This window comes from Coregonus clupeaformis, chromosome 21 (assembly GCF_020615455.1).
Source record: "Coregonus clupeaformis isolate EN_2021a chromosome 21, ASM2061545v1, whole genome shotgun sequence".
NCBI classification, from domain to species: domain Eukaryota; kingdom Metazoa; phylum Chordata; class Actinopteri; order Salmoniformes; family Salmonidae; genus Coregonus; species Coregonus clupeaformis.
Window position 1 is genome coordinate 2,199,833 of NC_059212.1, and position 72,089 is coordinate 2,271,921.

The window sequence follows — 72,089 nt, forward strand, 5'->3', positions numbered from 1 at the left end:
TACTTTTAAAATGTTAAGCGCACTATTACGCGGATCTACCGCTGATCGCATTGAAATTCTTGATTACAGGTCCATGAATCAGCATACACTAATTATGAATGCAAGTTAAGAGCATTACATGCCAACACAAGTACATTTTCAGAGGTGAACCTAATAACAAAGGTTATCAAAGATACATTTCAATGTAAAATCTACATCCAACCTATGTTATTTCCATGGTGACATGTACACACAACTGGGATCCGTGATTGTGATAGTCTGAGGAAACATGTTTTTGACATATTTTATTGCCATTTTCATAGTCCTGTCATGGTGAATAGAAATGGTGGGAGTTATATTAATTCATGCTAACACAACTCCTGTTAGTTAACCACTACATGAAACGGTTCCCTCTGTTAGCTATTGGTTTGCGTATTCCCATGTGTGGAACTGCATTCACAATGGTAAGAGCACCACCTCCATTAGACTGCTTCTGCATAAAAAGCTCTCGGACGGTTCACTTGAAAACATAACATGCAGATGTGAATGATTGCAGACATTTTGATTAAAGTATGAAACGTCCAGGTGGTGTGAAAGATAGCAGTGTTGAACTCTAATATGAATTAATGGAGAAAAAAAATCTGACATTTTTTATTTGTATATTGATACATTTTGCAAAGCCAAGTGGAAAGTTTACTAAGAAGTTTCCGGGCTAATAATGCCCTTATCCTTCCAAAATGTCAGTTTAGAAAACAAAACGGTATAACACTTTCCAGTGATTAAAAAGTATACTGTATACAATTTGTTCCATTCCCATTCATTGAGTTCCCAAAGTCATGCATTCGGACATATTTAGATTACGGACTGAAGTTTTTACATATGCAGGCACAGCTGTGTTGGTTATGTAGTCTATTCTATTTTCCCCCCTTGACAGCGGTCTAAAGGAGTTTACTCTGAACATATGTTCTATTGATATTAAGCAATCTATTTATATTCAAGTGCCATCCTTAGGGCTCAACAGCCCAGTGTTCACACTTGAAATTGGCACACACTGCACATGCTGACTTCTCAGTCAAATTCTGAACTGATTTTGGAGCCACGGAGCTTCTAAACATATCAGCAAGAGACACAAGAATAAGCACATCAGGATCTTGTTTATATCTGGCAACAAAAAAAACTAACAGTATGTACTCAGTTCTTTAAAAACAACTGTTTGGAAGCTTGAGTGAAGAGGCGAAGGGATATGAAGCAGGTGTGTAGAGGGTGATTGGCTTAGGAATAAAGATCTCTCAGTGGAGGGATATAGAACATGCAGTGGTTGTAAGGCTGTCTTCCCCCATGGTTAGATGGGGCAGCAGCTGTGAGCACTTGGGTAACTTTGGATGCAGTCACTCAAAGTTGTGAATCTTCAAACGTGATTCACCTCCCACTGGTACTTCTCAAAAACAAAAAAAACAAAGCATGTTATAAGCAAGCAAAACAGCAATTCTATTATGACCTACATCAAACCAGAAATACTGTCCTAAAAATACAGTATTATGGAAGTATTTTCATGTCAACATTATCATTCGGCTTATATATTTACACATACACTAAGGGGCCAGTTTATTAGGTACACCCATCTAGTACCGGGTTGGACCACCCTTTGCCTCCAGAACAGCCTGAATTCTTCAGGGCATGGAAACGTTGCTCAATTGGTATCAAGGGACCTAACATGTGCCAGGAAAACATTCCCCACACCATTATACCACCGTCACCAGCCTGTACCGTTGACGCCAGGCTTAATGGGGCCATGGACTCATGCTGCTTATGCCAAATCCTGACTCAGCATGAAGCATCAGGAACCGGGATTTGTCAGACCAGGCAATTGTCCAGTGTTGGTGTTCGCATGCCCACTGGAGCCGCTTCTTGTTTTTAGCTGATAGGAGTGGAACCTGTTGTGGTTGTCTGCTGCAATAGCCCATCCGTGACAAGGACCGACGAGTTGTGCGTTCCGAGATGCCAATCTACACACCACCGTTATTTGCCCGTTTGTGGCCTGCCTGTTAGCTTGCAAGATTCTTGCAATTCTCCTTCGACCTCTCATCAACGAGCTGTTTTTGCCCACAGGGCTGCCGCTGACTGGATGTTTTTTGTTTGTCGCACCCTTCTCGGTAAACCCATCGTGCGTGAAAGGCCCAGGAGGCCGGACGTTTTTGAGATACTGGAACCAGCGCGCTTGACACCGACGATGATACCACACTCAAAGTCGCTTAGGTACTCATTTTGCCCATTCTAACATTCAATCGAACAGTAACCGAATGCCTCGATGCCAGTCTGCCTGCTTTATATAGCACGTGACTCACTGTCCGTAGGAGCAAACAATTTTTGTGAACGGGGTGGTGTACTTAATAAACTGGCCACTGAGTGTATATACACATGAGGAACACCTGCTCTTTCCATGACTGACTGACCAGGTGAATCCAGGTGAAAGCTATGATCCCTTATTGATGTCACTTGTTAAATCCACTTTGATTAGTGTAGATGAAGATACAGGTTAAAGAATGATTTTTAAGCCTTGGAGACAATTGAGACATGGATTGTGTATGTGTGCCATTCAGAAGGTGAATGGGCAAGACAAAAGATTTAAGTGCCTTTGAACAGAGTATGGTAGTAGGTGCCAGGCCCACCGGTTTGAGTCTAGAACTGCAACACTGCTGGGTTTTTCACGCTCAACAGTTTCCCCCAAGGTTGGTTCACTACCCAAAGGACATTCAGCCAACTTGACAACCGCGGGAAATATTGGAGGTAACATGGGCCAGCATCCCAGTAGAACGTTTGACACCTTGTAGAGTCCATGCCCCGACGAATTGAGGCTGTTCTGAGGGCAAAAGGTGGGGGGTGTTTTTCACACATATACAGTCAGATCCAAAATTCTTGGCACCCTTGATAAAGATTTGCAAAAAAATAAAATAAATAATACAAATACTGAGCTATATTGTATACTATATTGCTATATTAAATTATATTATTGTATACGAAACTTGGCCGCAAGATCCACTTGTGGCCAAGTTTCAGCCTCCTGGCAGAGGCAACCAGGTTTTTGGCTAAAATATCCTAGTACTGGGTAAAGTTCATGACGCCGTTAACCTTAAGGGCCCCAGGACCAGTGGAAGCAAAATAGCCCTATAACATCAAAGATCCACCACCATATTTTACAGTAAGTATGAGGTACTTTTCTGCATATGTATCCTTCTTTCAACACCAAACCCACCCCTGGTGTGCATAGCCAAAGAGCTAAATGTTCATGTCATCCAACAAACGTAAACACCTGGAGTTTGCTAAACGGCACTGGCACTTGGATTGGAACCGGTGATATGGTCAGATGACATGAAAATAGAGCTCTTTGGCCACGCACATCAGTGGTGGGTTTGGCGTCGAAAGAAGAATACATATGCAGAAAAGTACCTCCTACCTACTGTAAAATATGGTGGTGGACTTTTGATGTTATGGGGCTACTTTGCTTCTACTGGTCCTGGGCCCCTTGTTAAGGTCAACGACAAAATGAACTTTACCCAGTACCAGGACATTTTAGCCAAAAACCTGGTTGCTTCTGCCAGGAGGCTGAAATTTGGCCGCAAGTGGATCTTCCAGCAAAAATAATTACCCCAAGCACACATCAAAATCCACAAAGAAATGGTTAACTGACCACAAAATCAACATTTTGCAATGGCCATATCAATCTCTGGACTTGAACCCCATTGAAAACCTGTGGTTTGATTGAAAAGGGCAGTCCATAAGCGCAGACGAAGTATCAATGATCTGGAAAGATTATGTATGGAGGAATGGTCTAAGATCCCTCCTAATTTGTTTTCCAATCTCATAAAACATTTTAGAAAAAGGATCAGTGCCAATATCCTCACAAGGGAAAGGTGCCGGAGTATTGAAAACTGGGGTGGCAATCATTTTGACCTTTACCTTTTTGAGATTTTGTTTTATTACTTGTTAAACACAATCTCTTTCTCTGAGCAACTGTGGTATAAAATAATATAATTTCCCAATTTCTTTACGCATACAATTTACACTGAGTGTACAAAACATTAGGAACACCTTCCTAATACTGAGTTGCACCCCCGCCTTTGCCCTCAGAACAGCCTCAATTTGTCAGGGCATGGACTACAAGGTGTCGAAAGTGTTCCACAGGGATGCTGGCCCTGTTGACTCCAATGCTTCCCACAGTTGTGTCAAGTTGGCTGGATGTCCTTTGGGTGGTGGACCATTCTTGATACACACAGGAAACTGTTGAGCGTCAAAACTCCAGCAGCATTGCAGTTGACACTCAAACCGGTGCGCCTGGCACCTACTACCATACCCCCCGTTCAAAGGCACTTAAATATTTTGTCTTGCCCATACACCCTCTGATTGGCACACATACACAATCCATGTCTCAATTGTCTCAAGGCTTAAAAATCTTTCTTTAACCCATCTCCTCTCCTTCATCTACACTGATTGAAGTGGATTTAACAGGTGACATCAATAAGGGATCATAGCTTTCACCTGGATTCACCTGGTCAGTCTATGTCATGGAAAGAGAAGGTTCGGACGCTACAAACAGACTTCAGACAAGTCCCCTGACACGTGTGGGGGTCGTAGAGCAAAACAAATAATAATAATAAAAAACATCTATCTTAAATTGGCGGATTTTGATGGGGATTTTACAGGCAATGTAACAAAGTTTTTTAGGAAAAGTTTTTGTAAAACATGCACCTTACATCTGATCTTGAAACTTCATCTGTAAAGCTAACTTTCATTCATCAATGTTTTATATGGTCTGTAATTAGTTTCTCTCTTTTCAATTTTAGTATCCATTTTCAGCGTTATGAGATCCATAACGGTTGTGGATGTGATGGATATTGATGCATCATATCTTAGCTTCAGAAGCTTGTGCATTCACCACATTTTGTGTGCTTGTTCCAAGATATATTCTTCATACTTTAACTGACGCAATTGTTGATATCTTGAAAATGATGTGTTCTAGCTAAGATTATCTTGGAATCTTGGATATGCTGAAATTGATTTCTCATACATGGCAGAACAATGTTTTTAGATAGAAAGATGAGAAGAGTGCTTATCAACTAACTGTGAATAGTCCTGGAGTGTCTTTTTCAAATGAAAGCCCCCCAAAATATACTGATTTCATCCAGTGTCCAGAAAAATGGATTGGCAGTATAGGCACATGCCTAATTTGCATATTGTTACAATATTTCATACAAAAAAGCGCTTATCTTTGGGTCTACAATTAACTGGTAAAGGGTCATTTAGATATTTATAAAGAGAGAAACAAATAACCTATGTGGTGTGGAGTCTCGCTGTGTGTATTATTCAGGCTAACTGTAATTATAAATAATATAATAAATAATTATGCAGGTACTATGCTTAATGCTGTCTTTTTAAAAACATTCCAAATGACAAATGATAGTAGATTTTATGATTTCAGACTAACATCCATAATGGTCGTTTTTGCTCTATAACGTAATAATGGAAATAGCAATATTTCTATATTATCGTTTTTGAATTCTTTGAGAATGGCTTTCCATGTTTTGACCTAAGACTTAGCAACGCACAGACTTTTGCTTATATGTTCAGTCTCCCCAAAAAGCTTGTCTATTTCATGTAACATCCATAATGCTTCTCATTTGCTTTATTTCTCCAACATACCAATATTTTAGAAGTTTGCTTTTTTGGGTATACACTCCCCCTAAAGGCGTCAGCATGCTTCAGTTCGGCTGGTGGCCAGCCAAAGTCTGCTAGGCGAACCGGACGAGTGTGCTCGCATACTCCCTTAAAATACCTTCTCTTGAAAAAGGCGAATAAAAGCTGCAAATAGTACTATTTGTCAATTTCAAGACGCCATAACCAGTTGATAACTCAAGAAATCTGTCATTAATTTTGACGTTTTTACCAATGAGATCGTAGTCGTGCAATTCTACATCTAAGATGTTTGGTGCAGTATTTCTCAATGAAAAAATGTGCATGAAAACAAGCCATCTCTCGTTGAATGACAAAGACTTTATTGAAGAATCCCTACCACTGACAAAGCTCGGACGAAGGGGCGTACACGTCGGCTCCCGAACTTCGGCTGGCCTTGAGAAAAAAATGTGTGTGCCCAAACAGCCTAAAAAAACCTTACCGAAGTACAAAACTAACAAAAACGTCACAAAATGTCATCATAATATATGCACGAACTCTTCCGAACTGTTTCGGCTGGGAAGCATGCAGACGCCTTAAGGCAGTGGTATACAAAGTCGGAGTGTGGGGGAACTGCAGTTGGGTCGCCCCAAAAAAATCCAATAATAATAATTTAGGAACTAAAATAATTGAGTACAGATTTGAGAAAGATAATTAACTAAATACAATTTTATTGAGAAAATGTACAGATTTTAAGGTAGTGTCATTAGATCTGGGGTGGGGTCCCCGCTGAAAAAGTTTGAATACCAATGCCCTAAAATGGTACTATAGACACAAAGTTGTGATTTTGCGTGCAAATGTAACGTCCATAACGCTGGAGCGTTAGAAGCACTTATTTATAACACTATAAATAAATCCTACCTATTATATGCACTATTCTAGACACCAAAAGACCATCGATTTTATTCAGTTACCTTCAAGACGCCTAATTAGTTTGCCTCATTAGTTTGAGTGGTACAGACAGTATAGCTACCTGCTAAATAAGAGCCTTCTCCGGGTCGCATTTGTCATCCAGCAGCTCCTCATCAGAATCTACAAACGGAGCAAGCACAAAAAAATTGAATAGATTAAGAAAATACCAAAACACACATAGACACAGGAAATAGTTTAAATAAGCTGTGCAATAAATGGATTTGAAAATGACACGTGTCACTGCATGGTGATATTGTTTCAGAGTATACAGATACGAGATAAAATATTATTCTGATGACACTTCATACGGCTCTACTGTGTCTTGGTTGCCAGAGAGCTTCTCTAATATTTGTCATACCAGTCGTTGGTGCCAAAACGAAATTTCTTGTTGATGTTGTTTAAAATATACTTATACACTGTGAATCCCACAAAGAGATTAAACACAGCTTAAATAGCTACAACATTCGCCACATACAGGCCCGTAAAATGTCAGTTTAAACCTTAGATTCCCACACAAAGGAACATCTGTTTGGGCTTTCACCTGCCACAGACTCGGGCGGGGAGTAGAACTGCCCATCTGAAAGTGGTCCTGGGTGCATGAAGGGGGCCCTTTCAGGGGCGTCCATTATAGAAAGAAATCCTGATGGGATGAAAACACAATGATGACACATAAGTGTCACTGTAACAACATAGTATCACTTGTACAGTGGCTTCAGAAAGTATTCACACCCCTGGACTTTTCCACATTTTGCTGTGTTACAGCCTGTATTTAAAATGGAGATGTTGTGTCACTGGCCTACACACAATACACCCATAATGTCAAAGTGGAATTATGTTTTTCGACATTTTTACAAAGGAATTAAAAATGAAAAGTTGAAATGTCTTGAGCCGATAAGTATTCAATCCCTTTGTTATGGCAAGCCTAAATAAGTTCAGGAGTAAACATTAACGGAATAGAGCTATGCACAGGCAAAATCCTAGAGGAAAATCTGGTTCAGTCTGCTTTCCAACAGACAAATACACCTTTCAGCAGGACAAAACACAAAGCCAAATATACACAGGAGTTACTTACCAAGACGACATTGAATGTTCCCGATTGGCCTAGTTACAGTTTTGACTTAAAATTGGCTTGAAAATCTATGGCAAGACTTGAAAATGGCTATCAAGTAATTACCCAGAAAGACTCACAGCTGTAATCCCTGCCAAAGGTGATTCTAAAATGTATTGACTCAGGGGTGTGAATGCTTATGTAAATTAGATATTTCTGCATTTCATTTTCAATAAATTTGCTACCATTTCTAAAAACATGTTTTCACTTTGTCGTTATGGGGTATTGTGTGTAGATGGGTGAGAAAAACAAACAACTTAATCCATGTTGAATTCAGGCTGCAACACAAAATATGGAATAAGTCAAGGGGTATGAATACTTTCTGAAGGCACTGTATGTAATACAGTGCCTTCGGAAAGTATTCAGACCTCTTGACTTTTTCAAAATGTTGTTACGTTACAGCCTTATTCTAAAATTGATTAAATTGTTTTTTTCCCCCTCATCAATCTACACACAATACCCCATAACGACAAATTATTTTGTGCAAATTTGTTAAACATTTAAAACTGAAAAAACACATTTACATAAGTATTCAGACCCTTTACTCAGTAATTTGTTGAAGCACCTTTGGCAGCGATTACAGCCTTGAGTCTTCTTGGGTATGATGCTACAAGCTTGGCACACCTGCATTTGGGGAGTTTCTCCCATTCTCCTCTGCAGATCGTCTCTCCAGAGATGTTTGATCGGGTTCAAGTCCGGGCTCTGGCTGGGTCACTCAAGAACATTCAGAGACTTGACCAGAAGCCACTCCTGCGTTGTCTTGGCTGTGTGCTTAGGGTTGTTGTCCTGTTGGAAGGTGAACCTTCATCCCAGTCTGAGGTCCTGAGCGCCCTGGAGGAGGTTTTCATCAAGGATCTCTCTGTACTTTGCTCCGTTCATCTTTCCCTCGATCCTGACTAGTCTCCCAGTTCCTGCCGCTGAAAAACATCCCCATAGCATGATGCTGCCACCACCATGCTTCACCGTAGGGATGGTGCCAGGTGTCCTCCAGACGTGACGCTTGGCATTCAGGCAATCTTGGTTTCATCAGACCAGAGAATCTTGTTTCTCATGGTCTGCATCCTTTAAGTACCTTTTGGCAAACTACAAGCGGGCTGTCATGTGCCTTTTACTGAGGAGTGGCTTCCGTCTGGCCACTCTACCATAAAGGCCTGATTGGTGGAGTTCTGCAGAGATGGTTGTCCTTCTGGAAGGTTCTCCCATCTCCACAGAGGAACTGTGAAGCTCTGTCAGAGTGACCATCGGGATCTTGGTCACCTCCCTGACCAAGGCCCTTCTCCCCCGATTGCTCAGTTTGGCTGGGCGGCCAGCTCTAGAAAGAGTCTTGGTGGTTCCAAACTTCTTCCATTTAAGAATGATGGAGGCCTCTGTGTTCTTGGGGACCTTCAATGCAGCAGAAATGTTTTGGTACCCTTCCCCAGATCTGTGCCTCGACACTCCTGTCTTGGAGCTCTACGGCCAATTCCTTCAACCTCATGGCTTGTTTTTTGCTCTGACATGCACTGTCAACTGTGGGACCTTATATAGGCAGGTGTGTGCCTTTCCAAATCATGTCCAATCAATTGAATTTACCACAGGTGGACTCCAATCAAGTTGTAGAAATATCTCAAGGATGATCAATGGAAACAGGATGCACCTGAGCTCAATTTCGAGTCTCATAGCAAAATGTCTGAATACTTATGTAAATAAGGTATTTGTGTTTTAGTTTTTTTTATTAATTTGCTACAATTTCTAAAAACCTGTTTTCGCTTTGTCGTTATGGGGTATTTTGTGTAGATTGATGACAACATGTTTTATTTAATCCATTTTAGAATAAGGCTGTAACGTAACAGAATGTGGAAAAAGTGAAGGGGTCTGAATATTTTCTGAATGCACTGCATATACAGATGCGGTCATGTTTCGCTGAATGCGGTGAAGGAAAACAGCAGAATTGCAAGTTTGTTTGTCAAAAGAGACCCACTACAATAATTTGAGCTCTTAAATGTTTTTTTAAAATCATCTTTTAACAATACAATGACTCCAATCAAGACAAAAGGATATGTAACCCATGTGTTCTACATGTGTTTTTATATTACATTTTTATGATGTAAATTCTGTATTTCTTCAGTTTCTGTAAACTGTGAGCGTAAATCAATAAAGTCAATTTAGAAGATTGTCTAGGGCTACGTCCCAATTATCTCTCTTCCTCCCAAAGTGTGTACTTGTTCACTTCCCTTTCATTTCCTGATTTGAAAGGAAATGACTGTTCATAAACATGGTGAAGACTCCCTGTAGCCCATGCCTCCACCAATCCAATGCTTTTAGATTTGTGGGAAGTGGTGAAGGGGTGTACACTTCAGGAGAAAGGAGATATTATTGGGACGCACCATAGGAGTGCGACGGGAGAGTTTCTCATACTCACTGTTCTCATCGTCAGCCTCCTGAGGTAGGACCTTAAAGTCTAGTAGCCACGTCTCTATCCAGACCAGGATGAAAGAGATGATGGGCAGCAGGTACCCAAAGGCCCCCTGGGAAAGGAGCTGGAACACGCAGACAAACACAAAAAACTATTACATTTCAAACTGACTTGCTCTTAGTTCATATACCAAAAAACACATAAGCAAACATATTTGTTACTTGCATACTGACAAAAATACTGACATGCACCAACACCAGGTCCTACAGCAATGCTTACATTATTCGATTCTCAATTAAAACATGAAAAATCTAAACATCTTACCATCCTTCAAATATGTCAGAGAGAAGACGTAATGCATATCTCTCCTATTGTATTCAAATGATGAAATCCATTTTCATTTTTCCTGTTAAAATTATGTCAGATCTACTGTAATAAAAGCATACCTTTGATAAAATGACTTTTGCGATCAGGAAAGCACTTGTGGTTGCTGTGGTTATCTGTGATGGAAAGACATGGATCAGTAAACAATTACTTTTTGTAGTTGGCATTAAATACATTATTACATCAGTAAAAATGAAATCATGAAAATAAAATATGGCACAGCATCATAAGTGGACTAATGAAAAACTAACAGGAAATGTGTTGCCATGCAATTACTGTCTATTCGATTCATTGCTCGACTGAAAACAGGCACAATGAATACGTAACACAGGACCTAGCCAGGACTTGTTACTAGAAGAGCAACAGCGCCCTCTAGTGTAGCAAATGTGAAAATGTGTTTGAGGCATAGGACGGTTCACCTACCGCTATGGCCCACCAGTGACGCAGTTTACACACTGCATAGGCCAAGATTAGGGCTGCAAACCGTAACACAGCCAGGAGCTGGGAAAGAGAGAGATTCAGTCGCAATTTACATCATAATTTCTGCCTCATCTGGATAACAAATGAGCACTGTACTCTGACTGAGCAAAGAGATAGCATACTGGACTTACAAATATGTCGAAGAATGAGGCGTGGTAGTCATAGTGTAGAACCTCCTTATCGAGCCGCTTCTCGATCCCTCCATTCACCTATGAAGGCAAAAACAAAAGGAATGGATTTAACAGATAAGACCGATGCAACATACCCAAATCTGTAGTCAATACATCGAATTAACTTGTCATATCGATTCAATTAATTCTTAAAATACCAAACATTTTCAATGTTCCCCCTTTAAATCATGCGACTTGCTATTGACGCCATATTTCCACTAATTATATTGTTATCCGTGATTGGCATGCATTTCTGTAACGACTAACAACTGTGTTGGCATTGGCAATGTAGTTGATCAACAGATCAAAATGTTACTTCAGAGACAGAGGGAGTAAATATTACATGAACAAGGTGATATCAGTTCATTCATAGGTTGAAACGCCTGAGATAAGTCTATGTGTGTTACTATTTTTAAAAAAGGTCAAAAGGGTCATAGTGTAGAAACTGGTACAGACAGGTTGTCCTGTAGTAAAAAACACTTCCACCTGCAGGGCCCTGTCTCAAAGTTGTGTTTGCATAACCATAAATTCACTATTACTATGCCAAGATACTCAAAAGGAAATGGAAGCAAACAGACTGAACCAGGGAGGGACTATCTGGACTTTTCCAATAACAAAAGCTAACCCTGTCATTGATAAGCTCAACCTTAACCTGATTCAAACAGGAACACTGGCCTGATTGCAACAAAGACGCGGAACCTGCGTCTTACCTGCAGGTTACCGCTGTATTTCTTAACACGCTACTAATGGGAGATTACGCGGCGCTCCGAGCTAAAATAACCCTGGTTGCAACGAAAAAAACAGCGGACTAAAACTAGTAGACAAGCTGATCTGACGCTGTTACGATGTCAAGCCGCCTTAATACTAGACAGCAGAAATGGCATGGTAAATGGCCACTACTCCCACCCCAATGATGAAACATCCTATCAGGAACAAAATATAAAAATAAAAATAAAGTGGAAGAATGTGACATTACAACTGAAATAAAATTAGACTGTTTAGACTGTAAATGTATCCTGTCAACTATGATGATTTAGTTAACACGTTTAATTGCAGACAATTAAGCCAAATTATGCCTACGTCGAGGGTACTCTTCTGCGAAAATAAGATGGTCATTTTAAATGAAATAAAATTGTGGGACTTGCTTTACCTCTATGTAAGCATTTTTGTGGTGGTTTAAGTTTAACAAGTTTTACTTAAATATAGTCAGTTAAATGTAGTAAAATAATTGGTCTGATTACTTTTATATACTACTATATCAACCTTATTACTTTGTATTGTGGGGCAGTTAGATAACACATTTAATCAGAAATAACTACACTCAGACTACTACACTTGTATACACTCCTACTAGAATACCGCAGCATTGAAGTTTTCAATAAAAACACTTTATTTTATCACAACGGTTTGGACGACAGCAGGATGTTCTTGAAGTCCTCTCTGGGCTGGAGGGGGATCAGTGGGAAGAGGGACCCACTGGCAGGAGAGGTGCACCCCTTCCCTCAGAGCACCTCTGCCCCCAAGGGGAACCTCAAGTCAAGAGTTGAATTTTAATCTACTTGAAGTTATAAACAAAGCAAATTGATAGAATTTGATAGAAACGTTTGTGACATATGATTTTCATAATCGGACAGGGACACAGATGATTGTGTGGATTATCCTTCAGGCCTGTAAGGAAAGAAGTGTGTGTGTGTGTGTGTGGTGTGTGTGTCAGAAAGGTGTTCAAATACTATACTTTGAGTGTTCTCTAGCCTGCCTGGAGTGTCAGATGGGTGGGGTTTGCAATTTTGGGACTATTCCATTTAGGGCTTAATGTTATGTTAATGTTTTCAATATATTACTATTACATTATTTTACTGTTGTCATTGTCAGAGTGGACACGTTGTTTGCAGACCGCACAACCTAGGCTACAGTTTTGGTTTATTTCATTCCATTTACGAGTTTTTAATTCATTAATTGGTATTTTGTTGGTAACGCTCCTGTCAATGTTGAGTAAGGACGCGCACCTGATTATACATAGAAGTAGGCCTAGGCTACCTGGCCTGCGGCGCAAATGTAGGCCTATAAATGTGCCCATTTGGGGATTTGACAGTATTTCTGATTGTCTTAACTCACCACCACTGTGGAGCTTCTCAAAGTAATTTTTTCTTCACCTCAAACAGCAAGTGAACAAAGTCTGTTTTTAAAATCCATTGAGAATGACAATAGTTCCTCAACTTAGCCTATGTGAAAAATCTTTCCAGCTCTCTTTCGATAACCACTCGGCATGATAGGAAAAAAAATAAAAACGTCATGCTCTGATCCGGTGGAAACGTCATAAAAATAGGACTACCTGATTACTTCTTATCCCTTGCGCAAATATCCTACAGCTATGTCTGTCCGGAGCTCAATGGTGCGGGAAACTCTGAGGGCCCAGAAAATGTATACAATGTTGCAAGTTTGCTAGCAGGAGCTTCAGGCCCCAACCAAGATAATAGTTAATACAATGTTTAAAATCAGGACATTTTATACCTGCAGGCTGCAATGTTTTTATTTGTTGGCTTTATGTAGGCTATTTATACATAGTTGGCAATAGAAGTTACTTTTAGAATTGTTATTAACCACATGATAATGATTTTGAGATACAAAGACTATTATAAATGAAATGAAACTGTTCCACCCCTGGTGGAGCCTATTGCCTACCGGCAACTTCAGGAGCTTAATGGCAGAATCTGCAAAGGCCAGCAATTTATTGGTGGAGGGTCGGGAACCGTTTTTCCCCCATTCTGGTTAGGCTCTCTTGTTCTCTGGCTCCCTCGAGTCATTTGTGTGTCTTGATTATTTAAAATCATAGTGTGCTTAAAGCATCAGACAAGCTCAGTAGCCGACATATAGTTGATTTTATTAAAAACACATAGGGAAAAATACACGTTTTTCGACCAAGATGTTTTTGTTGTTGGGGACAGCCATAATTCCATTGGTCCATTAAACCAGGCAATCAAATATTTTTTTATTGAGACATAGGTCTCTTTTCCAAATGCAATATATCATACAATGCTATATAAATACACAGTATCCCCCCCCCAAAAAAAAACAACAACATATACATACATACACTACCAGTCAAATGTTTGGACATACCTACTCATTCAACGGTTTTTCTTTATTTTTTTACTATTTTTTACATTGCATAATAATAGTGAAGACATCAAAACTATGAAATAACACATATGGAATCATGTAGTAATCAAAAAAGTGTTAAGCGAATCAAAATATATTTTATATTTGAGATTCTTCAAATAGACACCCTTTGCCTTGATGATAGCTTTGCACACTCTTGGCATTCTCTCAACCAGCTTCGCCTGGAATGCTTTTCCAACAGTCTTGAAGGAGTTCCCACATATGCTGAGCACTTGTTGGCTGCTTTTCCTTCACTTTGCGGTCCAACTCATCCCAAACCATTTCAATTGGGTTGAGGTCGGGTGATTGTGGAGGCCAGGTCATCTGATGCAGCACTCCATCACTCTCCTTCTTGATCAAATAGCCCTTACACAGCCTGGAGGTGTGTTGGGTCATTGTCCTGTTGAAAAACAAATGATAGTCCCACTAAGCGCAAACCAGATGGGATGGCGTGTCGCTGCCAAAAATCTCAAAATTGGACTCATCGGACCAAAAGGACAGATTTCCACCGTTCTAATGTCCAATGCTCGTGTTTCTTGGCACAAGCAAGTCTCTTCTTATTGGTGTCCTTTAGTAGTGGTTACTTTGCAGCAATTCGGCCATAAAGGCCTGATTCACGCAGTCTCCTCTGAACAGTTGATGTTGAGATGTGTCTGTTACTTGAACTCTGTGAAGCATTTATTTGGGCTGCAATTTCTGAGGCTGGTAACTCTAATGAACTTATCCTCTGCAGCAGAGGTAACTCTGGGTCCTCCTTTCCTGTGGCGGTCCTCATGAGACTTTTCCGGATTGACTGACATTCATGTCTTAAAGTAATGATGGACTGTCGTTTCTCTTTGCTTATTTGAGCTGTTCTTGCCATAATAAGGATTTGGTCTTTTACCAAATGGAGCTATTTTCTGTATACCACCCCTACCTTGTCACAACACAACTGATTGGCTCAAACGCATTAAGGAAAGAAATTCCACAATTAACTTTTAACAAAGCACACCTGTTAATTGAAATGCATTCCAGGTGACTACCTCATGAAGCTGGTTGAGAGAATGCCAAGAGTGTGCAAAGCTGTCATCAAGGCAAAGGGTGGCTACTTTGAAGAATCTCAAATATAAAATATATTTTGATTTGTTTAACACTTTTTTGGTTATTACATGATTCCATATGTGTTATTTCATAGTTTTGATGTCTTCACTATTATTCTACAATGTAGAAAATAGTAAAAAGAAAAGAAAAACCCTGGAATGAGTAGGTGTGTCCAAACTTTTGACTGGTACTGTGTGTGTGTGTGTGTGTACGCACACACATAACCATTCAAAAGTTTGGGGTCACTTAGAAATGTCCTTGTTTTCGAAAGAATTTTTTTGTCCATTAAAATAACATCAAATTGATCAGAAATACAGTGTAGACATTGTTAATGTTGTAAATGGCTATTGTATCTGGAAACGGCTGATTCTTAATGGAATATCTACATAGGCGTACATAGGCCAATTATCAGCAACCATCAGTCCTGTGTTCCAATGGCAAGTTGTGTTTGCTAATCCAAGTTTATCATTTTAAAAAGGCTAATTGATCATTAGAAAACCCTTTTGCAATTATGTTAGATGAAAACTGTTGTGCTGGAGCATCAGCAATTGTGGGTTCGATTACAGGATCAAAATGGCCAGAAACAAATAACTTTCTTCTGAAACTCGTCAGTCTATTCTTGTTCTGAGAAATGAAGGCTATTCCATGCGAGAAATTGCCAAGAAACTGAAGATCTTGTACAACGCTGTGTACTACTCCCTTCACAGAACAGCGCAAACTTGCTCTAACCAGAATAGAAAGAGGAGTGGGAGGCCCCGGTGCACAACTGAGCAAGAGGACAAATACATTACATACTTTGCAACTCTGCCTAGATGGTCAGCATCCCGGAGTCGCCTCTTCACTGTTGACGTTGAGACTGGTGTTTTGCGGGTACTATTTAATGAATATGCCAGTTGAGGACCTGTGAGGAGTCTGTTTCTCAAACTAGACACTCTAATGTACACTACCGTTCAAAGGTTTGGGGTCACTTAGAAATGTCCTTGTTTTCGAAAGAAAAGCATTAAAATAACTTTTCTTCCGAAAACAAGGACATTTCTAAGTGACCCCAAACTTTTGAAAGTTAGTGTAAATGACAAAATACAACTACAAAATAACCTCAGTGGCGACCCGTCATTCAGGGCAGGTGGGGCAGAACCCTCAAGAGCCCTACCTGTTTAGCCCCCCCAAAATAATTGTATATTTTGGCATTAATTGATGTTATATATTAGTTTGCATACAAAGTAAAAAAAAAAATCATCCTTAAGTTAATAAAGCCGCATACAAACATGGTCTCTTGAATAAGGCAGCTCCAAAATGCAGGTGTTTCAGCCTAGCTCACTGCTTTCTGTGGTGTGATCGAGGGAAAGACTCTGCACACATACACTAGATACGCTCTCTCACACACACACACGCTGCTGCTACTCTGTTTATTATCTATCCTGATTGCCTAGTCCGTTTTACCCCTACCTACATGTACATATTACCTCACTTACTTCAACTACCTCATACCCCTGCACATTAACTCGGTACCGGTAATCCTTGTATATGGTCTCGTTATTTTAATAATAATAATAATAATATGCCATTTAGCAGACGCTTTTATCCAAAGCGACTTACAGTCATGCGTGCATACATTTTTTTTTTTGTGTATGGGTGGTCCCGGGGATCGAACCCACTACCTTGGCATTACAAGCGCCGTGCTCTACCAGCTGAGCTACAGAGGACCACCATTTTATTGGGTTACCATTTTCTTAAATCTTTTGCAATTTTTTCAAACTTTAACTCTGCATTGTTGGGAAAGGGTTCATAAGTAAGCATTTCACAGTAAAGTCTATACCTGTAGTATTCGGCACATGACAAAATTTGATAAGAAATTGTCATAATAGATTTGCAATGGTACATTTGCCATCCGTGTTATGGAGCGGAAAATCGGTGGCGGATGATGGTTGCAATTGAGATCAGCTGTGCGGGTGATTTTAGCATGTATTAATGGTTTAAGGAGAGATCAGCTGGCAATAATATAGTGGCCAATGTTGGTTAAAATTGGCCCACTATTTTTAACAATGAGAAGTGTTATTTTCCCACAGTGAAAAGACACTGAAACCAGGAGTGTATTCATTACGTCTTGCAATGGAAACCATTTAAGAACCAAACGGAACAAAAAGGGAAGGGACCTTACTGAATTTTTCAATAGAAACTCTCGATTTTGTTGCAAAATGGTTTCCGTTTGGAGTAAATCGGCATAATGAATACACCCGTTTCAAGAAGTAAAAGGCAGTGTTATGTAAACTCTGTATGCAGGACTACAATAAAATATGTGGGTCGTTCCACAAAAAGCGTGCCTTTGATATTTTAAGTAGAAATTGTGCACCAATATAGCTTTTAAAAGTCTGTTATATTACAGTGGGGAAAAAAAGTATTTAGTCAGCCACCAATTGTGCAAGTTCTCCCACTTAAAAAGATGAGAGAGGCCTGTAATTTTCATCATAGGTACACGTCAACTATGACAGGCAAAATGAGAAAAAATAATCCAGAAAATCACATTGTAGGATTTTTAATGAATTTATTTGCAAATGATGGTGGAAAATAAATATTTGGTCAATAACAAAAGTTTCTCAATACTTTGTTATATACCCTTTGTTGGCAATGACACAGGTCAAACGTTTTCTGTAAGTCTTCACAAGGTTTTCACACACTGTTTCTGGTATTTTGGCCCATTCCTCCATGCAGATCTCCTCTAGAGCAGTGATGTTTTGAGGCTGTTGCTGGGCAACACAGACTTTCAACTCCCTCCAAAGATTTTCTATGGGGTTGAGATCTGGAGACTGGCTAGGCCACTCCAGGACCTTGAAATGCTTCTTACGAAGCCACTCCTTCGTTGCCCGGGCGGTGTGTTTGGGATCATTGTCATGCTGAAAGACTCAGCCACATTTCATCTTCAATGCCCTTGCTGATGGAAGGAGGTTTTCACTCAAAATCTCACGATACATGGCCCCATTCATTCTTTCCTTTACACGGATCAGTCGTCCTGGTCCCTTTGCAGAAAAACAGCCCCAAAGCATGATGTTTCCACCCCCATGCTTCACAGTAGGTATGGTGTTCTTTGTCCTCCAAACATGACGAGTTGAGTTTTTACCAAAAAGTTCTATTTTGGTTTCATCTGACCATATGACATTCTCCCAATCCTCTTCTGGATCATCCAAATGCACTTCAGACGGGCCTGGACATGTACTGGCTTAAGCAGGGGGACACGTCTTGCACTGCAGGATTTGAGTCCCTGGCGGCGTAGTGTGTTACTGATGGTAGGCTTTGTTACTTTGGTCCCAGCTCTCTGCAGGTAATTCACTAGGTCCCCCGTGTGGTTCTGGGATTTTTGCTCACCGTTCTTGTGATCATTTTGACCCCAAGGGGTGAGATCTTGCGTGGAGCCCCAGATCGAGGGAGATTATCAGTGGTCTTGTATGTCTTCCATTTCCTAATAATTGCTCCCACAGTTGATTTCTTCAAACCAAGCTGCTTACCTATTGCAGATTCAGTCTTCCCAGCCTGGTGCAGGTCTACAATTATGTTTCTGGTGTCCTTTGACAGCTCTTTGGTCTTGGCCATAGTGGAGTTTGGAGTGTGACTGTTTGAGGTTGTGGACAGGTGTCTTTTATACTGATAACAAGTTCAAACAGGTGCCATTAATACAGGTAACAGTGGAGGACAGAGGAGCCTCTTAAAGAAGAAGTTACAGGTCTGTGAGAGCCAGAAATCTTGCTTGTTTGTAGGTGACCAAATACTTATTTTCCACCATAATTTGCAAATAAATTCATTAAAAATCCTACGATGTGATTTTCTGGATTTTTTTCCCTCAATTTGTCTGTCATAGTTGACGTGTACCTATGATGAAAATTACAGGCATCTCTCATCTTTTTAAGTGGGAGAACTTGCACAATTGGTGGCTGACTAAATACTTTTTTTCCCCACTGTAAATGAAGTGTCCTTTGGATACACGTCACCAGTAACAAAAGGTAGTGTTAAAAAAGTATTCACACATCGATACATTAATCTTAAACTACAGTAGTTAATATTGAGCTCTATCAATACGTTAATAAGCTATGAAAGGGCCTGATAAATGCAACAGCTTGGTACAACTGTCATGTAGTGACAGTGTGCCCTAAACCGGAGCAAGAAGTTAACAGGAGCGATTCATTATAATGTCATTGAATTGGGACTGAAAACACTCATTGCAGGAGTTTGCACATATCCAGAGTGCACTTATCTGTATTCACTTTCATGGCGCATTGAAAAAAACTACTTACATTGAGCTCAATGATCCAGAGCAAGGTGATGAAGAGGAGGTCAAAGGTGACAAAGAGGCAGAATGTCCTCCTGACATCGGAGATACACTTCTTCTCGCTCGCCTCGTAAGACTCTATGCGGGCCGAGAGAGGTGTGGTGTTTATGCCCCGAAGGGTGGCTCTCGAGTCCACGCTGCTACCACTTATGCTCTCCATAACAGGCCACGCCCTTCACGCTGGGCTGGCACCCCCCACTAATGAAAGGTCAGTCAGCTAGCTGGTTGCTTCTCCAGTCACAGCAAATGACAGTAAAGGCAGAGGGGCTTTGGCAACGCCCACCACTCAAGGGGTGCGCCCACACCTGCTGCTTGCAGGTATTGGCCACGCCCACTGGTCAGAAGAAGGCCCGCCAACTTATCACATCCAGTGTGGCTCACTGCAGATGGATGCCGGATGCATCCCTGCCTCAGCTGAAAAAGAGAAAAGCGAGCCCTTCAGTACATGCGGTTTACATTTCACAACAAGGTTAGGGTCAATTCAATCAATTTGCTTGCCTGCTTTTATTTCAAATGCAGGCAGTAGACCTATTTGCATTACTACCATTTACTTTAGTATATTACCCCATGTAAAATAATACTTGAAACCAGAGCCATCTATCCATCTATCTATCTATGGCTCTGCTTGAAACCTTTCATCATTCTCATTACTTCCATTAAAAGCCTCCCTCAAGCGTGACTAAATGTATATTGTACATCACATATTTAACTATTGCTGTACATATACTATTCTTCAGATTTCTACATATTATATCCACACATACTGTACATACAGTGCATTCAGAAAGTATTCAGACCCCTTGACTTTTTCCACATTTTGTTACGTTACAGCCTTACTCTAAAATTGATTAAAATGTTTTCCTCAGCAATCTACACACAATACCACATAATGACAAAGCAAAAACAGGTTTTTAGAAATGTTTGCAAATGTATTACAAATAAAAAACATTAAATACCTTATTTACATAAGTATTCAGACCCTTTGCTATGAGACTCAATTGAGCTCAGGTGCATCCTGTTTCTATTGATCAACCTTGAGATGTTTCTACAACTTGATTGGAGTCCACCTGTGGTAAATTCAATTGATTGGACATTATTTGGAAAGGCACACACCTGTCTATATAAGGCCCAACAGTTGACAGTGCATGTCAGAGCAAAAACCAAGCCATGAGGTTGAAGGACGTGGTCCTCTGTAGCTCAGCTGGTAGAGCACGGCGCTTGTAACGCCAAGGTAGTGGGTTCGATCCCCGGGACCACCCATACACACAAAAAAATAACATGTATGCACGCATGACTGTAAGTCGCTTTGGATAAAAGCGTCTGCTAAATGGCATATTATTATTATTATTATTATTATTATTAAGGAATTGTCCGTAGAGCTCGGAGACAGGATTGTGTCGAGGCACAGATCTGGGGAAGGGTACCAGAAAATGTCTGCAGCATTGAAGTTCCCCAAGAACACAGTGGCCTCAATCATTCTTAAATGGAAGAAGTTTGGAACCACCAAGACTCTTCCTAGAGCTGTCCGCCTGGCCAAAATGAGCAATCGGAGAAGGGCCTTGGTCAAGGAGGTGACCAAGAACACGATGGTCACTCTGACAGAGCTGGGGACTGGGGATGGGAGAACCTTCCAGAAGGGCAACCATCTCTGCAGCACTCCACCAATCAGGCCACTTGGAGTTTTCCAAAAGTCGCCTAAAAGGACTGTCAGACCATGAGAAACAAGACTCTCTGGTCTGATGAAACCAACATTGAATTCTTTGGCCTGAATGCCAAGCATCACGTCTGGAGGAAACCTGGCACCATCTCTACGCATGAAGCATGGTGGTGGCATCATCATGCTTTGGGGATCTTTCAGCGGCAGGGACTGGGAGACTAGTCAGGATCGAGGGAAAGATGAACGGAGCAAAGTACAGAGAGATCCTTCATGAAAACTTGCTCCAGAGCGCTCATGACCTCAGACTGGGGTGAAGGTTCACCTTCCAACAGGACAATGACCCTAAGCAATCAGCCAAGACAACGCAGGAGTGGCTTCGGGACGTCTCTGAATGTCCTTGAGTTGCCCAGCCAGAGCCCGGACTTGAACCCGATCTATCATTTCTGAAAAGACCTGAAAATAGCTGTGCAGCGACACTCCCCATCCAACCTGACAGCGCTTGAGAGGATCTGCAGAGAAGAATGGGAGAAACTCCCCAAATAAAGGTGTGCCAAGCTTGTAGCATCATACCCAAGAAGACTCGAGCCTGTAATCGCTGCCAAAGGTGCTTCAACAAAGTACTGAGTAAAGGGTCTGAATACTTATGTAAATGTGATATTATGGGGTATGTGTGTAGATTGATGAGGGAAAAAAACAATTTAATCAATTTTAACAAAATGTGGAAAAAGTCAAGAGGTCTGAATACTTTCCGAATGCACTGTAGATGGGAGGGGTTGAGGGTGGCTGAAGGATAACAAATAAAAAAGAGAACTATTGTAAAATATGTTGTGTCTGTAAAATGTATATAGTATGTATAAGCTGGAAGTAGAAGCCTAAGTGTTGTTTTCCATTAGTTTACTCAAATTAGGGGAGGGGTGGTGGGGTTAGGGGAACATAAAATGGATTTATTTTAATTTTTTTAAGAGAGAGATATCTATCTATCGCTCTCTTTTTTTAATATATATTTTCCATTATGTTCCCCTAACCCCACCATGATGCCGACAATTACATTGATGGAAGCTACAATCTATATGCAATATTAAATCTGATATACACCCCCAAAAATGTTTTCAAATAAAAGACAGGCAGAAACTGCTTCCCCAATCGAAATCGCAGATGACGCCTGTTTGGCAATGTCTTTGCGACGTTAGCTAGCTAAGCTCATGCGCAGAAATACGTCACTGGGTCTAACTGTCATCAAATCAAAAGGCACTCCTTCGATACAAAGTTGTTTTGGACGAAAATGAAAACGTGTCAGTTTGTCACTTTCAAGAGGTTGGAGTAATAACATGTTCAACTACTTAAGACATTAGCTCGAATCTGTGCGTTTAGATTCCAAGAAAATTAACTAAGGAAGGATTTTTTAATTCTCTCAATGGCTTCTCAAACCCAAGCCTGGGCCTGGTTTCCCGATAGCGATGGAACTTAAAAGTGTTTTAACAATGCATCTTTCCTACAACGGCCGAAGATGTAACATGGGTTTCCCAAAACACCACGCAGAGAGAACAGTCGCTAAGTATCGTCGTTGGAGCATGCGTCGATACTGATAGGATCGAAATAAAGGGAGCGCTGCTCTCGGATCAGCTTTCTCCATTCAAATCTTACCTTAACATTATAATTATTTCACAAAACTGACAACGGATCAGCTCCTAGAGAGATATTACCACCTACGGCTGAAAATGTTGAGGCAGCTTATTCTAATGCTTACCCAATAAAAATGCACTAAAATCATCGATTTGGCACATCATTGCGCACGTTAGGCTACACATCATCAAATATATTGAGAGAAATTACAGACAGTGGCCTACAAGTAGCAAAAACAGAACTCAATTGATTGAACATTAAATGTATTTCAATATGATTTAAATAGGCATATAGCCTACTGTTTATATTTTTATGCAGTCATCTCGGTCATGATTTGAAGCATCTTTTTATACGTCGCTTGTTTGTATCAAATGCAAAGACATTGGCAACTTTGTATTGGTAGTCAACTTTGTCCTGAAGTTGTTTAGTGGAGATCTTTGTGGATAAAGTGACGCGTTAGGGCTAAAAAGGATCTACTTAGCTGTTCTACGAGTGGTCTGAGGCAGGCGTTAGATTATGAGCATTTTCAAGGACAACGTTAATAACAATGGTTTTGGGAAACATCTCGGAGATCTAACAATGCTCCTACGACGGTTCTAACAATGAATTTAGCCTTAAGATGCTTTTGGGAAACCGGGCACAGGTGTGCTTCACATGCGTTCCCTGAAGTCTCGCGATGTTGCGCCTCTGGGTTTATAAACTCGGTTAACAAGGCGACACTCCATCTTAACTCCTCCTCCACATTTACTGGATTGGTTGAACAATGCAGAAGAGAACCGCCAATGCAGTTTTTCCCCCCTCATCAGGACCAGAAAGAAAGAAACGCAGCTCAGGCGTTTCTTTTACGCCTGCTACGTTAGGTTACTTGTAAACTAATCATCAAGCCCTTAACTAGGTGAGGTAGTTCAGGGTTATACAAAATTCTGATCAGGGTTATATTGGCCTACAGTACAATAGCACAGTAGGTACAGAAGCTACATTAGTCTAATCAATTGTAGCAATGGCAACTTTCTACATTGATAGGCTGGGCAACGCCAGTCCTCGGGGGCCTGATTGGTGTTACACTTTTGCCCCAGCTAACAAACCTGACTCCAATAATCAACTAATCATGATCTTCAGTTTAGAATGCAATTAGTTTAAATTAGCTGTGTTTGCTAGGGATGGGGAAAAAAGTGTGAAACCACTTCGGCCCCAGAGGTCTGGAGTTGCCCATCCCCGGGGCCACATTTATAAATGTTGTGTACAAACAAAATATGCCCCAAAACTTGCGTGCACCAGTTCACGCAAAAGTTGGCATAAAACCTGAACTTGACGTGAGACCGTGCTTATCCTCCCGCTAACATTAGAGCAGGGGTATTCAACTCTTACCCTACGAGGTCAGGAGCCTGCTGGTTTTCTGTTCTGATAATTAATTGCACCCTCCTGGTGTCCCAGGTCTAAATTAGTCCCTGATTAGAGGGGAACAATGAAAAAAAGCAGAGGAACTGGCTTCGAGGTCCAGAATTGAGTTTGAGGGCTTTAGTTTCTAGTGGTTGAAATATTGCATCGCAAGGAGGCAAAAGTAGACTAGTCGTAGCCTTGTGCAAATGGGGAATATATGATGAAACTCTTATTCATACAAAAAAAAAACTGGTTTTATCTTTGCATTCTAAAATAATTAGAAATAGGCATCTATTTCCTATTATTTATTTCATTTCCGTGATCATTGCAGAATAAATTCTTCACCTTTTCTTACTGTGATAGTTTCATCCTCGGGAAATAGCCTATAGGCCTACAACAAGTTAGGATAGGCTACCATCGTCCCATCGCTCATTTAATTGGGCCCACTTCAGAGTAGTAAATACAGTATTTTGCTCTATCCGATCCATTTAACGATTGAACAGACTGTACACCTTTTCCATTGACGTTTGTAGGCTAGCCTACATCTGAATACTGTAATGTAACATTTCTCGAGTAGACAATATTTCAATCATAAACATAATGCATATACCCATCATATCCTTTGCAGAATAAATTCCTCACCTTTTCTGGCCATGATGAGTTAATATTCCTGAAGTAGCCATACAACAAATTACATGTTGAGTGTGACAAAACCAGCAAAACCATCTCTCATTTACTTGGGCCTATTAGATAGACTAGTAAAAAAAAAAAAAAGTAAAATGTAGTATAATTTCAAGTTTTTTATCTATGCATCCAAAAGGGAGCACGGTTTATAACATACAGTAGAATTTAACAGGTGAACAGACAGTTGATATTTTGCATTGAAGTGTGTAGGCTACCACTGTAAGTAGGCCTACTGTAGTTATAACATTTCAGAGTAGACAATGTTTCAGAATTTGCGGGCAGTGCAGCATATTTAAGTTTGGGAAAAAGTAAATGCAAAACATTAAATTCAAAATATCTGTTTACAGGTCCACAACCATTTGCAATTGTTTTTGACTTTCAGATACAGTCAGCTACAGCAAATGTCACTGGAAAAGAAAACATTCTGCCAACACCTCCAAAAGACATTTGATCAAGTTGGCCATTGCTATTTCCTTTAGATGCTGCGTTTTTCAGGCGCGCGCACCGTTTTACGACAGGTCTGATTTATAACGGGAAACATGCGTGTGCATGGTGTGCGCCAAGTTTAGAAATCACAATATTTTTGTGAGTGCGTAGGCTTTTGAGAAATGGCGCACGCAGATTGTATCAAATTTACGCAACGGTTATAAATGAGACCTCTGGCCAATACTGATGATTGTTTACTAATGCATTGCTACCACTGTACCCTCATCGAGAACCAGGGGCCTCATTTATTACCGTTGCATACATTTTACACTAAATATCTGCATGCGCCATTTCTGAAAAGACTGCACACACACAAAAATATTGAGATTTATCAAAACAAATTTTTTTTTTTTTTTTTACTTAGCACACGCCATGCATATGCATGTTTCCCGTTATAAAATCAGACCTGTCGTGAATCTGTGCGCGCATGAACAAGCATTTTAACTCCACCTGAAAAACGCCCATCATTAATCTTTTATTGTGACAATTATACACTTATTTGCTCTATAACTTGGAAGTAATGGAATTAGACCAAGACTTTATCTAAAGGAAAAATATCAATGGCGAACTAGATCAAATGTCTTTGGAGATGTTGGCAAAATGTTTTCTTTTGCAGTGACATTTGCTGTAGCCTATCTGAATGTTTCGAAAAGACAAAAATTGCTTGGAGTAACCCTGGATTGTAAACTGTCGTGGTCAAAACATATTGATACAACAGTAGCTAGGATGGGGAGAAGGCTGTCTATAATAAAGCGCTGCTCTGCATTCTTAACAGCACTATCAACAAGGCAGGTCCTACAGGCCCTAGTTTTGTCACACCTGGACTACTGTTCAGTCGTGTGGTCAGGTGCCACAAATTGGAAAATTGCAATTGGCTCAGAACAGGGCAGCATGGCTGGCCCTTGGATGTACACAGAGAGCCAACATTAATAATATGCATTTAAATCTCTCCTGGCTCAAAGGGGAGGAGAGATTGACTTCATCACTACTTGTATTTGTGAGAGGTATTGACATGTTGAATGCACCGAGCTGTCTGTTTGAACTACTGACACACAGCTCAGACACCCATGCATACCCCACAAGACATGCCACCAGAGGTCTCTTCACAGTCCCCAAGTCCAGAACTGACTATGGGAGGCGCACAGTACTACGTAGAGCCATGACAGCATGGAACTCTATTCCACATCAAGTAGTATTCCTCATGCAAGCAGTACAATTCCATTTAGAAAACAGATACAAATACACCTTATTGAACAGCGGGGACTGTGAAGCAACACAAACATAGGCACAGGCACATGCATACACACACGTACACATGGATTTTGTGTCGTAGATATGTGGTAGTAGAGTAGGGGCCTGAGGGCAAACACTTAATGTGTTGTGAAATCTGTTGTGAATGTATTGTAATGTTTTTACAATTGTATAACTGACTTAATTTTGCTGGACCCCAGGAAGAGTAGGTGCTGCCTTGGCAGCAGCTAATTGGGATTCATAATAAATACAGACTGACCAGGTGAATCCAAGTGAAAGCTATGATCCCTTATTGATGCCACCTGTTAAATCCACTTCAATCAGTGTAGATGAAGGGGAGGAGACAGATTAAAGAATGATTTTTAAGCCTTGAGAAAATTGAGACATGGATTGTGTATGTGTGCCATTCAGAGAGTGAATGGGCAAGACAAAACATTTAAGTGCCTTTGAAAGGGGTATGGTAGTAGATGCCAGGTGCACCGGTTTTAGTGTGTCAAGAACCACCAACGCTGCTGGTTTTGTCACACTCAACAGTTTCCTGTGTGTATCAAGAATGGTCCACCACCCAAAGGACATCCAGCCAACTTGACGACTGTGGGAAGCATTGGAGTCAACATGGGCCAGCATCCCTGTGGAACGCTTTCGACACCTTGTAGACCATGCCCTGACGAATTGAGACTGTTCTGAGGACAAAAGGGGGTGCAACTCAATATTTGGAAGGTGTTCCTAATGTTTTGTACACTCAGTGTATGAATTATGTTTATAAATGATATTGTCTACTCGAGAAATTTGACATCATGGTATTCAGACGTAGCCTACAAACATCAGTGGAAAAAGTGAGCCATCTGTTCTACCATTAAACTGCGCATCGGATCACAAAGCAAAATACTTGAAATAGCTTATCTATTTACTACTGAAGTGGGACCAATTATATGGGATTAATGGTAGCCTATCCTAACTTGTTGTAGGTTTATAGGCTATTTGCGACTATGAAACCATCAGTCAGAAAAGGTGATTAATTTATTCTGCAATGATCATGGAAATGAAATAAATAATTGGAAATAGATGCCTACTTGCTACTTGATTGAAGAAAAATGTACTTACTATGACTGATTGCAGTTGTCCCACCTAGCCATTTTAAGACTAATGTACTAAGTCGCTCTGGATAAGGCCTTAAATATAAATGTAATGCCTATTTCTAATTATTTTAGAATGCAAAGATAAAATACATCGATTTTAGCTCTTCTCACTAATGTTTGCATCTTGTTATTTATTTACCTGTTTTTGTTATGAATAAGTGTCATATTCCTGCACAAGGCTACTAGGCTACTTTAGCCTTCTTGCAATGCAATAGAAACTGTGCTTACGCATGGTCTAAAGCTTGCGGGAGGAAAAGCACATTCAAGACAAGTTCTGTTTTTATAAATGCCAAATTTGGCGTGAAAACTAACGCTCGCATCGCATGTTTTGGGGCATATTTTGAGCATACAAAACCTTTATAAATAAGGCCCCAGTCTTCCCTAAAACAGTCAACGACGTGACTTTGGAGTTATCGCAACGCGAGACTACTGCAACTACCCCCTCACTGCTGTGGTTAATGTGGCTATGTGAGTTTCTTGTAATGGGGCATTCGGCTACATTGTTGCAAGTTCTGTTCCAAATATATCAACTAATCACAAATATGCAGTTACTTTACCTAATGCAAATTGGGGTTAGTGATATTAAATCATTATGATCCGTTAAACTGGTTTAATAGATGTCCATATATGGCAGCGAATTCAGCACAACAACAAATGCAGACACGACCGACGCTCGAGGAAAAAACAAGACACTGACTCCGTGCACCGAGAGCTTTTTTGGCAGCTCGTGAGCAGGCAGTATTGCGCCCAACAAAATTATTCTTCATACGAGCAAATGATTTCGACACTGAAACTATTGTAATAATGTAGCTATCTGAAGAAAGAATTATTAATGAAAATATGCAAATGAGCTAGGCTGTGTTGCAGTGAAATTGTTATCTTACCTTTTTTTTTTATTGCTAAATTGTATAGCTAGCTACCTGTTGTTTTCTTCTTACACCCCGCTGTCTTTAGCAATGCGGAAGACTTCAACTGTCAATCGTATACGGCCGAAATACTTGATTCCGTCCGACAGGAAATGGGGTGAAAATGGGCGCGTTCAAGTGGATCACTTTTGTCAAGTCGCCTTCCAAAGTGTGTTGCATTAGGGCAGGGTTTCCCAAACTCGGTCCTGGGGCCCCACTTGGGTGGACGTTTTGGTTTTTACCCTAGCACAACACAGCTGATTAAAATAATCAAAACTTGATGAAGAGTTGATTATTTGAATTAGTGGTGTAGTGCTAGGGTATAAAAATTGTGACTTGCGCCTACATGATGACTGCATGAAGTTTACGTAAACAATGTGATCAAAGGTCATGACGTTTTTCACTGCAGTCAACTGCAAATTTCTGCAGTTGCTCTTCACCACTCTTCACCCTGCAGCCATCACCTGCATTGTGGAGGTTCTATTGTCACTCATTAGGGTGTTTTTGTTTGACCCACTCGAACATGACCAAAGACGTGACTGAGACAGGAACCAATTTTGCAGTGATGCATGTCTACAGTGGATGTGTACAGTTGAATGTGATATTTGAGGCTCTCTCTCGCCAATTGATAGTAGGGTACTAGTATGGTATGCACATATCACCATTAATATCCACACCATGAGGAGATTTGATGTAGTCCCTCTATTTTGTTGTTCCTTTTCCATACGATCCATTATGTACAATTGCACTAAATACTATTTGAATAATGCAAGATTTTAAATACCAGCAGTCTTTAAAATGACATTCAGGAGCAAAAGGTTTTCATTTACATTTACATTTTCAATAGTTGTTTGTAATTCCCCCCCCCCACCCCCAAAAATAAATAAATAATAATCTTTGGAATATAATATTGCAATGGAATATAACTAATAACATTAAATAACATTGGAATATAACATTTAATAACAATAACTTAACTCATTAATGTGGCAACTCTCTTATGCTCTGCTATTGCACGATTCTAATTTGTACATATGTCACAAATAAAGCTATCTCCAGTAAAATTGGAGTAACAACTCATGAGCCCACCTCCTGCACTGCTCACACCTAATCCAGAGTCCATCTGTGACTGAAAACAGGGGGAGAGATGCCAATTGTCTCCCGAGTGGCGCAGTGGTCTAAGGCCCACTAGAGATCCTGGTTCGTATCCAGGCTCTGTCGTAGCCGGCTGTGACCGGGAGACCCATGGGGCGGCGCACAATTGGCCCAGCGTCGTCCAGGGTAGGGGAGGGAATGGCCGGCAGGGATGTAGCTCAGTTGGTAGAGCATGGCGTTTGCAACGCCAGGGTTGTGGGTTCGATTCCCATGGGGGGCCAGTATGAAAAAATTAAAAAATTATAACAAAAAATAATGTATGCACTCACTAACTGTAAGTCGCTCTGGATAAAAGCGTCAGCTAAATGACTAAAATGTAAATGTAATTGAAAAACTCTCAAAAACGTAGCTAGCTATCCAACAATATGACATAAAATGCTGTGTAAAATTGTTAAAAGGCTATAAAGTAACAATAACTGTAAAGCTATCAGTCACTAGTGGAAACATTTACAACTGCAATTAAGTTACGTTATCTTTTTAATGTATTTTACCTCAGACAATCTGGTAGTAAGGTTGCTAGCTAGCACTCCTAGCAGCTTATGCTAACTAGCTAGCTGGCTAGCATTTACTAGTGAAGTTGCTAGCTAGCAAGTTAGCATAAACTAGCGCTAACTGGGCTAGTCATTGTCTAATGACAGGTAGAAACACATTCATAACCATAAAGGGGTAACTAGCCCCCAGGGGCCAGTTACCCCCTAGTAGGGGGGGGCAAGTTGCCCCCAACACACTCGTCCAACATATTACTACTTTACAACAACAAAAATCTAAATTTTTCTCTCTAAACAAGTGGATTATTTATCTTAAGGCTTTCATACTTGTATATTTAAAAAACAATTATAGATCTAACTTCATTGGAATACAGTGCCTTGCAAAAGTATTCATCCCCCTTGGCGTTTTTCCTATTTTGTTGCATTACAACCTGTAATTTAAATTGATTTTTATTTGGATTTCATGTAATGGACATACACAAAATAGTCCAAATTGGTGAAGTGAAATGAAAAAAATAACTTATTTCAAAAAATTCTAAAAAATAAATAACGGAAAAGTGGTGCATGCATATGTATTCACCCCCTTTGCTATGAAGCCCCTAAATAAGATCTGGTGCAACCAATTACCTTCAGAAGTCACATAATTAGTTAAATAAAGTCCACCTGTGTGCAATCTAAGTGTCACATGATCTGTCACATGATCTCAGTATATATACACCTGTTCTGAAAGGCCCCAGAGTCCGCAACACCACTAAGCAAGGGGCACCACCAAGCAAGCGGCACCATGAAGACCAAGGAGCTCTCCAAACAGGTCAGGGACAAAGTTGTGGAGAAGTACAGCTCAGGGTTGGGTTATAAAAAAACATGAACATCCCACGGAGCACCATTAAATCCATTATTAAAAAATTGAAAGAATAAGGCACCACAACAAACCTGCCAAGAGAGGGCCGCCTACCAAAACTCACGGACCAGGCAAGGAGGGCATTAATCAGAGAGGCAACAAAGAGACCAAAGATAACCCTGAAGGAGCTGCAAAGCTCCACAGCGGAGATTGGAGTGTCTGTCCATAGGACCACTTTAAGCTGTACATTCCACAGAGCTGGGCTTTACAGAAGAGTGGCCAGAAAAATTGCTTAAAGAAAAAAATAAGCAAACACATTTGGTGTTCACCAAAAGGCATGTGGGAGACTCCCCAAATATATGGAAGAAGGTACTCTGGTCAGATGAGACTAAAATTGAGCTTTTTGGCCATCAAGGAAAACGCTATGTCTGGCGCAAATCCAACACCTCTCATCACCCCGAGAACACCATCCCCACAGTGAAGCATGGTGGTGGCAGCATCATGCTGTGGGGATGTTTTTCATCGGCAGGGACTGGGAAACTGGTCAGAATTGAAGGAACGATGGATGGCTCTAAATATAGACCTAGAGAACAACATAAACTTGGTTTATTAGTATTTAGCACTAGTGTTAGAACAATAAGTGATTTTTGAATTAAGTCAAAACCATGCTGAAGGTCATGAATTACCTGCTGTACTGAGGGGGCACAGGAGTAAATAACTGTATCATCTGCGTAGAGATGAATGTTACAGGTTTTAACAGATACACCAATATTATTAATATAAATAGTGAAGAAAACAGGGCCCAAAATCGGCGCCTGCGGCACAACTTTCGTGATATTGAGGAAACTAGATTTGATACCGTCAGTAAGCACACATTGTGTCCTGTCCGTTAGATAGTTATTGAACCAATTGCAAGATGCCTGATCTAGGCCTATTTCAGACAACCTTTGAACAAGTAAGTAATGGTCAACCGTATCAAATGTCTTCGACAGTTCACTAAATAAGGCAGCACAATGATTTTTATGGTCTAAACAATATAGCACATCATCTAAGAGTAGCCACTGAAAAAGTGCTATGTCCAGGTCTAAAACCAGATTGGTGCTCATTAAGAATAGAATGAAAAGTTGAAAAAAGTTCTAAGCTGAGAGTTGCCTAGAGACTCTAAAACTTTAGCAAAGAAAGATAGCTTGGAAATTGGACTGTAGTTATCCAAGTCAGAAGGATCTCCACCTTTGTGTAGGGGGAGGACTTGTGCCGTTTTCCAGATCTTAGGGATAACCCCAGAAACAATGATCAAGTAAAAAATATAGGTTCATGATTCTGCAGTAAGTGGGGCAGAAAGCTGCAGCAAAAAGGGATCAAGTGAGTCAGCCCCAGTGGATTTTTTTTTTTCAACATCGATCTTCAATAAGGCACTTAGTACAGCGTAGACATCACATGGTTGAAATGAAAATCAGGATGTGTATCTGGGAATGTATCTCTGCAACCTGGCTCGAGGTGAGTAAAGGACTTTCAGAAGCTATTTTATCAAATAAACTCAGCAAAAAAAGAAACGTCCTCTCACTGTCAACTGCGTTTATTTTCAGCCAACTTAACATGTGTAAATATTTGTATGAACATAACAAGATTCAACAACTGAGACATAAACTGAACAAGTTCCACAGACATGTGACTAACAGAAATCGAATAATGTGTCCCTGAACAACGGGGGGGATCAAAATTAACAAAAATAACAGTCAGTATCTGGTGTGGCCACCAGCTGCATTAAGTACTGCAGTGCATCTCCTCCTCATGGACTGCACCAGATTTGCCAGTTCTTGCTGTGAGATGTTACCCCACTCTTCCACCAGGTCCCAGACGTGCTCAATGGAATTGAAATCCGGGCTCTTCGCTGACCATGGCAGAACACTGACATTCCTGTCTTGCAGGAAATCACGCACAGAACGAGCAGTATGGCTGGTGGCATCGTCATGCTGGAGGGTCATGTCAGGATGAGCCTGCAGGAAGGGTACCACATGAGGGAGGAGGATGTCTTCCCTGTAACGCACAGGGTTGATATTGCCTGCAATGACAACAAGCTCAGTCCGATGATGCTGTGAAACACAGCCCCAGACCATGACGGACCCTCCACCTCCAAATCGATCCCGCTCCAGAGTACAGGCCTCGGTGTAACGCTCATTTGTTCGACGATAAACGCGAATCCGACCATCACCCGTGGTGAGACAAAACCGCGACTCGTCAGTGAAGAGCACTTTTTGCCAGTCCTGTCTGGTCCAGCGACGGTGGGTTTGTGCCCATAGGCGACGTTGTTGCCGGTGATGTCTGGTGAGGACCTGCCTTACAACAGGCCTACAAGCCCTCAGTCTAGCCTCTCTCAGCCTATTGCGGACAGTCTGAGCACTGATGGAGGGATTGTGCGTTCCTGGTGTAACTCGGGCAGTTGTTGTTGACATCCTGTACCTGTCCTGCAGGTGTGATGTTCAGATGTACCGATCCTGTGCAGGTGTTGTTACACGTGGTCTGCCACTGCTAGGATGATCAGCTGTCCGTCCTGTCTCCCTGTAGCGCTGTCTTAGGCGTCTCACAGTACGGACATTGCAATTTATTGCCCTGGCCACATCTGCAGTCCTCATGCCTCCTTGCAGCATGCCTAAGGCACGTTCACGCAGATGAGCAGGGACCCTGGGCATCTTTCTTTTGGTGTTTTTCAGAGTCAGTAGAAAGGCCTCTTTAGTGTCCTAAGTTTCCATAACTGTGACCTTAATTGCCTACCGTCTGTAAACTGTTAGTGTCTTAACGACCGTTCCACAGGTGCATGTTCATTAATTGTTTATGGTTAATTGAACAAGCATGGGAAACAGTGTTTAAACCCTTTACAATGAAGATCTGTGAAGTTATTTGGATTTTTACGAATTATCTTTGAAAGACAGGGTCCTGAAAAAGGGAAGTTTCTTTTTTTGCTGAGTTTAGGTGGCCCGCTGAGGAAAAGTGGTTATTAAAAGCACCACAAATGTCCATCTTATCTGTTATGGGACCAGAGACTGTCATAACCTGTTGGGGTAATGAGGGGATTGAGTTTTGTTTGAGATTTGACTACCTTCCAGAAGGCAGCTGGATTCCCACCATTCTCAGATACACAGTTCAAGAAGTATGTCTATTTTGCTTTTCTAACCATGGATCGACATCTTTTTAGAAAGGACTGTCAGTCAGACTTAAAATCAGTCAGCCTTAGCCCAAGCTACATTTCTCTCCTTAAGTTTCTCTGATACTTCATTAGTTGGTTCAGTTATCAACTGAGTTAGATTTAGCTCAATGCAGATATATTTCAGCCTATCAGAAGCTGGTATCAACCAATCCAGATTAAGATCACCCAAAATTAATAATTCAGATTTAGCATAGTTAGATAGTAAGTCAGACAATTGGCTAAGATCACATGTTGAGGCAGAGGGAGGGTGATAAATCCCAACTAGAGTAAATTGGGCATTATTACCAAGGCCCAGATTTAGGACCAGACATTCAAATTGCTTAGGAACAGAGGTAGTGAGAGATAAAGAAACATTTTAATTGTCCTTTGTAAATATGGCGACACCTCAACCTCTGCCAACTCTGTCAGATCTAAAAACATTATAACCAGCCAGAGACACATCAGTATTCGGCACAGTCTTATTTAGCCAAGTTTCAGATATTACCAGAATATCCATGTTGGTTTAAGAGGCCAGAATTATAATCAAATCCATTTTCCAGATCAAACTTCTGGCATTTACATGAATCAGTCCAATGGGATTTCAGATCAGACAGAGTCTCTAATACAAGCATACTATGCTCAGTTGGTAACCCCTTATTTGAAAATACCATAGGGCTACCTTGAATTGGTATAGATACAAGATTGTCTAGAATTGTACAATTGGGCCTACGCTTTGAGTGAGGACGTGGATTAAAACAAGAGTCAATGAGGGATACCTGTTCCGGGCCTGCAGTATGATGATAATGCTGATCATTTATGGTTGGGATTACCTGACCGGAACTTGGGGTGTTGATAAGTCAATGTCTTAGTGCAGCCTTGACTTGCGAGGACAGGATCCAGTACAGTAGACTCGTAGCCAGTCGTAATGCCAGGAACCTACTGAAATAATTTGACGTTTGTTGGAGTCTTTCAGCGTTCCAATCAGTTCTTTCAAATCCTGTTTCAGCCGTTCCGAGCTAGCCACCCTAATGTCATTAGATCCCACATGGACTACGACATCACCTGTGTTCTGGTATTAAACAGTAGGAAGCAGCCTAGTAATGTCCTGTACCCAAGCCCCAGGATAGCACAAGGTTTTTGCCTGGGAACCGAGATGTTTGTCACCACATTCTTTTGAAGAGATTGGAAACCTTAATTGGTTTAGATCTTATCTGTCGGAAAGATATCAGTTCGTCTCTGTGGATAGTTTGTCCTCTGACAAATCAATTGTACGTTTTTGTGTTCCTCAAGGTTCCGTTTTATGACCACTATTGTTTTCACTATATATTTTACCTCTTGGTGATGTCATTCGGAAACACAATGTTAACCTTCATTGCTATGCGGATGACACACAGCTGTACATTTCGATGAAACATGGTGAAGCCCCAAAATTGCCTACCCTGTGTTTCAGACATAAGGAAGTGGGTGGCGGCAAATGTTTTACTTTTAAACTCGGACAAAACAGAGATGCTAGCTCTAGGTCCCAAGAAACAAAGAGATATTCTGTTGGATCTGACAATTAATCTTGATGGTTGTAAAGTCGTCTAAAAAAAAACTGTGAAGGACCTTGGCGTTACTCTGGACCCTGATCTCTCTTTTGACGAACATATCAAGAATATTTCATGGACAACTTTTTTCCATCTTCGTAACATTGCAAAAATCAGAAACTTTTTGTCCAAAAATTATGCAGAAAAGCTAATCCATGCTTTTGTCACTTCTAGATTAGACTACTACAATGCTCTACTCTCCGGCTACCCGGATAAAGCACTAAATAAACTTCAGTTAGTGCTAAACACGGCTGCTAGAATCTTGACTAGATCCCCAAAATTTGATCATATTACTCCAGTGCTAGCCTCTCTACACTGGCTTCCTGTTAAGGCTAGGGCTGATTTCAAGGTTTTACTGCTAACCTACAAAGCATGCATGGGCTTGCTCCTACCTATCTCTCTGATTTGGTCCTGCCATACATACCTACACGTACGCTACGGTCACAAGACGCAGGTCTCCTTATTGTCCCTAGAATTTCTAAGCAAACAGCTGGAGGCAGGGCTTTCTCCTATAGAGCTCAATTTTTATGAAATGGTCTGCCTATCCATGTGAGAGACGCAGACTCAGTCTCGACCTTTAAGTCTTTACTGATGACTCATCTCTTCAGTAGGTCCTATGATTGAGTCTAGTCTGGCCAAGGGGTGCGAAGGTGAACGGAAAGGCACTAGAGCGACAAACCGTCCTTGCTGTCTCTGCCTGGCCGGTTCCCGTCTCTCCATTGGGATTCTCTGCCTCTGACCATATTACGGGGGCTGAGTCACTGGCTTACTGGTGCTTTCCATGCCATCCTTTGGAGGGGTGTGTCACTTGAGTGGGTTGAGTCACTGACGTGATCTTCCTGTCCGGTTTGTTGCCCCCTCGGGCTCGTGCAGTGGAGGAGATCTTCGTGGGCTATACTCAACCTTGTCTCAGGGTAGTAGATTGGTGGTCTGTTGATATCCCTCTGGTGGTGTGGGGGCTGTGCTTTGGCAAAGTGGGTGGGGTTATATCCTGCCTGGTTGGCCCTGTCTGGGGGTATCATCGGACGGGGCCACAGTGTCTCCCAACCCCCCCGTCTCAGCCTCCAGTATCTATGCTGCAATAGTCTATGTGCTAGGGTCAGTCTGTTATATCTGGTGTCCTGTGTGAATTAAGTATGCTCCCTCTAATTCTCTCTCTCTCCCTCTCTCCCTCCCCTCCCAGAGGACCTGAGCCCTAGGACCATGCCTCAGGATTACCTGGCCTGATGACTCCTTGCTGTCCCCAGTCCACCTGGTCGTGCTGCTGCTCCAGTTTCAACTCTGGAACCTTGACCTGTTCACCGGACGTGCTACCTTGTCCCAGACCTGCTGTTTTCAACTCTCTCTCTCTACCACACCTGCTATTTCAACCTCTAAAATCCAGGCTCTGTCGTAGCCGGCCGCGACCGGGAGACCCATGGGGCGGCGCACAATTGGCCCAGCGTCGTCCAGGGTAGGGGAGGGAATGGACGGCAGGGATGTAGCTCAGTTGGTAGAGCATGGCGTTTGCAACGCCAGGGTTGTGGGTTCGATTCCCACGGGAGGCCAGTATAAAAAATAAAATAAAATATATATAATAATACATTGTATGTACTCACTAACTGTAAGTCGCTCTGGATAAGAGCGTCTGCTAAATGACTAAAATGTAAATGTAAATGTAAATGCCCGGCTATGAAAAGCCAAGTGACATTTACTCCTGATGTACTGACCTGTTGCAACCTCTACAACCACTGTGATTATTATTTGACCCTGCTGGTCATCTATGAAGGTTTTAACATCTTGGAGAAAAATCTGGCCTTAATGGCCATGTACTGTTATAATCTCCACCCGGCACAGCCAGAAGGGGACTGGCCACCCCTCAGAGCCTGGTTCCTCTCTAGGTTTCTTCCTAGGTTTCTGCCTTTCTAGGGGGGTTTTCTAGCCACCGTGCTTCTACATCTGCATTGCTTGCTGTTTGGGGTTTTAGGCTGGGTTTCTGTATAGCACTTTGTGACATCTGCTGATGTAAAAAGGGCTTTATAAATCATTTGGTTTGATTGATTGATTGACCATTGAACTGCCGATGATAACGGCTGGTGAGATGGCAGAGGAGGTCCAGCAGTTTTTGTGCCTCTCGCTGGCCAAAAAACCCATTGTGGCTGACGGAGGAGCCGGTGCGTCAGACACCCTCGAGGTCCGGTGAGCGGAGGAGCGCAGCGGATCCAAGTCCGGTACAGAGTTGCCTAGCGGTTAAGAGTGTTAGGCCAGTAACCGAAAGATTGCTGGTTTCGAATGCCTGAGCTGACTAGGTAATAAATCTGTCGATATGCGCTTGAACAAGGCACTTAACTCTAGTTCCTCCTGTAAGTTGCTCTGGAAAAAAGCAGCTGCTAAATGATGTAAATGTCTCTCTCTACATTGGTCAGCTACATGGGTGGGGTCCTTTCAATATGCTAATGAGTCCTGGGCACACAAATGCTCCTAGAGAGAAGCATGTATTGATGGCAATTCTAAAGTCTCCATCAGAGGCCCAGGCTTTTGGCATAGATGGTAAAGCTCTCATTTCTGGACTGTAAGATTATGCCCTCCACAGCACTGTTAGTAGGAAAGTTATTCATTTTCAGCACCTAAATATACTCACATTCATTAAGAATGTAGTATTTGAAACTCATCCATTAATTTCCCAACTGCTTTTTCTTTAATCATACTTCATTCTCTGTACCTTATATTCCAATGCATCCAACATGGTATTGGGCAGCTGCTATTTGAGAACTCATCTGGTTTACAAATCAAACTCTGGTTATCTTATTGCAGAGCACATTGCACAACTGTTTTTAGAGAAGATTGTATTGCAAGGTATGCTTTATGTGTAGGCTATGCCATATGTATTGGCTAATATGCAGCTGTCATTTTTAACCCTCCATTCTAGCAAACATGACACACACACATCTTTCTATCTACATGCTTTTATTTGGGTTTCTATGCAAAGTATATGTTTCTTTAAGCCTGCAGCTAGTTACTTGAAACGAGACATACTGTATAATCATGTCAAAACATGATTCAACAATTTAATTAACTGACAGATTGTCATCAATACAATTCGTATTGCATGCTGCATATTTCAAGTGCACTCGAAAACAGATATTTATATTTTTTCAGTCTGAGAGCTAGCTAGCTATATCTGTTCCTCTTCATCAGACAGCAGCTTGCGTTTTCGCAAGAGGCTGTGTTTACATCGTAGATAGAAGCACAGCCTTCATCACGAGGGGTATGTACGGGAGTTCTGATTGGTTTTAAGTTTAGTACTTGGCCAAATTTTTCTGAGCGGCTGAGTGTTTAAATAAAAAAAAAATTATGAGAAAATGTGTAAGAATTGAAGGTGCCAACAAGTTTTTGTCATCATTAGAATGTTTTACTGTCATATACAAAATATCAGCTCCTCCCTTAAGGCTTCGGCCCACCATCTATCTGTCCTCTACCTCAACACACTTATGGACCCTTTCCAAATTGACAATCCTTATTTTGTACTCCCTGACTCGTGTTTAGTGTGTCTTTGACAATGTAAGTGTACTTACTGCCGGTTAGGGCTCATTTTGTGTTTATTTAATCTGTATTTGTATTTATTATGGATCCCCATTAGCTGCTGCCAAGGCATCAGCTACTCTTCCTGGGGTCCAGCAAAATTAAGGCAGTTATACAGTTTTAAAAACATTACAATACATTTCACAACACATTAAGTGTGTGTGCCCTGAGGCCACTACTTTACTACCACATATCTACAACACAAAATCCATGCGTACATATGTGTATAGAGTGTATGTTATCATGTGTGTGTATGCATGTGTCTGTGCCTGTGTGTCTCTTCACTTTCCCCGCTGTTCCATAAGGTGTATTTTTATCTTTTTTTTTTTTTTTTATCTAACTTTACTTCTTGCATGAGTTACTTGATGTGGAATAGAGTTCCATGTAGTCATGGCTCTATGTAGTACTGTGCACCTCCCATAGTCTGTTCTGGACTTGGGGACTGTGAAGAGACCAAATTATTATTATTCTTTACTGTGAAATAGAATTGTATCTGGTCAAACACCATTTTTTCAAAAACTTTACTAAGGGTTGGTAACAGGCTGATGATTGGATGTTTGAACCAGTAAAGGGTGCTTTGCTATTCTTGGGTAGCGGAATTACTTTTGCTTTCCTCCAGGCCTGAGGGCACACACTTTCCTGTAGGCTTAGATTGAAGAGATGACAAAAAGGAGTAAAAATATCGTCCGCTATCATCCTAAGTAATTTTCCATCCAAGTTGTCAGACCCAGGTGGCTTGTCATTGTTGATAAACAACACTATTTTTTTCACCTCTTCCACATTCACTTTACGGAATTCAAAATTACAATGCTTGTCTTTCATAATTTGGTCAGTTATGCATGGATGTGTAGGTTCAGAATTTGTTGTTGGCATGTCATGCCTAAGTTTGCTATCCTTGTCAATTAACAAATCATTGAAGTAGTTGGCAATATCAGTGGGTTTTGTGATGAATGAGCCATCTGATTCAATGAATGATGGAGCTGAGTTTGCCTTTTGCTCAAAATTTCATTTAAGGTGCTCCAAAGCTTTTTATTATCATTCTTTATATAATTTATCTTTGTTTCATAGTACAGTTTCTTCTTATTTTGTTCATTCTAGTCACATGATTTCTTAATTTACAGTATGTTTGCCAATCGGCTGTGCAGCCGGACTTATTTGCCATTCCTTTTGCCTCATCCCTCTCAACCATACAATTTCTCAATTCCTCATCAATCCACAGGGATTTAACCGTTTTTACAGTCATTTTCTTAATGGGTGCATGCTTATTAGTAACTGGAACAAGCAACTTCATAAATATGTCAAATTCTGCATCTGGTTGCTCCTCATTACACACCACAGACGAGCAAATATTCTTTACATCTTCAACATAGGAATCACTACAAATCATATTGCATCTGTTTTCATGTTATAGGCTGATATTATTATGTTAGTATATGCTTATACATGTTTCAGTTGTTATATGTCAGGATTACTTCTGTCTGCAATCCCATGTAACATAACCTGTTTATCTACCTGCTTGGCATAGTTCTGGGTACAGTACAGTATCCAGGCCATGATGAGTAGTCCCTTCATTGTTTTTATGGAACCCAAGATGGCTACCAGTTAGTCCTTCTTGTTACTCGCCTAAAATGGCAGACCGGTGATTTCATAACATCCGGTCACTTCCTCTTAGAGTCTTAGCCTCTACCAAGATGTCTGTTGTTTACATACTAGCATTGTTAGCCACATCGCATGCTAACTCCTAGCCGATAACCCTAATGCAAACTCACCCCTACTGTACTTACTGCTGTAGGGGTGAGCCTACTAGCCTAGTGTGCTAGCCTCCACTGTATATACTGTGTGCTACTACCCACAGCCTGTGGCCTGCTAGCCTAGCATGCTAGTTTTTCTTGTATATCTTGTATTTGCTAGCCGCTAATTGTATCCTGTGTATCCTATGCTATGCTAGCCCACCTGTATATACTGTCATATTGTGTGCTACATTAGTTGGCTGCTACTAGCTTCTCTTTGTAAGCCATACTGTTACCATCACTATGTAGCTTTATGCTGAGAGAACAGGGGTGTATTTCAATAGTCCAAAGAGGCTTCCTCTCCTCATCTCTTCTCCTTCATTTGCTGCATCGGTCTAAAAAGACAAGATGGGTGTAAATGAAGGAAAGGAGTCAAGAAGACCACAGATCAAAATTGGATATGTAGCTAAATCAGGTGCAACGTTTGTTGTGCATGGTCCCTGACAAATGAATTAATAAAATAAGGCAAGGAGAGGAAGCCATTTTAGACTATGGACATTCCCCTTAGTCGATGTAGTCCTCCGGGGTGAAGTTTCCCCTGAGTACATATCTAGGATCAACTTCTCCTCCCTCAATCCTAATCTTATTGATTAATGGGGGAAATGAGAAAACTGATCCAAGACGAGCGTCTATGGGCAACTTCATCCTACATCAGATATAGTATATGGGGTCAAAGGGCATGGGGTCAAAAGGAAAAGTTGAAGGCCTCAGCAGTCGGAGTCCATCCTCTCCGGGCGGGCCGACTCGCAGCTCCTGGGCGGTGTGAACACTTCCGGGTCGCTGATGCCCAGCTGGAGGTCAAAGAAGCGGGTAGAGGTAGTGACGCTGCTGTTCCTGGTGTAGGTCTCCTGGACGGGGTAGCAGTCCTTCACTGTGTAGACGCCCACCCACGCCTCATCTGGTGTAGCGGGGAGAGGTAGGATTAGGATTTACTTTATTGTCCCTGAGGGGAAATGTGTACATTAAAATGTGCTGTTGCATCTATATAGAATACCATAGGTTAAAAACATACAGACATCATATAAGCACCCCCTCCCCACACACACACACAAAAGTTAATCAGTCCATGGCAAGGCTGTGACTCAGTGGTCAGTTCCACATGATTTAAGAAGTCAAACATTATGCACATAAAGTGGCCTAGTTGGTCTAGCAGTACTGGTGCAGCATTTGACACACATATCTACAGTGTCTGCATAGGTTTGAATCAGGCCAACTGCCCTTTGACACAACCTCTCTCACCATATTTTCAATAAAATATGAAAATCCCTTAAAAAATATACTTGAAAAAACACTATGCACATGGATAGCTTCACAATAATGCACAATTATGAGTTAGACATCACAACATTGAAATAGGATACTGTGCAAGGGTCTGTATTCTCAGAGCGGTGAAAACTATCCCATTTCACCAAGAACCAATTTGCAGCAAGACTAGGAAATGGCCACCAGAGGTAAAGTGGACAAAATCTGTGTTGACCGTTGTGACTCACATGATGCCCTTGACCTTTTGAAATAAGTTGCTTGTCATCTCCTGACAAGCACTTTGCACTGAACACCCTTAAAGGGGAATTTCACCCTGGGGGAATCTGGGCTTGTTTTCATCATGACATTGTGCGTGTAGATATGGTTGTCCTTGTTCGATAGAGCTATTGGACGTCTTTCAGTGATGTTCCTATCAGCGGATTCATTGCTAAATATACAAGCTGACAAATTAACTTTAGTTTATCTACTGAAACCCATATTGTGTGTTGCTAGCTAACATACTACTGTGTTACAGTGGGGGGAAATCGAATTATTTTTATGTTTGCTAACTTAGGTAGGTAGGTACCTAGCTAATCTAGATAGCTAAATTAGCTAAACAACTACAGGTAGCCATATCTATGACTTAGTCGTAGATATGGCTACTAAACAGCAAGCTATAACGTTACAACCAGCCACCTAAAGCTAGGTTTACCAGCAAATGTTAGCACATGACTGGAGTTGGCTAGCTAGTTAGCCTGGCACCTGCTAACTTGTTACTATGCGCCAGGCCTCCCATTTGTAACTTTTTAGCAAACATGTGTAACATCAGCAACTGTAAATAGTTTTACTAGCTAGCTATGTAACATAATTGACGAGGCTTGACATTGGTTATGATTATGACCGTGGATTCATTTTAAAATCACACAATTATAGGCATGATGCAAGATAGGATTCCAAACAGATGTAAATAACAATGATTAGCTATCCAGCAAGCTAGCTTTACTAGCTAGCTAACAGTGAGGAGAAACAATAATTTAACTGTTGTAAATCTCTAAAACTGATAAGCTGGTTTTACTGTGCAGATATTTGCCTAAGCATGCCTGTTAGACATGGCTGTAGCTTGATACTGTCTGCCTACCTACTTAAGTACATTGTACGGTCTGGTCACTGTGCAAAGGTTGAGGGTTACGCCATATTTATTTATATTAGGCTAGATATTCTAAATGTAATCTCTGTGCCTATGCACGTTCAACTAGTCTACCCTAATGTTGTTATGCTGGCACAGTTCAACTGTCGTTCAAATTGTGCACTGGAGTGTAATTTATTATACATTTTTTGTCTTACAGACAATACTGTGTGGTGCCTGGGCTTCCTCCTGGAGTGGATTCTTGGAGAGAAACATAATTCCTTTGCCTGTGTGTGTCATTGTAGAAAAACTGTATCCTGTGAACTGTATCCCTCTTGATGGATTGGAAATTATGCCTGATTTCAAACAGATGACTCAAGAGGAGCTGAATGGCAGTTTGATCATGACAACACTCCTCCTACAAGTGTTCCCTGAAGTTACTGTATGTTTCTTTGGAATGGAAATTTCATCATGACCACCTCTACCATCATCTGCTGATCACCAGTTCTCTTAGCTACAGATTGTTACACCAGATAATGTGATTTAACCAAAACATGTTGGTATCCATTACTGGGAGTTACAGAATAGGTACCGTTTGGTGTAGCACAGAATTTTCGACCAACCTTGCTGTCTTCGTCCTCAATTCGTGGAAACAGGAGTCTCATAAAATGTCCATGTCCAGTTGCAGGGGGTCAGTTTGAATTTAGAAAATGCTCAGTTATTAAAGTAAATACTTTTTTTGCTCCATCAAGTAATCCAACAATGTGTACGCCGCCATCGTCTATTTCCAGTATTCTCTCATTGATCGAGACTGGTGTCTGTCATCGTGACATGCAGCACTTTGGGGTGGACATGCACCTGTCTCGATCAATTATTATTTGCTATTATTTTATTGTGTTACTATTTTTCCTTTAGTTTATTTAGCACATTTTTCAGACTTTTTTTTTTAAAACTCTGCATTGTTAGTTAAGGGCTCGTAAGCATTTCACAGTAAGGTCTACACCTGTTGTATTCGGCGCATGTGACAAATACAATATGATTTGAAAAATATTGATTTTAATAATGGAGCAATTTCTAAATTCAAATGGACACCCTGCAACTGAACACGGACATTTTGAGAGTCCTGTTTCCACGAATCGAGGACGAAGACAGCATCGCCAAGGTTTCTCGAAAATTCCCTGTGCTACACCAAACAGTACCTATCCTGTAAATCCCAGTGATGGATACCAAAAATCAGTTGTAAAAATCTGTAGCTACAGTTCTCCGCACTTTACTACACCTGAGACACACTCAAACACACTGAACTGTACTACACTGTTCATACTGTTTTTTTTGGTATGTTACTTTTACCATATAACATTCTTGCTGAATACCCAGTCCTCTGTTTGAGTTGGCATTATATATTGTACACTCCCATGTAGTTTAGAATGTGACAAATAAACATGATTTGGATATACAGTTGAAGTCGGAAGTTTACATACACCTTAGCCAAATACATTTAAACTCAGTTTTTCACAATTCCTGACATTTAATCCTAGTAAACATTCCCTGTCTTAGGTCAGTTAGGATCACCACTTTATTTTAAGAATGTAAAATGTCAATAATAGTAGAGAGAATGACTTATTTCAGCTTTTATTTCTTTCATCACATTCCCAGTGGGTCAGAAGTTTACATGCACTCAATTAGTATTTGGTAGCATTGCCTTTAAATTGTTTGACTTGGGTCAAACGTTTCGGGTAGCCTTTCACAAGCTTCCCACAATAGGTTGGGGGAATTTTGGTCCATTCATCCTGACAGAGCTGGTGTAACTGAGTCAGGTTTGTAGGCCTCCTTGCTCGCACACGCTTTTTCAGTTCTGCCCACAAATGTTCTATAGGCTTGAGGTCAGGGCTTTGTGATGGCCACTCCAATACCTTGTGATGGCCATTTTGGAACTATGGAAGTATGCTTGGGGTCATTGTCCATTTGGAAGACCCATTTGCGATCAAGCTTTAACTTCCTGACTGATTTTCCTTCCTCATGATGACATCTATTTTGTGAAGTGCACCAGTCTCTCCTGCAGCAAAGCACCCCCACAGTATGATGCTGCCACCTCCGTGCTTCACGGTTGGGATGGTGTTCTTCGGCTTGCAAGCCTGCCCATTTTTCCTCCAAACATAACGATGATCATTATGGCCAAACAGTTCTATTTTTGTTTCATCAGACCAGAGGACATTTCTCAAAAAAGTACAATCTTTGTCCCCATGTGCAGTTGCAAACCGTAGTCTGGCTTTTTTATGGCGGTTTTGGAGCAGTGGCTTCTTCCTTGCTGAGCGGCCTTTCAGCTTATGTCGATATAGGACTCATAATGTGGATATAGATACTTTTGTACCTGTTTCCTCCAGCATCTTCACAAGATCCTTTGCTGTTGTTATGGGATTGATTTGCACTTTTCGCACCAAAGTACGTTAATCTCTAGGAGACAGAACGCATCTCCTTCCTGAGCGGTATGACAGCTGCATGGTCCCATGGTGTTTATACTTGCGTACTATTGTTTGTACAGATGAACGTGGTACCTTCAGGCATTTGGAAATTGCTCCCATGGATGAACCAGACTTGTGGAGGTCTACAATTTTTTTTTCCTGAGGTCTTGGCTGATTTCGTTGGATTTTCCCATGATGTCAAAGAGGCACTGAGTTTGAAGGTAGGCCTTGAAATACATCCACAGGTACACCTCCAATTGACTCAAATTATGTCAATTAGCCTATCAGAACCTTCTAAAGCCATTACATCATTTTCTGGAATTTTCCAAGCTGTTTAAAGGCACAGTCAACTTAGTGTATGTAAACTTCTGACCCACTGGAATTGTGATACAGTGAATTATAAGTGAAATAATCTGTCTGTAAACAATTGTTGGAAAAATTACTTGTGTCATGCACAAAGTAGATGTCCTAACCGACTTGCCAAAACTATAGTTTGTTAACAAGAAATTTGTGGAGTGGTTGAAAAACTAGTTTTAATGACTCCAACCTAAGCGTATGTAAACTTCCGACTTCAACTGTATCTAAATGTCTAACATCTGTTTGATGCTACAGAGCCCTGTACAGCTTATATAAATATATTCTGTGAATCCATAAAGGTATACACATTTCAAGGATTGATCGAAAATATATATTTTTATTTTATGGTCCTTTATCCAACTTCGGTACACTGGCAATGGTGTAGGCATGGTGGGCTGTGGAAGCAGAACGCTTGTGGCGAATGGTCTTGTCCCGTCTGTAGTGTACGGCCAGCTGGATAAGACTGCCGGAAGTGGTGTAGGGCTCGTAGACCTTAACCACCAACTGTTTGGACCTCTTGCAGAAGGTTTGCTGGTACTGCACATCTCCTGGAAAGACATGGTTGTGGTGTTACCATTTTACACTTTTTGTGGAAGGGACGTAGGGCAATGCCTTTGTTGGTAAAGGTGTCAACCGATTGGGACATAAGTGTTTAGAGACAGACTAGTGCATTGTTTAGGGACAATGAGGGCCATTGGGAGCTGCTTTTGAGAGGAAAGATCAGTCAACAAAGTGAATGGGCTGGGGGGCTGCAGAAGGTGTGAAAGGAGGGAAGTTCTTACACAATATGTATTGTGGTGTATGGGAGATTGAGGATCATTCTTGTCAATAGTAGCAGGGGATTTTTGTAGACGTGTCTTTGTATTGTCTTTTGAGAATCTGCATAGAGAAGAATGAGGTGGTTGTGTCATTACTGTTGTAGTCTTGATTTTATACAGTGTCCATTTCTCGTTTTTGTCCCACAATCTTGTTGTGCTCCATAACTGCAAGGTGTGTCCCCTCCCTCATGCTCGTGTACCCACTTTAGGGTATTTTTCAGCAGGGCATGTGGAAGGCCTCCAGATAACCTGAGTTTTACAAAGAGAAAATGTAAAAAGAGAAAAGGGGTAGACTAAATTGATTACATGGTCTGGAAGGTACTCTGTGGCGCTCAGGCTACATCTAACCATCCTTAACCCCATAACACAAACCCATTCAAACACTACCCAATTCATGTTTATGCCATGCTTACTGTAAATTGAGCTATCTTAGCCATCAGCTTGTAAATATTTTTTTGCCAACTTACCTTCAATTTATGCAGAGCTAGGGGTTGGAAACACAGGCTGGTGGAATCAGATTATGTACCACCTACAACAAAACACACAATGATACACAATTTAACCACCCCACTAATTGCATTGATCTCTATTAGACTGGCAAATTTAGCACACCTAACATGGACATTTCAATATTGTCAGCTTGCTGTTAGCTTCACTAAATTGGCAGCAAGATTGCTAGCAAGCTGAGAACCAACCATACACAATTTATACACATTCATCATTACTACCAACATACAGAGGGTGAGTTAGCTATATCGACAATTACATTTTTAGTAACGGAGTGTTTTCCAGACAAGGGTGAAATAGATGACTACCAGATTGAGTTACTCTTATGTGTTAACGTTAGCTATCTTACGTTAGCTAACGTTAGTCAAAGATAGACTGAACAGACAAACATGTTTACTCTACTGAAGGTAGCTAGCTACCAGTCTAGCAGTGACTACCATGGCATAGGCGAAATTGATTGACAGTGTGTATCAAAAGATAGCTAGCTAAATGATTTAGCTGATGGCTTTCAGTGTTCAATACAGGACTGTAACGCTAACTAGCTAATTTACCTAGTCCAGCTAACGTTACGTTACCTCTTTCGAGAATCTTCCATTCTGTTGTGAAGGGAGAAAACGATGGTATCATATCACTTCTCAGCTGTCGTCTAAAATGGATTCCCCATCTGTTCAGCCTGAAAATCACTCTGATAATCTTTGGTCATCGTAAGCATAATTATTGATAGCCGCAACCCACTGGCAGCATCGGGGTAAATCTCTGGCAGGTAGAATGGTGAAAGATACCTCATTTTCGTGCTTGTTTGTAATTAGCACAGACAGCCAGAACAGCACACGGGCATGATGACAAACGTTGGTGAAAAACACACCTTTTTTTATTACCTAGAGAAGTTCTGAGATAATAATAATATGCCATTTAGCAGACGCTTTTATCCAAAGCGATTTACAGTCATGTTTTACGTATGGGTGGTCCCGAGGATCGAACCCACTACCCTGGCGTTACAAGCGCCATGCTCTACCAATTGAGCTACAGAGGACCACATTACTTTGTGTTTGTCGTTCGAAGTAAACAACGGCATAAATTTGTGGGCACGCCCAATCTATTTAGCGGGGCGGTATCTGCATTCGCTATGAATGCCTGACTTTGGGGTTCTTCATTATGAGCAGACGAATACACCGGAAGTCAAAACTTCCCGATTCTAGCAGTGAAATGAAAATGTACTTGTTCAAACTTGTGTTTTGGATAATGTTGTTAATATAGTAATGACTATATGTTGTGGCAGAGCCAGGGAGAAATTCCTCTTTAAAGCACGTTGCCGCCACTATTTCAAAATAATGTCATGTCCTGGAGAGAAAATGCATGTTTAGGTTCCACCTCCAAAGAATGATGAAGGCTAGTTATACATATTCACGAATTGGGTGTGAGAATTTCCATGTGGAGTTGATCTGTAGTTCAATTGGTAGAGCATGGCGCTTGTAACGCCAGGGTAGTGGGTTCGATCCCCGGGACCACCCATACGTAAAAAATTTATGCACACATGACTGTAAGTCGCTTTGGATAAAAGCGTCTGCTAAGTGGCATATTATTATTATAAACAAAGGGCACTGAAGGCTGTCAGTGTAGCTAGCTTGCATGCTAACTGTATCTAGCTATCGTGCTAACCTTATCTAGCTAGCTAATGTTATCGGTTGTTGCATGTTTGTTTTTTTTATAAACCGTATTCAAAATATTAGCCAGCTGGCTCTATGGCATAATCATTGATTTAGGGAAAACTTCGCCACACTAGCCTATTGTTATCTCCAAAGTTTTGGCATCTTCCATAAATTGCAGTGGAGTGTGTAGTGAAACAAAACTTTAGTGGTCAAAACCATTCATCTTGGGGCTACGAGGGGAGCAGGTTTGCACAATTCTATCATATCACGCATTTATAAAATGGTCATATATATTTCTAATACAGGCTAGCTAAAAAATAAGTGAATATTTATAAATTACCCAATTGATTATGATAATGCTCTGGTTAAAAAAATAAAAATAAAAAGTGCAAAAACATACGTTTGCACCCCCTAATTTAATTTGCTCCATTGCTCAAGTGACCTAGTGGACACAAGGCTGTTTGGCTCATCTCAGTCGAGAAGACTTAAATCGTTGTGCAACATCATGGGTAAGCTCTGGCCATTGTCTTTCAGCTTGAAAAAGTTGATTTCTACTGGTGTGGGCGTTTAACATTGCTCTGGACATGAACATTAGAAAATAAAAGTAAACATTGAAGCATTTCCTGTTCTAAATAATATAATGGAAACGCCAGCCCACTGGTGAGCTTGATGCTTCCAAACATTTATAAACCAATGTTTTGGTCTTCAATGGAACTTCATCAGGGACCTTCGCTTCCTTCTAAGTATACCGTTTTTCTACATGCACCTGGTAACACAATGGAGCTACACTGAGTGTACAAAACATTAGGAACACCTTCCTAATATTGTGTTGTACACACTTTTGCCCTCAGAACAGCCTCAATTCGTCAGGGCATGGACTCTACAAGGTGCCAAAAGAGTTCCACAGGGACGCTGGCCAATGTTGACGCCAATTCTTCCCACAGTTGTGTCAAGTTGACTGGATGTCCTTTGGGTGGTGGACCATTTTTGATACACATGGGAAACTGTTGAGCGTGAAAAACCCAGCAGCGTTGCAGTTCTTGACGCACAAACCGCATGGCACCTACTACCATACCCTGTTCAAAGGCACATACTTACTTTTACGGGCTGGTTTCCTATCTGACCACTCCTGCACCTCGATCATGTCTCCAGGACCACCGATAAAGTACTGGTCCTCATAGGTGGAGTTCATAGGGATGTCAAAGGGGTCCCAGGCCTGGGTCAAGGCGATCTTAGAACACTGCTTCGTCTTCTGCTCGATCTGGAACAGCAGGCCACTGTTGTACAGGTAGATAAACTCAAAGTATCTGGAGAGTGCGTGCAAAACAAAGGAAATAATAGGAGTTGTAATAACAGGAGAAAATGCACGTGATTTGAATCAATCATACTGTAGCTAGGTAAATAGTAGCTATTCATGGAAGAAGTTGATCCAATGCCCTGTTCTTGGATAAGCTCGCCATTTTCCCTAATAGGCCTAAGTAAAACAAATGACAACCGCCAGAGCAAAAAGAGGAAAAGTGTTTTTCTCACAGCATAGATAGACCTTGAACAATAATCTAATTACTTGGTTATTATCAAAGAACAGGGCATTGGATCAACTTCTTCCATGAAGGTCAGCAACAATGCTGACTCATAGGTCTTGACATAAAACAAAAAAATCTAGTTCATAAAGAACACATATGCTTATTATTTAAAATATACATATAAAAAAATGTATAGTCTTATTACTTATTATGTTGGTAGAGGTTCAATATCACACAAAAAGTCTTAGATTGGATATGTTTGTTCCAGAATTTTTCTGTTATTGTCTATTTGGGTCTGCAATCACACTGGTAGAAGGACAGATCAAGCCATATGGACGCTTGGTAGCGGCCATCATCAGTATTCACAATGCCTAATCTTTGTTTACTTGACCTCACTAGTTGGACAAACGTTATTCGTGAATAAAAACGAATGTTTCAAAGTAGCCTGCTTACTTCTGGCATGGTGTATGTTTTTTATTCTGTTGAAGAAGCCTTATTCTCTGGTTCTGTGCATCATACGACACCGTGGCCCGTGTATTCCGCCCAGTGCTGTGGTCATATTCGACGGATCTACCCTCCCATTGCAAGGGCGCAAGACAGGGCTGAGCTGGCGGTGCGAAAGCTGCCTCCGGATAGCTCAAAGCAGGTACCACCGCTCCCAAGCAAAATGCAAACACGAGCGGTAAAAAATGGGTCATCCTGGAGATATGGAATTCGTTCAAATGAAGGTAAAAATCATGAACTGTTGATTCCATTTGATATGTGGCAGCAGGTTGATAACACCACAGAGTCTGATACCGTTACACTCAAATAAAAAGCTCTTGTTTTTTTCATAGCAGCTCACGCAGTCGCAAATCCGTCCTATGATAATAAACATGTTTGCATAAAAATTATAGATTTAAGGTAATATTATGTTATATTAATTATTGTAAACAAATATAGCATGATATGCAGTCATACCTTAGAATTTAACAAGCACAGGAACATTTTGCATTTTGAAATTTACATGTTTTAAATGGATATTTGCCACTTTTATCTTTATTTCTATACAATGTATTTATTTATAAATAATATAAATACAAATAATAGCCAATAGTGCGTAGGCTAAATTGCATTAGGTTATTATTTATATCTTCCGTTATCTAGACCTGTCCATGCCCATGTTTTTTTTAATCATCCTTGTCACCAGAGGGCAGGCTTGTAAAAGTTTTGGTTCCATCAATCAGCTGATCGCTAGTTTCGCCACACATAGAACAATAGCACAATTTCTAAACCATACTGTACTGTCTTTGACAATAGAACTCGCCAGCTTGTAGTCCTAAAACCCGGAAATGAGTTAGCCTACCTCTAGTTTGTTCAGCCATTCTTATGGGGAAAGAATAGGGTTTTGGGATAAATGACGAAAATAAGGTCTGAGATTAACACAGGTTTAGGAGGTCAGGAGGTCTTATACGTTTTGTTCTATGAGATCATATCAGTCAGTTAACATGACCTTTATGATTTATGAAGACTTTGTGCTATATGTGCTTTTTTTAATTACATAAATGTTTAATAATTCACAAAAAGTGACGTTAGCTGATGAAGATTATCTAATAGAACAAAACGTATAAATTCTTCTAAACTTGTGTTAACCACAAACCTTATTTTGGGAGTTTATCCAAAAACCCTACAAAAACCAAATGTATTTCCCCATAGGCTTTGTTCAACGAACCATTGCGGAGTTAGTGCCTACAAAAAGACGCCATTACAATTGTCAGAGAGGAAGAGAGAGGCCCAACTCGGCGGAAAATCTGTCTCACTCCAGTAGGTGGCGTTCTTTCGTTGCTTCGCCAACCAAGCAAGGAGTTTTGTAGGGAGGTAAATGAGTGTCGAATTTGGTCAACAAAAACATGTATTGCTTGTTTGCTACGTGAGGTTTATTGATCGAATATAAGTTTTGTAATGCTTAAGTTGTTACTAGGGTACTGATATAAGTAGGACAGGTGACATCCCGGCAACTTTGAGAAAACACACTATATCGGGGGTTGTCTCGAGATGGCTATGCATATTCATGGTAGAATAGCGTCTCTCTCCATGGAATACAGGCGGTTGACGTCAACAACCCTCATTGAATATTCAAAAACAATATTACAATAATGAGATGTATCCACCAATCAAAAGAAAGGATAGGCGGGAGCTAGACAGCCCTCTGTGCCGCTTTGTGGACAACGACTCCTACTGTTAGGGGGAAGAGACATGTATCTAGTTTCAAGTTTTAATGTCACATGCACAAGTACAGTGAAATGCCTTTCTTGCAAACTCAAAACCCAACAATAAAATAATCAATTACAATGTATTATTAGAAAAAAAGACACGAGAAATAAGAATAGGAAATATGAAATACATAATAAAGTAAGTAAGTAAGCATACAGGAAATATTAAAAAAGTCAGTTCCAATACCATATTTGTATGTGCAGGGATATTGGAGTGATGGAGGTAGATATGTATAGTGGTAAGGGGACTAGCCAACAGGATATAAGATAAACAGAGTAGCTGTAGCTTGCATCTTGTCAGTATATCCATAATCTTTGCTATTGCTCTCTATGAGGGAGGGTTAGGTTATAATGCTGCATTTAAAACAATTGGGAAGCCGGAAATATCTGACTTCCGAGCGTTCATGACAGTGGAGGCTCCTCAGAGGAGGAAGGGGAGGACCATCCTCCTCAGTGAATTTCATAAAAATTAAAATGGTAAAACATTAAATTCTTTATCAATTTTAGATAAAAATATACTAAATATAATCACGTCACCAAATAACTGATTAAAACACACTATTTTGCAAAGAAGGTCTACAGTAGCCTCAACAGCACACTGTAGGGTAGCACCATGGTGTAGCCAGAGGACAGCTAGCTTCCGTCCTTCTCTGGGTACATTGACTTCAATACAAAACCTAAGAGGCTCATGGTTCTCACCTCCTTCCATAGACTTACACAGTAATTATGACAACTTCCGGAGGACGTCCTCCAGCCTATCAGAGCTCTTGCAGCATGAACTGACATGTTGTCTACCCATTCAAAGGATCAGATAATTGATCTAGAACTGAAAGCATAAGCTACAGCTAGCTAGCACTTCAGTGTATAAAATGTGGTGAGTAGTTGACTCAAAGAGAGAGAAAGACAATAGTTGAACAGTTTTGAACAAATTATTTTTTTCCAAAATTAAGGAGAAGCAAGAGAGAAATAGAGAGAGAGAGATTTCATCATTCTTTTTCACTTTCAGTTTCACTTACTTACCTAGCAAATGCAGCTAGCTAGTTTAGCCTACTGAAACACCCTGCTTAAACAGAGGGATGCTATGTTAGCTAGCTGGCTATGACTTTCCAACAGAACACTGGAACTCTTCCAGGTCAAGGTAAGCTTTTGGTATTACTAATTTATTGCCACTGGGGCCCGCCAGTGTAACTGCTTACTGACTGTACACTAACGTTACTGCATGATTGTAGCGGGTTTACTAACGCATTAGTTCTATTAGCTATGCTGACTATGACGTTACTTTAGCTAATGTGGTGACAATGATGTAGGCTGTGTGCAGCAGTTTGGCTTGGAAAGGTTTTTTTGCCTGGCCACATACAGCTGATTTGTTGTGCATTGAAGTCCACAAGCAAAGGGAAGAGGTGAGAGGAGTAGAGCCATAGATGCGAGAAGGAATACAACGTGGCTGCTATGAAAGTGAACAGTGTTTATGCATGATCAGGGGTGTATTCATTCCGTCGATTCTGTTGAAAAACGTTTCTTAAACGGAAGCAAACAGATCAAAACAGGGATAAACATACCTGAATTTGTCCAATAGAAACTCCTGTTTGCAACTATATCAGCTAGATGCAGGCAAGAATGTGCAAGGCGGTATTGAATGTCACTGTCTGTCACATCAAATTTGTCTCTCGACCTGTGTGCACCTACGTTCTAAACTTTAATTCATAGGCTAGCAACCTGGGTATAGGGAAAATTTGATTATCATGTAGTAGCCTAAACCTATCGCTGGGTGAATGGAATATGAATGAGAGTCATCCAATATGCTGTAATAGAAATAAGGCCATGCTCATGAAAAAAAATCTTAAAAGGCACTGACCACCACTGGTTCATGACAACTGGGAACTCGGGAAAAACTAGCTCTGACTGAGGAAAAATCTTTTGAACAGTCATCCAACTCGGAATTCCAAGTCAGAAACTCAAGCATATTTCTAGACTTTCCGACCTGACATCATGATTTGACCACCCCCCGAGTTCCCATGGTGCATTCAAGACAACTGGGAACTCTGAAAAATACCAGGTCAAATCATGACGTCAGGGATCTCCAGGTCAGAAAGCCGGAGCTCTAGAAAGAGGCCCGAGTTCCTAAGTTGGAATTCCAAGTTGAATTACTGTTCAAAAATATTTTTCCCAATCGGAGCTCGTTTTTTTCAGAGTGTCTTGAACAAACTGAAATCGAAAGTAGGATATTTCCGAGTTCCCAGTTGTTTTGAACGTGGCACCAGTTGTCTTGAAAATCTTTGGTTTCGCCACGACGTGGACTGATGAAGAGACGGTGGATGTGGTTGGAAGAGGGCGGTGGTTTGAAATGGAAAAGTGTCACGGTGGCTATTGATAAAGAAGAACATCAAGACGAAGCAGCTGCTTGTGACAGCCGGTTAAATGACTTCCCTTGAGAAGGCAAGAACTAGATGTATGTCAGGAGAAGTGCAGTATTATCATAAGGAGACGTATACTTGGAATACGGAGGAGGAATGGAGGGAAAAACAGAGGCAGAGGAGGTCTAAGAGAGAGAGAGAGGAAGAGGGTGAGCTTGAGTCGGTTAAAAATGGCAGAAAAAAGGGAGATGGTTTGTTAAAGAAGAATTGTAGAAAGTGTAAGCAGAGTGAGCTGAAGACAGGAGGAGAATTGGAAGTGAATGAGGGCGAAGGATCGGAGGTGGTAGGTGTGGTGAAGTTCTCGGAGCTCGAGAATTTCACAGAGGGTCAGGATAAAGATTAGTCTGTGACAGTAGGATTGAAGTTTTTGGAAAAAGTGGACCCTTGCCGTTTGGCTGATCAATTTGTGGTTTCACGGTGGGAGAAAACAGAGTTGGGTGCTGTGGAATCGGTGAGGGTAACCAGAAGCGGTCTTGTGATAATTGTTTGTGTTTCTGCTGGTCAGAGGGAGCAGGCGCTCCGCGTTAAACGAATGGGGGCAAGAGATGTGAATTGTTTTGCTCTCAAGAAAAGGGCGCCATTGAAAGGAGTGATTACTGGGGTGGCGGTAAATGTGAAAGCTGACCAACTGAAGGGGAAGATTCCCAGTGTTTGTGATGCTCGTTGTTTGGTGCGACGCAGACAGGATGGCATGAGTGGTGACACAGAAGAGTTGTCTGTTCTTTTGAGTTTTAATGTTGAGTCCTGTAAGTTATCTTGTACGAGCTTTTGTGCCTAATACATTACGTTGTTACAGGTGTCAAGCTTATGGGCATGTGGCAGCGGTGTGTAGGAGGTAGGTTCCTAGGTGTGAGAAGTGTGCAGAAGGGCATGAGACAAAGGAATGTGTAGCATTGGGGAAAGTAGTGGTATGTGTTAATTGTAGGGGTGCCCATGGGGCTGGGGATCAGAAATGTCAGGTGCGAGAGAGGCAGGTTGAGGTTTCCAGGGTTAGAGTAGTGCAGAAGTTGTCATATGCTGAGGCAGTGAAGAAAGTAGAGGAAGATGGGTCAAGGGGGAGGGATCCTGAGAGGAGTGGTGTGAGTAGTAGATCTGTACCAGTACAGAGTGATAAACCTACAAGTGATATACAGTGCCTTTGGAAAGTATTCAGACCCCTTGACTTTTTCCACATTTAACTTTATTCTAAAATGTATTAATTTATTTTATTTTCTCGTCAATCTACACACATTACCCCATAATTACAAAGCAAAAACAGGTTTTTAGAAATGTTTGCTAATTTATATATATATAAAAAAACTTTAATATTACATTTACATAAGTATTCAGACCCTTTACTCAGTACTTTGTTGAAGCACTTTTGGCAGTGATTACAGCATCGCTCTTCTTGGGTATGACGCTACAAGCTTGGCACACCTGTATTTCGGGAATTTCTCCCATTCTTCTCTGCAGATCCTCTCAAGCTCTGTCAGGTTGGATGGGGAACGTCCCTGCACAGCTATTTTGAGGTCTCTGCAGAGATGTTAGATCGGGTTCAAGTCCAGGCTCTGGCTGGGCCACTCAAGGGCATTCAGAGACTTGTCCCGAAGCCACTCCTGCATGGTCTTGGCTGTGTGCTTATGGTATGGATTGGATTTTTAGCATTTATAGCAATGGTTATCAACTGTACTGCAGGGATGGAACGTAAGTTGCAGAAAATTGAGGTTGTGGTGGCAGCTGCAGAGAGGTTTTTGGGTGTGCCAGACTTGATGTCAGAAGAGTTACAGGGTGTGTTAAGTCGTGGTGTCCCATCCTTTCAGGCTGTTGGCCTGAAGTAGGACTAAATAGTGGAGTATGGTGTTTATTTTTTATATATTTTTTATATATATATATAAAAAAATTAGTGAGTGTAGTGTTAGATAGTTTTTTTATTTTATTTTATTTTTTTAAAGCAAAGTATAAGGGAGTTATACTCCAGTCTAGTAGGTGGCGGTAATGCAACATTTATTGGATGCCAACCGCCCTTAAACCTCATCAACGAAGAAGACATGGACTGATGACGTAACGACCCAAGATGGCGAAAAAACTGCATAGGAAGTCTGCATCGTCCTCAAATAAATTAAATAGTGCAAACATGACGGATGATTTTCAATTACATCTCGACTCAAGCGACGACGATGCTCCAGAAGAGGTGACCTTCGAAGATTCAAAGGCTTCCGCTCTACGGAACATGAAAGATGCGTTGGAGACAGCCAAAAGGTACAGGCTAGCTACGTGCTAATGCTAACGATGTCCTCATGGTACAGTAGTGTTTTGTTAGAGTAACGTTCATGAAAAAAAGTTTTTTAAATCGAAAACCAGATGTTTTAGGCTTATTTCTAGTGAAACACGTCAATTCTGGTCTTCATCTTGATAGTTCGTTGCAATAGTGATATTTTGGTCTTTTAGTAGTAAATCTAGTTAGTTTTGCTCCCTAGCGGTTCAACTCTACCATTGAAATCGTGATGTAGAGAAGGTGCCTCTACGTCATACGTCATCTCAAGGGAGGTGTTCGGTATGAAATACACTCCCATCTAGATGTGCTTGTGCTGAGTGGTACCGCCTCAAGGCTTACTATAAAAGCAGATGACATCGTGTCTTATTTGGCAATGGTCTTGGTAAATTAAGTGTGCCAATATATTTTGCATGATGCTTCCTTGTCTAGACTACTGACCTTGCACAAAATTCAAATGGCAGTAAGGCACATTTCTGCATATGACCAAATTCGTTTTTGCTTATCGTTTCATACTATGAGGATGAGGATTATACGTTTGTTTATATTTGTAGCTACATCATTCATAACAAGAAATGGATGACAATGGTGGTCATGTCAACTCATATTTTTTCCCAACAGCTATGACTGATTGGTCTGCTCAAACAGTTGGCTCATAGCTCAGTGGTTGTGAGTTCTAATCCCACATGGGGCAGAATTTTATTTTTATTTTTAAATGCCCACACACACTTCTAATTCTAAAAAGTGAAAGCATACCTGTGAGCGGGGTCGCCCTGGTAGTAGTTGTAGGTTTTTACACAGTACCCAAGACCAAAGTGAGTGAATTTGACCAATGGAAAAAGAGCTAGTGCGTAAATACAGCAATCCGGTTTGGATTGAATTGAGCCCTTCATTTTCAAGCTATGACTGCATTTTTCCCAACACAATAACGCAATAAATGTGAGTCCACATTTCAAAGATTTATTGCGCCCCATGGGGGATTCGAATTTACACTGCAAGTGGCAGTAGATATCTAGGAACCCGGCACCTTACCACCGTGTGCTAACTGTCCATGAGCAATTCCCCCCACCCACAACTTCTCACCAGAATTCATTTTTTGAAAATGTTAAAGGGTTGGGCAAAGGCAGAAATTGGGGTTGAGAGTTACCCTTCAATGGCTAGCCTGAGGTAACACATTCATTTGTTCACAGAGAAAAGGATTTTCTCAAAGAAAAACGAAGGAAGAGACAGGAGCTGTTTCAAGAACAGAAGGTAGGTCCATGTCTCAATGTTGTCAATGTTATTAGCACAGTAACGTTAACGTTATCTCTGCCACAATTTAATAATAATAATAATTTGGTGGGTGCTTATCAGGGTTTCCGTTATGAAAATGTGGCCCCAGTCCTGCAGCATTTTAATTTACCATTGGGTGCGTAACCTGATTAAGGAGTCCACCCACGTTGCTCAAAATGACAGAAATCACATTTATATTATAGTAATTCATCTCAACAGAACATGCAAGTCGAGGATGCAGTGACGTGTGTCCTTAACGCGCACTTTGAAGATGTTAGAATAAATGTCCACATTTACTTTTCTTCAGCCAACAAGACAAGTAACAAACAGCAGAATCACTAGCCTATGCATAGTCGGCGTGTGAGTTTCGAGTTCCCGTTCCCCAGACCTGAATCCAATTGAGCACATCTGGGACATCATGTCTCGCTCCATCCACCAACGCCACGTTGCACCACAGACTGTCCAGGAATTGGAGGATGCTTTAGTCCAGGTCTGGGAGGAGATCCCTCAGGAGACCATCCGCCACCTCATCAGGAGCATGCCCAGGCGTTGTAGGGAGGTCATACAGGCACGTGGAGGCCACACACACTACTGAGCCTCATTTTGACATGTTTTAAGGACATTACATCAAAGTTGGATCAGCCTGTAGTGTGGTTTTCCACTTTAATTTTGAGGGTGACTCCAAATCCAGACCTCCATGGGTTGATAAATTTGATTTCCATTGATAATTTTTGTGATTTTGTTGTCAGCACATTCAACTATGTAAAGAAAAAAGTATTTAATAAGATTATTTCATTCATTCAGATCTAGGATGTGTTATTTTAGTGTTCGCTTTATTTTTTTGAGCAGTGTGTATATATATATATATATATAGATATATATATATATTTTTTTTTTTTAAATCCATTTTAGAACACGGCTGTAACTTAACAAAATGTGGAACATGTCAAGGAGGCTGAATACTTTCAACTGGTATTTCCATAAATTAATAGGCAAAGAAAATCATTATTTCGCAATGGGATTTTTTTTTTCTTCTCCCGGATAATTGGTCGGTGCCAATTTTATTTATAGTTTTTTCTATTTTGTTACAGCGAAAAGCCGGCTATTACCCGGGTGCTTATATATGTCCTATTGTGTTTTTTGCATATCCCAACTCCCCTTGAGACCAGCCATTATCAACGGCAACCCTGGAGCAATTAGGGTTAAGTGCCTTGCTCAAGGGCACAGACAGATTTGACATTGTCGGCTCGGGGATTCAAACAAGCGACCTTTTGGGTACTGGCCCAACGCTAGGCTGCCTGCCGCCCATTTACTGCGCGCAGTCATATTTGGCACAATTTCTGTCAGAAGTAATAGCAAATACGTTTATTTCCCTATGCTTTAAGGCAGTGTTTTGAGATTTTCTATTTCTCACAACTTTCAGTTGCCAAGGGCTCAAAGGGTTATAATTTTGGTGAGCGAATTTCTCTTCCATGTTGTTTTGTACAGAAAAGAAGTCTTCTCCCTGCAGACATTCTAGAAGAAATTGACACAGCTCCATCAAAGTAAGTGCACATAGGCCTATACCCCAATATGCAACAATTATGATATACTTTTATATTGCCATACGGATATGAAACTAACTGTTCCTAACCCATCTCTTTAGAAAACAGAAGTTACCTGGAGCTCAAGGTAGATATGTTCTCATCACCTCACATAGTTTATTTTCAAGTAGCCGTCTCGTTTCTTCCTTATTGAAATTATAATTTACCTTTCAACAAATTGTTAAATAATGGCTACTGCTTCAGTTTCTAAAACTAAATTGGCTTATTTTGTCCTTAATCCCAGCTGAAAGCAACAATGAAGAGGCAAGCTGTTCAGGGGAGGAGGGGAGCGAAGGATCGGAACAAGAGAAGGAGACGAAAGGATTCAAGGGAAATATCCGGAGGTAAAACTGAATTCTGGTCCCATAGGCTGAATTTATACAGGCAGCCCAATGTTGATCTTTTGACAATAATTGGGCAAAATATCATATTTGGGCTGCCTGTGTAAATGCAGCCATAAAGGCATGTCTAACATGCTACACTGGGCGTGTAACTTTTGCAGTGCGTGAGATGAGCACATTCATTTCAATGAAACCAGGGCATAAGAAGCGTGGCTCCGTAAGAGGCTTGTGGTATGCACAGGGTAAAATTACTCTCTGGTTCTATTATCAAGAATTTGACACGTGGCTCACGTCTGAGAACACTTGCTAAAGTGGCTCACGCTCTGCAAAAGTTACTAATCCAGTAAAGCAGCTAAGAACCTACTGTTTTTCGCGACGCCCCCTTTGTAGCTCCCCTGTAAGGTTTACGACTAGGCAAGCATCCTTTTGAAAAAAATCCATTCTAATGCTCCTCTAGTAGGAATGGTCCATTAATGACACACACCTCTCGTTTCAGTCTGAAGGGGAACTACAGCATAATGAGGGTGGCGGACCAATCTTCAGCCAACTCCCAACAGCAGACAGCCATGGATTTCATACAGGCCAGACTGTATGGCCCGGGAAGTCAGAGGACGACAAGTATGAACACACACCAGGGTTTCGTTAGGAAAATATGGCACTGGACATTTGACCGGCAGCATTTAAATTTAACAGACATTTGAGAAATTTAACGGACCCATATGCATTGGGTGCGTAACCCGATTAGAGCGTCCAGCCACAGTGCTCATAATGACAGATTACATTTCGATGATGGCTATTCATCTTAACAGCTGATGCAACAGATCAGAATGTTTAGCTTAAAACATTTATAAACAATTTCTTCATGAAAAGTCAATGTTCGTTCCATAGGCAAATGCAATTAGCGGAAAAACAGTTGTCAAAAGCGCACCGCACATGCGAGCGGTTTCATGTGACAGATGAAAATATCCGTTTAGAAAGAGGGGAGATCTAAAGATGCAACAATTAGCTACTGGACAACGAAAGAGTTGATTTGAAAACAAATAGAATATGAGAGAAATGGGCTACTGGTTTAAATGGCATAAGGACGTCTTTATAATTGCCTCCACGTTTCTATGGTCGGATTTTACTTTGAAGCAAGGTAAGACATGCCTGATAATGAAGTAAAAGGTTCAGGATTCAAACAATTAAGTATAGGTTATTGAAATGCATACTGCCTCTAGCTCATTGAAAAGTGGTGTGACGCGCCGAAGACTGCCTACTGTTGCCTGAGTGTACAAAACATTAGGAACACCTTCCTAATATTGAGTCGCACACCCTTTTGCCCTCAGAACAGCCTCAATTCGTTGGGGCATGGACCCTACAAGGTGTCAAGCGTTCCACAGGGATGCTGGCCCATGTTGACTCCAATGCTTCCTACAGTTGTCAAGTTGGCTGGATGTCCTTTGGGTAGTGGACCATTTTTTACACACACGGGAAACTGTTGAGCATGAAAAACCCAGCAGCGGTACAGTTCTTGACACACTCAAACCGGTGCGCCTGGCACCTACTACCATACCCTGTTCACTTAAATATTTTGTCTTGCCCATTCACCCTCTGAGTGAACACATACACAATCCATGTCTCAAGGCTTAAAAATCCTTCTTTGACATGTCTCCTCCCCTTCATCTACCTACACTGATTGAAGTGGATTTAACAAGTGACCTCAATAAGCGATCATAGCTTTCACCTGGTCAGTCTGTCATGGAAATAGGTGTTCCTAATATTTTGTACACTCCGTGTATATGCACTTGAATGGCAAATGGGAAGCGCGCTTCAATTACCAGTTGAGAAATACAAATGGTAACTTTTTAATCGTGGCCATCACAACTGTTAACAGGTGATTGCATTTCGAATTATTGTGCAATGATTGGGCTTATAAAAGCACTGCACGTTTCCCTCCAGCAGCAACAAACTAGCTGTTTGAGGAGCTGTAGAAGCAGCTCTCGCACTGACAGATGTTCTGCTCATAGGCTCTGTATTTGAATGCTCTGCGCATGTAATAAACATAACGAAAATACACACGCGCCAATTTTAATTTCACACAATTATGCAAATTAACCTATAGACCGATAAGCATGACCTGTCAAATGAATTTACATCGACTGCTATTTCCATCAGTCATCAGTGAATAGGCTAAAAAGCATTATTTAGCAATGGAATTTTTCTTCTCTCTGACCATTGGCCAGCGGCAGTTTTATTTATCAGCTTTTAATTTTTTGGGGGGGCCAAATGCCGGCCATTACCGGCTAACAGAAACCATGACAAACACACGCACTCCTCACATGAAGACAAATGCACACACCAAGATTGCTTGTGTTACCCAGCTGACAGTTGTCATTCCTCTTTGTTTCCGGTATTGGATTACAATACGTATCGCCGTACACAAACCACAAACATGCCTCCGGAATCAAACAGGGCCTTATACTACGAATCAGGTTTGCGGAGTTACCGAAGTAACTTTGGTCACCTCTGATTACACCTTTTAGCCGGGTAAATTTCTATGGCAATGAATCCTTCAGAACTAGCCTGCTCCAGGGCAGGCTAACGCAGGGCTAACTCCATTTATCCTGAATGAAGTGTCTCAGCCACGAGTTGAGGACCAATGAAATCAGATTCCCTCCCTCTCGCAAAGATTGCATCATCATCCCCTTCATTTGAGTAAGATGACTGATTTTAAATATTTTATTAAATCAATGTGTTAAAGAAAACACTGAACAAAAATATAAAACGCAAAATGTAAAGGGTTTCAGACCATGGAGAAACAAGATTCTCTGGTCTGATGAAACCAAGATTGAACTCTTTGGCCAGAATGCCAAGCGCCACGTCTGGAGGAAACCTGGCACCATCCCTACGGTGAAGCATCATGCTGTTGGGATGTTTTTCAGCAGAAGGGACTGGGAGACTAGTCAGGATCGAGGGAAAGATGAATTGCACAAAGTACAGAGATCCTTGATGAAAACCTGCTCCAGAGCGCTCAGGACCTCAGACTGGTGTGAAGGTTCACCTTCCAACAGGACAACGACCCTATGCACACAGCCAAGACAACGCAGGAGTGGCTTCGGGACAAGTCTCAATGTCCTTGAGTCACCCAGCCAGAGCCCGGACTTGAACCTGATCGAACATCTCTGGAGAGACCTGAAAATAGCTGTGCAGCGAGGCTTCACATCCAACCTGACAGAGCTTGAGACGATCTGCAGAGAAGAATGGGAGATACTCCCCAAATACAGGTGTGCCAAGCTTGTGGCGTCATTCCCAAGAAGACTCAAGGCTGTAATCGCTGCCAAAGGTGCTTCAACAAAGTACTGAGTAAAGGGTCTGAATACTTATGTAAATGTGATTTCCGTTTTTATTTTAACATTTGCCTACATTTCTAAAAACCAGTTTTTGCTTTGTCATTTTGGAGTATTGTGTGTAGATTGATGAGGGAAAAACAAAATTTAATCAATTTTAGAATAAGGCTGTAATGTAACAAAATGTGGAAAAAGTCAAGGGGTCTGAATACTTTCCAAATGCACTGTATACCCCTGTTCTAATATCAGTCATTGTTGTCTCTCTTCGCTACAGGCAATCAACTTCTCTCCCTTCAAAATAAGAGAGGCCAAAATAAAAGTGCGGCCGTGCAGTTTGTGAATAAGAAATGGGGTGAGTTTCCTACGTCCTTCAACAAGCTGTGCTTGGCTCAGCTCTTCCACAATCAATACACAATTTCTACATGGCTGCCACGACTTAAAATGCATCAGTAGTAATGTGATTGTTATAGAATTGCATCTGGCTCTTTGGGTCACACTGCTACTCGGTTTACTAAATGGTTTTGTATGTTATCTGGGAAGGATTGCTTATCTGTGATGTCATATCCTTACAGGCACAGAGAAGAAGGCAAAAGCGGAGAAGTTGAAGAAGCAATGGATTCACAAACAGAAGGTTCCCTCAAGCTGAGCAAATGGGGAAATATGGGGTGGACACCAATCGGGTAATCTCCCTTTCACTCTGCCCTGATATGAAAGCTCTGGATAGGTTGAATATTTGTGGTTATATATTAAACTAGCCTTCTGGTTTGGGCCAATGTTGGTTCCGTCACTTTGCTTTCACCTATCCAGACCATTCAGAAGCCGGATCAAGCATCTGAGAGTAGGAGTGCTGATCATGTAATTTGAGTCATTGTGATGTAAAAGGCAAAACTGATCCTGAATCAGCACACCTACTCTGATACATATGGCCACCGATCTCAGAGTTAAGTAAATCCGTTTTTATATATTTTTGCACCTCATGTGGAATGATCTCAAACTCCTTAAAGTTGGAGCCTCTAGGGCAGTTCAGGTGGATGTTAGAGGGCCTTTTTACTGAAGAATGTGTTTGTTTCATATGATTGTGTTTTGCTTTTCATGTATGTGTGTGTGTGTATATATATATATACACACACACACTGAATAAAAATATAATTGCAACATGTAAAGTGTTGGTCCCGTGTTTCATGAGCTAAAATAAAAGATCCCAGAAATGTTCCATACACACAAAAAGCTTAATTTCTCTCATTGTGTGCACATCCCTGTTAGTATTTCTCCTTTGCCAAGATAATCCATCCACCTGAAAGGTGTGGCATATCAAGAAGCTGATTAAACAGCATGATCATTACTAGGGCTGTCCCCGACAAAAAATATATATAAATTGGTAGACCGAGAGCCGTCCTGTTCTTTCGACCAATCGATTGGTTGAAATGTTTAAACTTTATTTTTTTCCATATAGTCACGCACCCTATGTGTTTGAATAAAATCAACTACATATGCACTGATCTTGTCTGATTTTGATTAAGACACAGAAATGACGGTCACACTGTAAAAAAAATGACAGCTAGTGCCTGTGTGACTGGCGCATGTTGTCTCGCCATCTTCCCTACTGCAGCGAAAAGGCAACACAGCAAGTGTTTATTGCGCTGTCTGTGCTGAAGCTGCAAGATTTCAGCCATTCAGTTTCTTGTTTCTGACTGAAAAGTTCTGTTTTCCCTCAACTCTTGCTCTCTTTACGTGAAACATGTAAGCATCGCATGCAACCACTAGGGCCTGACCTTTTAGCCTATCATAATCACATCAATAAATTGGTTATAACGCCGAAATCAGCAAAATGGATGCGGAGGATGTGAAAAAGAAATTCGAAACGGGCGAATGTTTACTGGTTGCTCAGGAGGGTACGGGGAAGTCAGCTCTGCGGAAGACATTTGACTTAGTTGTGGAAACTACTGGAGATCAAGAAAAAGAAGGGTATAGGAGCAAGTGTTGAGCGAGTTATGTGTGCCAAACAGTTGCTGTTAGATTACAATATTATAATTTGTCTGATCGTTTGGAACAGTGTAAACAACACTAAATGTGTATCAGTCTGTTCCAAAAAAGAAGGAAGATAAAGCCTTTCTTACAGCAGACTAAAAACAGTTGCATGCTTTTGTGAATTGTAGTTTTATTGTTTAGGCTAATTATTCTAAGCTCCCTTTATTCATTTTAAAACAAATGCTTGATTGCATTTCAAAGCATGAATGTCTCGTATGCTGTGTGACGGCATGAACGATTGATTGATACAGTAGCCTATATATTTAAATATAGGCCTAAGTTAAGGTATTAAGACTGAACAGGACACGCTCTTAAGCCTACAGCTCGATGGTGGTTATACAAGGCTACTATACAAAGCCTACTAATGATAACATTAGTTATTATAATTATAATAATAACAATAAGATCAAGAAAAAGGAGGATATAGGCGCGAGAGCTGCGTGCATATGTGTGACAAACAGGTGCTGTTACGGTACAGGTGCTGCCTGTTTGGAAAACTGTAAACGCTAAATAAGTAATGCCAGTCTGTTCTAACGGGGAAAAAATGTACATCCTTTATTACAGCATAGCAATGATTAAAAACAGCCGAATCTGTGAAATTGCTTTATCCGACATTTTGCCGTTTCATGAGGCTTGGTGCTCACGGAAGTAGGCTATTAAACAAACACTCAAAACAGGCAACAGAAGCAAGATCTGTCTCATTTCTGTAGATATATATGGATGATTTATAAATCACGGCACATTTAAGTTGGGATATTGATTATAGACCTAAACTTAAGTTGGTTTGCTCTCTCCTCAATTTTCTTAGACAATTAGGCGAAGGCAAGGGCTGTTTCCTCATCTCTGCTGCTGCTCCCTCCGCCGCATTGTTCTCAATCCCGATATCCTGGTTAACTTTGCTATTATGTACATAGCAACATAGGGAAAGGCGGCAATTCTACGGCGCACTGAATATTTTTTCATTACCGCGGACAGCGACCGTATCCAACGCAGGAGAAAGCACATTTGTTATAAAATATTATTTGTGTTGCATCATTTTTACATAATAACCATATACAATTTCAGTTTCACGTCTTCGAGTGATAGACTGTGCCATCCCTGTGGTCCACTAAGACGTGCAAATCAGACAGGTGTCTTGTGCACCATCAAAAAATATTATAATAATTGCAACTACTCGACTAAAGAAATCTCGGTCGACCAAACAATCAACCAGTCGACTAAATGGGGTCAGCCCTAATCATTACACCAGGTGACTTTGTGCTGGGGACAATAAAGGGACACCAAAATGTAGTCACATAACACAATGCCACTGATGTCTCAAGTTTTGAGGGAGCACGCAATTGGCATGCTGACTGCAGGAATGTCCACCAGAACTGTTGCCAGAGAATTTAATGTTAATTTCTCTACCATAAGCCACTTCCAACATCGTTTTAGAGAATTTGGCAGTACGTCCAACCGGCCTAACAACCGCAAACTACATAACCACGCCAGCCCAGGACCTCCACATTTGGCTTCTTCACCTGTGGGATCGTCTGAGAGCAGCCACCCGTACAGCTGATGAAACAGGAGTATTTTGGTCTGTAATAAAGCCATTTTGTGGGGAAAAACTCATTCTGATTGGCTGGGCCTATGCCCTTCCAGGCCTACCCATGGCTGAACCCCTGCCCAGTCATGTGAAATCCATAGATTAGGGCCTAATGAATTTATTTCAATTGACTGATTTCCTTATATGAACTGTAACGGAGTAAAATTGTTGCATGTTGCGTTTATTTTTGTTCAGTATAGATAAGTATAGTGCAATTGTTGTTTTATTGATGTGTTCATGCAGGGCTCCTCTGCAAAAGAGACCGTGGTCTCAGCATATGACTCCCTAGCTAAAAAAGGCCATGGAGCAATTTCAGATTGGAATTAATCCCAAGAAGTGAAGGATGTCATCTGTAACCGCAGCCTGCATTGGACATTTCAGATTCGCCAGGTTGCCACTGAAGACAGAATCAACTGAGAACAGACTGAAGCATGTGATGAAAATGCAGCCCAAGTGGATGTGTCAAAGCCAACTGTCATGGCACCCTATTCCCCATTTAGTGCACTACTTTGACCTGGGCCCATAGGGCTCTCGTCAAAAGTAGCGCACTGTATAGGAAAAAAGGTACCATTTGGGACAGACATATAGCTATGTAAGACTGATCTTCTGAAGATAATTTGGCCAAAGTCCCAAATGTTTCCATACTGTATATCATGCAATATGCTTTCTAATCTGAAAGAACAAAACAATATAAACCACAAACTGTTTCAACAAAGTCATAAAGGAAAGAATGGTGTGTGTACTCGAACTGATAGTCAGACATTGAGGGCCGGTTTCCCAGACAGATTAGAAATACCCAATGCGTTAGTATTTACTTTTAGCCTTAACATTCTTGGGCTATATGTATCAGAGTAGGACTGCTGATCTAGGATTAAATCCTCCATGTCCATATTATTCATTGTGATCTGAAAAGCAAAATGGATCCTAAATCAGAACTCCTACTCTGAGATGCTTGATATGGCCTCTGGTTGTGGTTTCGCTGCGGCTGCAAGCACTAAAACACAGTTGCAATGTCGCCTTCCTAGATGTTTTTTTTATTTATTGTAAATGTGGTAACCACAGTGCAGTTGACAATACCGTTTTATTTTCTATTTTGCTGTTGAGAGTACTAAAGGAGATCCGGTAAACAAAAACTAGTAAAGAGCAAGGCCGGGATTCAAAAGGCGCTTTGTAGACAAGCTCATTGCACTGGAACAATTAGCCTGTTAAAGGCAATGTCCCAGACACTGCGGATGTTGGCTCAAGTGCAATGCACTCATCGACTATGCGCTCGCCTTTGATCGATTCCCGGCCCAAGTCTTTCTATTGGGTTGGATGTCGTTGACAAGTGTTCTACTAACATCAAAAGCAGCCTATATGGGCTTTTCACACCTGACAATGTGCATGTTTGATGTATAGGATCATTATAGCAAATTGGTAGGTTAAAACCCTTCTCCAGGTATTGTGAAGATCTCTGCAGAATCTGGATGCTATCTCAAACACACCATTATCCCAAGATTTGATTAACTGGGATGGGATGTGGTTAGCTAAAAGCTATGAAAAGGCTTTGGGGGGGGGTTAGCCATCACAAGCTGAGCTATGGTAAGCCCTGGGCTAGCATCAAGCTGCTGTTGTTATCCCCAAACTGCTATGGTTAGCCTTTGGCTAGCCCCAAACTAGGACAATACCTATCCTGGGAGGCTAACATTCATCAAGAGAGCTCAGGCGGTAGCACAAGACTAATCTGCTAAACATTTTGGGTGATTTAAAAGTCTGAAAAGCCCTTCATTGCAGTGTACAGAGACACATTCGATTAGAACTTATTTATTAACTAAGACGGGATCTTAGCAGTCAAAATGAAGGAGAAAGGGCTTATGGCTCCTGAGTTCTTTGTGGGTAAAGGATTTACGATAGACATGACTGAATACATTAGAAAATTAAAACGTGTCATAACATTGCATCAAACCTGCTGTGCAGTTGGGAAAACTGAGGTCGGGTCAGGTACTGGGGTAGCCATGGAAAGGGTTAACTCAACTTCTCAACCACAGTAACAAAGTTTCGACAGTCTCTCTACTAACACCACAAAGGATTCTTCCACTGTCAGTGTGAAGCTTTGAGTGTACATATTCTTTTCATATTGTTTCCTTTTGGTAGCTAAATATCTAATTATTGATAGAATTCATTTTATTCATAGAAATGTTAACATGTACACACGCTGACACTTGTCACTAGTAAGGAGTGGTGGGATTGGGACCTTTATTTGGTGGAATTCACTCTTGCCGGCGCGCAACAAATATACTGTGTATGCAAGTAAGAATAATATAATAATTAGCTAGAATAATAATCATCACCACCATGCCTTTTAAACCAGGAAGGGTTAACAAACAGAACCTACCCACCCTCCCCCACCTCCCACCTACTGCCCCTCCCCAAAATAAACACAATTTTTTTTAAAGAAAGAAAAAGACAAAAAGTTAGGACTCTGGATTCTCTCACTGGCTTCTTCAAAATCTTGAGTCCACATGCATCACCAGTCACTGATGCCATGGGGTTTGGGTGTCATCTTTTGCACCACCAAGGAGTTGGTTTCTCGAGGTGGGATCGGCTAGCGTACTCTGCAAACCCAGGTGCAAATGCACTAGAATGGGTCAGAATACTCACGTCTTCTGTGGTTATATCGGCCCGCCTTGCCTGGTTGGTCAGGGGGTTTAAATGGAGCACATTTTTGGTTGGCAAATGTGGAGTGTCAACATATGTCGTTGACTGTGGGTTGGTGTTGTGCGGTCACTGGAAAGCCGTTCCTTGTTCTTCAGACCAGGGTGGTCCACCTTTGCCCAGTAGTTTGGGATATGAAAACCCTGCATGGTTTGCCACAGTCACACAGATCAGGGAGGTGAATTTACTAGTTGGCTAATCTGCAATTTCTTCCCTCTCCCTATCAACCAAAATTATGTGGGCAGGCTTGCGTGACTGCATCAGGGTTCCCGTGAGACTTGGGCGACGTCCCGATTCTCGACCCTATCCCAAAAGAGTGCACTCGTACACTCCCCCTCATGGATTTCAAAGGAATGGACTGGTGTGAGGAATATGGTGAAAACTCCCTCCAGGCATGCCCGCACCAATCCAATGCTTTTAAAAGCATGAGGAGTGAACACTTCGGGAGGAGGGTTGGAGAATCTGAACGCAGCCTAGGCTAGCCCGGGGAGTAGAGGGATCCAGATTGAGTTGTGTGGAGGTGGGGGGGACCTGTGTGTGTCGGGCTAGTGCAGGTAATCGTCCACAGCAGCGAAGGCGCAGGAGCCGCTGCCAGAGTGTGCCATGATGGACAGGCACTGGGCGGCCTGTCCCACAGCTTGGGCCAGAGGGGGCTGCTTGGGCAGGTTATGAGTCTCTGGGGGGAGAAAGGACAGCTATGTAAGATAACATAACATAACACACCCATAGGCAATGCATAGCTACTATTTTGTGGAAGTGTTAAGGACACTGCTAAATGAGTAACTTGGGGGGCTGCGTGAGGGCATTTGTGTGCACAACTTATTAAATCTGCAAGACTGATTCAACACCAATTTTCTAGGTTCATACATTTCTAACATCGTTGGGCAATTCATTACACGTCATATCCATGACATAGGCCTAGTAGCTAAGGACACCGCTAAATAAGTAAATAGTCAGTACTACATAGTACATCCATAGGCAATGCATAACACCTAGCCATGGACACCGCCAAATGAGTAACTTGTTCACCATGACTCAAATCCTAACAAATGTCAAGGACTGATCAATGGAAAGAATGGCAGTCATGACCACGTTGGCAATTAACCTCTCCCATTTTCAAAGGAAAACGATTACGCCCCGGTCACCGAAAAGCTATACAGAATTAGCATTATTGTTACAGAACCAGCATTAGTTCTAATCAAAATGCTAAATTT

General features: G+C 41.2%; 4 protein-coding genes and 1 long non-coding RNA gene across 11 annotated transcripts in view; 1 reads left to right on the forward strand and 4 right to left on the reverse strand.

Annotated features, from left to right (window-relative positions):
• Positions 1-619: 619 nt before the first annotated feature.
• Positions 620-28,965, reverse strand: stard3nl (STARD3 N-terminal like). Of its 5 annotated transcripts, none has more exons than XM_041841472.2 (9): positions 28,817-28,965; positions 19,678-20,126; positions 11,117-11,194; positions 10,929-11,006; positions 10,568-10,621; positions 10,128-10,245; positions 7,160-7,258; positions 6,680-6,738; positions 620-1,414 (listed from the first exon to the last, which is right to left on the reverse strand). In XM_041841472.2, the coding sequence occupies exons 2-8, from the start codon at positions 19,870-19,872 to the stop codon at positions 6,683-6,685; spliced, it is 678 nt and encodes a 225-aa protein (XP_041697406.1). In that variant the 5' UTR covers positions 19,873-20,126; positions 28,817-28,965; the 3' UTR covers positions 620-1,414; positions 6,680-6,682. The 5 variants fall into 5 exon arrangements, with proteins under 5 accessions (XP_041697406.1, XP_045062104.1, XP_041697405.1 ...); XM_045206169.1 differs by having other exon boundaries at positions 620-1,417; positions 28,853-28,964; XM_041841471.2 differs by having other exon boundaries at positions 620-1,417; positions 28,817-28,964.
• An 11,888-nt stretch (positions 28,966-40,853) lies between these two features.
• epdr1 (ependymin related 1) lies at positions 40,854-51,957 on the reverse strand. Its single transcript, XM_041841469.2, has 3 exons — positions 51,580-51,957; positions 50,702-50,910; positions 40,854-42,340 (listed from the first exon to the last, which is right to left on the reverse strand). Exons 1-3 carry the CDS (start codon positions 51,879-51,881, stop codon positions 42,150-42,152), a joined length of 702 nt encoding a protein of 233 aa, XP_041697403.1. The 5' UTR covers positions 51,882-51,957; the 3' UTR covers positions 40,854-42,149.
• Positions 46,907-48,895, reverse strand: LOC121534874. Of its 3 annotated transcripts, none has more exons than XR_005994689.2 (4): positions 48,530-48,895; positions 47,915-47,976; positions 47,544-47,696; positions 46,907-47,177 (listed from the first exon to the last, which is right to left on the reverse strand). It is a non-coding gene; the product is annotated as an uncharacterized LOC121534874 (long non-coding RNA). The 3 variants fall into 3 exon arrangements; XR_005994688.2 differs by having other exon boundaries at positions 47,412-47,696; XR_005994687.2 differs by having other exon boundaries at positions 46,907-47,696.
• Positions 51,958-57,810: 5,853 nt separating the features above from the next.
• On the forward strand, positions 57,811-65,722 carry nol7 (nucleolar protein 7). The gene is made up of 8 exons (XM_041841468.2): positions 57,811-58,030; positions 59,234-59,294; positions 60,804-60,859; positions 60,961-60,986; positions 61,143-61,242; positions 61,736-61,857; positions 64,843-64,920; positions 65,141-65,722. Exons 1-8 carry the CDS (start codon positions 57,846-57,848, stop codon positions 65,212-65,214), a joined length of 702 nt encoding a protein of 233 aa, XP_041697402.1. The 5' UTR covers positions 57,811-57,845; the 3' UTR covers positions 65,215-65,722.
• A 4,654-nt stretch (positions 65,723-70,376) lies between these two features.
• The window catches only part of ranbp9 (RAN binding protein 9), a 25,319-nt gene continuing 23,606 nt past the window's right edge, over positions 70,377-72,089 (reverse strand). Inside the window, exon 14 of the mRNA XM_041841467.2 lies at positions 70,377-71,551. Within this exon, the coding sequence (XP_041697401.1) occupies positions 71,421-71,551 (131 nt within the window). The 3' untranslated portion in view covers positions 70,377-71,420. The remainder of the gene's footprint in view (positions 71,552-72,089) is intronic.

Coding starts and splice junctions, on each gene's coding strand:
- stard3nl (XM_041841472.2), bottom strand. CDS start 19,872: ATGGAGAGCATAAGTGGTAGCAGCGTGGACTCGAGAGCCACCCTTCGG. Junction 10,246..10,567: donor CAAAAGTCATTTTATCAAAG/GTATGCTTTTAT, acceptor TGCGTGTTCCAG/CTCCTTTCCCAGGGGGCCTT. Junction 7,259..10,127: donor GGAGGCTGACGATGAGAACA/GTGAGTATGAGA, acceptor TCATCCCATCAG/GATTTCTTTCTATAATGGAC.
- epdr1 (XM_041841469.2), bottom strand. CDS start 51,881: ATGGAATCAACAGTTCATGATTTTTACCTTCATTTGAACGAATTCCAT. Junction 50,911..51,579: donor AAACATACACCATGCCAGAA/GTAAGCAGGCTA, acceptor CGCACTCTCCAG/ATACTTTGAGTTTATCTACC. Junction 42,341..50,701: donor TAGGAAACCAGCCCGTAAAA/GTAAGTATGTGC, acceptor CCGCTACACCAG/ATGAGGCGTGGGTGGGCGTC.
- nol7 (XM_041841468.2), top strand. CDS start 57,846: ATGGCGAAAAAACTGCATAGGAAGTCTGCATCGTCCTCAAATAAATTA. Junction 61,858..64,842: donor GGGAAGTCAGAGGACGACAA/GTATGAACACAC, acceptor TCTTCGCTACAG/GCAATCAACTTCTCTCCCTT. Junction 64,921..65,140: donor GTTTGTGAATAAGAAATGGG/GTGAGTTTCCTA, acceptor ATATCCTTACAG/GCACAGAGAAGAAGGCAAAA.